The sequence below is a fragment of the Trachinotus anak genome, unplaced genomic scaffold, assembly GCF_046630095.1.
Source record: "Trachinotus anak isolate AG129_WGS33_773 ecotype Australia unplaced genomic scaffold, CSIRO_AGI_Tana_v1 ptg000005l, whole genome shotgun sequence".
Classification (NCBI taxonomy): Eukaryota; Metazoa; Chordata; class Actinopteri; order Carangiformes; family Carangidae; genus Trachinotus; species Trachinotus anak.
In genome coordinates, this window is record NW_027273856.1 from 11,321,673 (window position 1) to 11,393,761 (window position 72,089).

Below are 72,089 nucleotides of genomic sequence, written 5' to 3' on the forward strand. Positions count from 1 at the left end.
GAAGTCAGTGTCTGGTGCAGGTAACTACTATAACCTGCTTCAGTATCCCTCCCTTGGCTCAGGTCGTCAGCTATTGTCCAAACAAAATACATTTCCCATGATGAATTTCACCTTCCTCACACAAATTTCAGTGAATCACAAAGCATTTCATTGGTCACGTCTTAAAAACAACGTAATGATATACTACACATCTCACCCTGCAAGTTTCGTCCAGTCTTAATGGGTTAAAGTGTCTGTTTATTTTGAGGCAGTCGCTTCATCTCCGCTGATGCTGAACTGAAGCTGGTTGGGTGTGAACAGCTGTGACTTGTTCAGGTCACTAATGGAGGAGTCTTGTTGAGCCACAGTCACAGAGTGGCTCTGTGGGTGTCAGAGTCTGTTGGTCTGACCACACCTCTACAACTACTGAGTGGACGTTCATGGTCCCCTCATGATGAACTGTAATAACTCTGTAGTAACGCTCCGACCTTTAACCTGGGACCATCCTCAGGTCAGAATTTAAATTTGACTCATACTTTGATTTATGATGAAACATTTTCCAGACTAATCACTTTCCATCAGCCTCTCGTGGCTCTGAGTCTAGTTTCACTGCTCTAACAGCACCTCTGACAGTAAATGATGAGAAAAACAAGACAAATATTAAAATGCAAACATTTTTATTTATCTGTTTTTAGTTTATGTAAAGGTCAGTGGGAGGAAGCTGGAGCACCCAGAGAAAACCCACGATGCACGAGGAGGAGATGAGATCTCCACACAGACGGAAGGCGGCTGCTCAGTTGACTGAAAACATCAACCTCCCTGCTGTGAGGCCTCCGTTCTGCCCTTTATGAACTCTTCAAGTAGTCTGACCTGTCCTGAGCTGGTCTTCCTTAATGGCCGGTGCAGATTCACCTTCTTCTTCTTCTTTTGTCAACAAGTGAGAATGAACTAAAAAGCTGTTGTGTCTCCGAACTCTTTGTTCCATTTGGTGTACATCTCCAGAGTGGTTGGATGTCAGGGAGTCCTCAAAGTCTTTCTTTGTGGTGTTTCGTATCTCGTTAGCAGCCAGACACCGGACATGTTCAGGTCACAACTCTCTTATGGGCCGAGCGCAGCATCTCTGGCCAACGATGTCAGATCGCTTCCTGAATATCCTTCTGTTGCTTTTGCGAGATCCCACAGGTCTTCGTCGCTCAGAGGATTCCTGGTCTTCTCCAGAAGATGTTTCAGCAGCTTGAACCCAGTCTGCTCATCTGGTAAAGCGTCATAAACCCTCTTTGGGAAGCTCCTCAGTGCTGCTTCATCCAGCTCCTGAGGCCGGTTGGTTGCTCCCATCACCAGCAGCTTGTCGTCTCCTCCTGACTGCACGCCGTCAAAGCCGATCAGGACCTCGGTTTTGACTCTGTGAATGTGGTCTTGTTCTCCCTCCCTCCTTTTAGTCAGCAAGCTGTCCACTTCGTCGATGAAGATGACAGAGGGCTGTAATTCTCTGGCAACTACAAAAAGTGCTTGAATGAGTTTCTCAGACTCTCAAACTGGCAGCGCTGACGTTGAAGAACGTGGCCTTTGACTCGGTGGCGACTCCTTTGGCCAGCAGAGTTTTTCCATTTCCGGGTGGTCCAGATAAAAGCAGACCACGTGCCGGAGCTCTGAGGCCAGGGAAGAGGTCCGGTCTTAAGGCAGGAAGAATGACCGTCTCTTGGAGCGCCTGCATGGTCAGATCCTGTCCCACAATGTCTTCATAGTACACAGACGCTCCGCTGCTGACTGCTCCTGCTGTCGTCTCCACAGTCATGGTCAGTACCCAGTGGCGAAAAAAAAAACAAAGAACAACAAAACGGAACAAAAAACTTCACAAAAATAAATATAAAAGTAATTAAGTCTGGACACTTTACTATTTTATGAAGTTTTTTAAAACTGTATATCACCTTTTTAGAAGGACAAATAAATAAACTTTATTTTAAAACTTGAATGACACTCAAACAACAGACTCAGGTAAAACATGACCTTCTTGATGGAGGTAATAAATTACCTGCATTTTAATAGTGAATAAAATGTTTTTATTTTATTAAACACAAGAGATTTCCCTTTTTCAAACAGGCTGTGTCAGTGATTTCCAATCTTTCCTGACCTTAAAAACACCTGAACTGCTGAAACGTTTCCAGTGAAACAAACAAGCTCTGAAGGAGTAAAACTATTCAGTAATTCTCCAGGAATCTTGTGCAGTCTCAGTATAAAACACTAACACAACTTCTCCAGCATACGAAAAGTTTCTCCTCCTGAGTCTGATGTTGGAAATGAGCCATAAAAGCGCTGCAAAGTTTGGTCACTGCTTTTTATTTTGAAATGTTTGTTCCGGAAGCCGCGTCGGTTTGCACTCTGTCCATCTCTGCCGCTCTGTTCGCTCAGTGACGTCGCTCACCGATAAAAGTCGACCGGACTCACCGCGTCTCCTTCTTCTTCGGCGGAGCTCACGGAGGCATCACGGCATCACGGAACCCCGACTCTCCTCCTCCTCTCCGCAGCCTGACGGGCCGCGACGAGCCGCTGACGGCAAGGACGGGACACGGAGCGGGTACCGCTTCGCCTCAGGATGATGGCTGTATCTCCGGTACCGACCAGCGGACAAGGAGCCCGGTGGAGTGTGTCTCCATCTAATGGACAAAATACATCATTGCATCCACCTGAGGAAAAAACAGCAATCATTCAACCTGCAGTTACAGATCAGTAAAAAGCACTCATTTTAGCCTCAAAACAGCCCATGAAATTGAAATACAGTCAATTTAACCCTAACTCTAGTGTTAGCAGAGGGTAAGGTTTCCTGAAGGCAAGTATTTTAGGTTTTGGTGTTGTATATTGTATGTATTGTATATTGTTGTTTTTATTGTATTATAAAACGTATTCAACGCCCTTTTTAACTCTTTATGTGCCAATTAAATGTTTAATTCTCATTTATTGTGATTTTATTGATCCCAAATTTCATGAATGAAATGTTCATATGCCAATTAATGTGTTTAAAAAAAAATAATTTTGAACCCTTTTCAATACAAATGAATTCCTGTAATGATAGGGGGTGTTGGTAGAAGGTGCACCCTTGGGTGCAGCTGGCTTTTTGTGAATATCTTTTGACAGGAAGGTGGCAGAGCGATGAAACCAAGTCCTACCCCATTCAATTGAGAGGTCAAAGGTCAACTCCAGGTTTATTTGAGCCTTTCTAATACACTCTCCCACAGCTGTTGAAAGGGAACATTTCCCATTACAAGACAGTTGGAATTCACAATAAAAGACTGCACATAAAAGCTGCACATTCATCAAATAAAAGTGGTGTTTTCTGATACTGTAAAACTCAAGAGTAAACTAAGTTGCTAAGCTGCAGTAAAGAAAAGAAAAATACAAATCAGAAAACCTACATCTGCCTGAGAAGTGCTGAACCACAAATGAAAAAAAAAAGACAAATCAGCCTGCAGCTCTCACAGGTAGGGGCACTTTGACATTAATGTATGTCACACATGCTGACTAAATCTGCACTGTGAGCAGAGCAAAGTGCTCTATCAAATATGTCAGTTACAACAAATGAACTGAATGGATGAGTGACCTGTGCCCTTACAGAAATATGTATCTTCCTGCTGAGGAAGCAGGAATCCTGACTCGATTTGTTCATAACTGAATGGAAATTCACCAGCTCAGCCCTGAGTGACCAGCAAAGAACAGAAAAAACAGCTACTGTGCATTCAGATAAGCTCTTGGAACACTGTACATGTGAAAATAGTATATTTATAGTCTGTACTGCTATTTCAGTTATGCTCCCTATGAGAGCTGTAAGTAATATTGCCCCATTATGCTGTGACCTGCCCAGTATGTAAAGTGTAATAAACCCACATATGTAAAGTGACTGCTTTCTTGTATCATTTCCACTAGAAATGGGCAGAGCAAGCGATGTATGAAGGTGTAGTTCAGCATGGATGGAAAACCACTGTTGTTCACTGGCAAAACAACATTCACCTGAGTAAATGGAGGATGTTAAAGATGATAAAGCTCTCATCTCTCTGGTATTGATGAGGTATAAAGAAGCCCATGAGTGATAAACTTGGCCATGCTTCAGGCAATCCCCTACATTCTGGTGTGAAGCCTTTCTGGGAGGTTTTTCCAAAAGAGGAAACCTAAACTGCAAACTGCAAACTGTTCCTAAAAAAAACCCACATTTACTTCTTACACTTGTGAAAAAAGCATCATAACCATATATCCATACTATACATCTGAGATAGAACACAAAATGATGAGTCACTCAATATTTCCCTTTTCAACACAATGGTGTTTGTACATTATAAAAGTGATTTAAATTCAAATATAATTGTTGTTCAAAAAGCAAACCACAAGAACCATCTTCCAAGAAAGTATTTAGAAGATCTTCACCCAAAGTAGGTGGAGGTAGTAGTAGATGCTGTCATTCAGATATTCTATGATAAAAAGCAATTTTTTCACAATTGTTATAAACATACTGTCAAAGGTAGGGCTCCCTGTGTGCATCATTCCCAAGTATCCATGCACAACAGAACAAATGTATGACCATCATACATACCCAGTGAAAGTAAGCCAGACCTCGCCTGGATTTATCTTTTTTTTTTTTTTCCTTGGAAGTCGGGGATCTGCAGGAGACAAGGTGACCTTGCTGGATTGCTTTAAGGTTACACGTCTGTGTGTGTGTGTGTCACAGCCTGGATGGCTTCTTCGGGCAGTAGGGATGGATCACTGAGAATGGACGTTGTTGTGCTCAGCTGGCGAAGGGTACTCAGCACCACTGAAAGACAATAAATCACAATTTAATAATCATGACCTGAGAGTAAAACATATAGAATATTTAAAAACAGGCCCTGAAAGAAAACCAGTTGCAAAAACAACTGCAAACAACTGCAAAATATTATGAATGTATCATTTTCTTGTGTTACAGTCTTTATTGCATGAAACCTGCATTCATTTTTTTGGCCACATGGGGGCAGCGCAACAGGCTGACAACATGCCACTCATCTTGTCACCTAGTAAAGTTGACAAAGTGAATTTGATAGCAAACAGCAGCCTAATTATAAACCCTGTAGAGCAGGATTACTAATGGGCATCATGAGTTGTCTGCAGTCATGTGTCTGGGATTGGGCGGGTACTGTATACTGGGTCTATTTTTTTTGTCTGCCGCAGCTGGAAATGGCCTCAATTAAAAACAGCCAGACTAAAGTAATTATCAAGGTGCTATGTGTAAAAAGCTGCATTTTGTCCAAGTTAATCAAACTGAAAATGTAATACTGGCACATGACTAGTTATACTAGTGAGACTAATGAAACACCAAAACAAAAACAATCTTACTGTCCTTGGACTGAGCACTAAGTTCAGCTAATTCCTGCTGCAAGAAAAGTAAAAATTGAATGGGACCTGCCAGGCTGCTGACATTCAGCCTGATTTTGTTGGACATTAAAATCCTCTTTTAGGAAATGCTGCTGTGAAACACAATTTTATGTTCAATGTTTTGAGGGGCAATGGCAAACTTGTCATTTACCATGATTTTTTCATTACTGTTGCATTAAACACTCCTAGATTTTCAAGGATGTATGAGAACCTCGTGTGTCATGCTGAAGAAGTCTTAAAATTGGTGATGTGGCTACAGGACACTGAGAGATTTGAATCATTAAATTTAAGTGGACAGTACCGCATTATTATAAATGAGACACTGCTAAATTTCCTGTCATGTTATGGTTGCTTGATAACAGAAGGCGGGAAAAAACAAAGATAGTGACAGATAGAAGCAGATAATCAGGCGAAACATAATTACACAAAGTAGTGATCTAACACTATGCAGCTGGAAGGAAGTCCCTCTAGGGTGTGAGTGATCCGCAACTATAAATTATTTTCATTGCAACCACAGAGCAGGTGAACTGATGATGTAGAACACCTTTGTGCGTGTCTGTGCTAGTGAGTGTGTATTTGTGTGGGTGTATGAAGTATAGTCTTTTACTTACTAGGTCTAAGCACTGGAAGGGAACAGTGACGATCAAACCATTGCAATGTGGTCCGACACAGCTCAGCTCTGCTTGTAGTTGACACCATCCCATTGAATGACTCAAAGAGAGGCTTGATACTGATGCTGAACTAGAGTTGATGACGGTCAAGGGTCAGTTATACTACAGAGGGAGTTCTGCCTCACCAAATGTTTGAGCACTGGAATCTAACTTGTACGTCCTCTTGTTTTATCATACCATGCTTCATTTAGTTGAGAACTATGTAACTGATAACACCTTTTCTTGTCAGTTCAAGTATGACTCAGGGTTTTGAGACACTTGGTAATGGAAAAAAATGATAAGTAAAAGCAGTAATCGAAATGCACACTGTGCATCGTCTTGGTATCATGGATTTACTGCACACCTTATACACTGTAGGTCTAAAGACATTGGGAGCTCTGTCAGATATAATTAGTGGCCCTGACAACAAATACATGGTTACTGAATGATTGGTGATTGGTGCTGGATTTGCTTTAGGAGTGGCTCATTGTGTAAACGACGCCCTGCAGAGAGGGAAACAGACACCAGTCACCATATAAATGCTGGGAAATTCTGCCTGAAATGTAGTTTCTCTGCTTTCCTAGACAAGTTGTTATATAACCAACCAAATGCCGCTCCCTTAAAAATACAGTGTGAAAATAGTCACAATTCATTTCTGCTTATTTGTATTTATTATTTAAATCCTCGAGGCGCTGTGGCCACCGAACAAACTTTAAATAAGGCTGTGTAGCCTGACGTGACGGTAGCTTGGCTTTCCTCAAGAGTTACTGGAAGACTTTAAAATGTTTCCATTGAGTGACCTTTCCTATCATTACGTCTACCTTTACAATGCATGGCAGAGCAAATAATCATTCTGATATGTATCAGTCTGATATGAACAGGCTGACTCTCAGACATAAAAGCATTCCACATCAAAACAAAATGCTTACGCCGTACTCTGAGTTACTAATAAGCAGAAAACATCGTAAGAGTTCTTCCATCGAAGGATACAATCCCGAACTTCCAGTCCTGAAGAGTCCGGTTCTTTACATATTCATTGAACTTCTCTTGGATGTGGTTGAAGTGTTGCCGCCTGATGGGCACCCCTGTTGCAGGCAGCTGTTCCTGACACAAGCTGTGATAAAGCAGTGACAGGAGACAGAAAGACTTCAGAGTTTTGCATAACACAGGAGGGGTGAAACATGTATGATGTTTGAACTGAATGGACGTGTTGAGCTCCTCTATCTCCTCTCGTAGTCTTTTAGCCTCATCCTGCAACTGTTGCCTCTCCTGCTGGAGCTTCCCAATGTGCTCCACTGTCTTCTGCACTGTGACTGCATAACTGCTCTAAATGCACAAAGTTAATGAATATGGTAGAAAGTGAGAAAGCAAATTAAATATGTACAACAATATTTGAAGCAAATACTGTGCGCAAGCATTGCAAAGAAATAGTGATGCCCTGAATCTGTTGTTGATGTTTTATGAAGAGTACGTATACTTACATTTGATTGTGACTTTAGAGTGGGAATCAGGTTGCAGAGTCTTTTAAAGCCAGTTTTTATGTTTGATCGTCTCTTTTGCTCAGCAGATATGTGTGTTGTCCTTCAGCTCTGTCACACAACAGCAGTGGAAACATTACACACAGACTTACTGAAAGTGTGTCATATATTACACAGGAAAAGGAAATGCTACTGATGTTATGAAAAGGGTTATACTTGTGTCAGGTCTGTGTTACTCTATTGTTATCATTGGCATTTAAGGCATTCCATCCACATGACACATAAAGGGCCATTTAATTTTCATTGAAAACATCTTTAGGGACAGCCCAAGCCTGTGAAAACTCAAAATGTTATTCAAGTAATAATATGCTCACAATAATGAAGCAATAACACCTGCAAGTAATTTTTTATTAAGAAACATAAACAGACACAACCCTGATTCTGTTCATGCTTTACCAGAGATGTGCTGCTGCTGATGAGTGACTGGGGACTGGGAACTTGATCTAAAACACACGAAGAAAATGAAGTGAGGATGACGGATCTGAAAACATACCCCTCTAATATGAGACGAAGTGATGACCACTCCAGTATTAGGGACTACATCTGCGTTGAGAGCTGTTGGTGTAACCATCACAGCATTGGCGTGACCTGAAAAAGGGGCTGAGGATGAACATTGACAATAAGGCATAACAGTATTAGTTTTGTGTGTATCATAGATGAACATGCAAAAACGATCATTTTTGACAAACAAGTCCCCGCTGCTTGGTTCCTCTGTGGCTTTCCAGTCATGAAGAAAGCAAACTAACTGCTAAGGAGATTATTTTCTCACTTTAGCCAAATACCAATACCATTCAATTTGAAATCACCATCAGTGTTAATAAGCATGACTCAATAAGAAAGGTTTCAGCGCTATCTTGTGGTCATTAAGTTAAAGTGACACAGCTCCACTGCCATATCAGCAATGTGAAAATGCACAATTTCTCCAACTGCAGAATCAGCATCTTGACCTTGAGACCAGACACAACAAACCTGTGAGGTTGAGGTGGGATGGGGGAGGGTGTTTGCAGGAGCAATCCTTTGCACAGGGCAGTTTTTGTTGGCACTGGATGACAGAAAGGGGTGATGCATGGCAAAAGTCTGAGGGTGTTGTACAGGGGTGGCAGGCAATGGAGCCATGGGTTGGAGTTGTGACGGAGGAGGTGGAGGTTGTGTGGACATGGAGCCATACTCTGAGCCATGGCTGAAGGTAGTGGCTGAATCACTGGCTGTGACAGTAGAGGAGGCTGTGTGTATAATCACAGGTGGCGCTACAGTCTCATCCAGTGCAGAGGTGTTGTTCAAGGATGAGGGAACCATAGGTGCTGCTGAGGCCATGTCCTGACCCCAGAGGATCATGGGATAATGTCTGAGAGACTGAGGAAACCACTGCTTGATCACTGGGCCCCACCTGCCCAGGATATAGAGTCATGAAGTTTTGGACATAGGCAGCAGCAGCAGCATCACCACTACCACCATCAATTGTTCGACTGGGTTGACTGACCATGGGAAAGGGGATGAGTGGGGGTCCAGGAGGAGAGATGTGGTTGGTTGTGAGTTGCATGGCAGACATGTACTGTGCCTGCCAAGGGATAACAAAGGAGGAGGGAACAAACACACTTAGTTCTTGTCTTATAGTTCAATATGATGATGCTGATGCTGAAGAGATGCAGTTCAGTGTGAGCTCATATTAGGTGTGAATTTTTCTTTTGTGCTGGTAAAATTATGACAGTAAAAGGGCTCCTGCACTACACAGTCTAAACCCTGCTTCAATGACAATGTCAGAAGTGGATTCATTATAATATTAGTAAATAATTGACTTATCTGGCTGTGTGCAGCTACATTTTCACATCTGCAACCAACTTGCACTAGTTTTCCTAAGGTGACTCTTTAAAGGGAGACGAAGCCAGAGACACTAGACTGTGAGAGAATTGTGGATGGGCAGATGAGAAATTAGTCTTTCAAGTCGTAAGGACATACCTATGTTGTTTTCATGGTGTTTTATGGTGAACAAATCCTGAAGCAATCCTTTTTTAAGTTTCTCCATTGACTTCCAGTGAACTGAAGAAGAGATTTGTTTATAAATCTATATGCTCTATATGCTCTATTCTCTGTAATAAAATCTTATGATCGATGGTGTCAAATGCAGCACTACGATCTAGCAGGACAAGTATAGACACAAATCCCTTGTCTGAGGCTATGAGGAAATCATTGGTAACCTTAATCAGAGCTGTTTCTGTTCCATGATGGACTCTAAAATCCATTCCTGTGCAAATAATCACATAACTGGTTTGCAACGACCTTCTCAAGGTTTTTGGAAATAAAGGGGTGGTTGGATATAGGTCTATAATTGGTTAAAACATCTGGATCAAGAGTAGGCTTTCTAAGTAGAGGTTTAATTACTGCAGCTTTAAAAGCCTGCGGTACATAACCAGTTGATAAAGATAAGTTAATCAGACTTGATATAGAGGTGTTGATTAAAGGAAAAACTTATTTGAACAGCCTTGCTGGAACGTTATAGATGGATCAACAGAGCTGTAGCTGTCTGTCAGCCTGGTTACAGTGCTGAACAGAAACCTGGGATTGTTCTTGTTTTCTTCTATCAATGATGAATAATAGGATGTTCTGGCTTTATGGAGACTTTTTTTATATGCCAATAGGCTCAGAAACTAGTAGGACTGGTTTTTGTGTTTTCCAGTTAGGGTGTGACAGACTAAGAATAAGGCTTTAAAATGAATGATGATTAATCTTAGGCTTAGGATTTATTAATAAATTGGAGTGATAAATGGCTGCCCCCCCCTCCTCCTCGGCCTGTGCTTCGAGGGATATGAACGTTAATATGAGTGGGGAGTGTTGATTCATTCAGACTAACATATTCATCCTGCTGCAGCCAGGTTTCAGTCAGACAAAGCAGATCTATATGATGATCAGTTATCAGATCATTGACTAGTAGAGATTTAGATGAGAGTGATCTGATATTCAATCATCCACATTTAATTTTCCTATTATTTGGTTCAATTACAGCCTCAAGTCTTTTTGAGTATGATGCTACAAGCTTGGCACACCTATTTTTGGGCACTTTCTCCCATTCTTCTTTGCAGAACCTCTCAAGCTCCATCAGGTTGGATGGGGAGCGTCGGTGCACAGCTATTTTCAGATCTCTCCAGAGATGTTCAATCGGGTTCAAGTCTGGGCTCTGGCTGAGCCACTCAAGGACATTCACAGAGTTGTCCCGAAGCCACTCCTTTGCTATCTTAGCTGTTTGCTTAGGGTCGTTGTCCTGTTGGAAGATGAACCTTCGCCCCCGTCCGAGGTCCAGAGCACTCTGGAGCAGGTTATCATCAAGGATGTCTCTGTACATTGCTGCATTCATTTTTCCCTCAACCCTGACTAGTCTCCCAGTTCCTGTTGCTGAAAAACATCTCCACAGCATGATGGTGCCACCACTGCGTTTCACTGTAGGGATGGTATTGGCCAGGTGATGAGCGGTGCCTGTTTCCTTCAGACATGATGCTTGGCATTCAGGCCAAAGAGGTCAATCTTTGTTTCATCAGACCAGATAATTTTGTTTCTCATGGTCTGAGAGTCCTTCAGGCACCTTTTGGCAAACTCCAGGTGGGCTGTCATGTGCCTTTTACTGAGGAGTCGCTTCCGTCTGGCCACTCTACCATACAGGCCTGATTGGTGGAGTGCTGCAGAAATGGTTGTCCTTCTGGAAGGTTCTCCTCTCTCTACAGAGCAACGCCAGAGCACTGTCAGAGTGACCATTGAGTTCTTGGATACCTCCCTGACTAAGGCCCTTCTGCCCCAGTCGCTCAGATTGGCCGGGTGGCCAGCTCTAGGAAGAGTCCAAACTACTTCCATTTACGAATGATGGAGGCCACTGTGCTCATTGGGACCTTCAATGCTGCAGAAATTTTTCTGTACCCTTCCCCAGATCTGTGCCTCGATACAATCCTGTCTCAGAGGTCTACAGACAATTCCTTGGACTTCATGGCTTGCTTTGTGCTCTGACATGCACTGTCAACTATGGGACCTTATATAGACAGGTGTGTGCCTTCCCAAATCATGTCCAATCAACTGAATTTACCACAGGTGGACATTAATCAAGTTGTAGAAACATCTAAAGGACGATCAGTGCAAACAGGATGCACCTGAGCTCAATTTTGAGTGTCATGGCAAAGGCTGTGAATACTTATGTACATGTGATTTTTTTGTTTTTTATTTTTAATACATTTGCAAAAATTTCAAGCAAACTTTTTTCACTTTGTCATTATGGGTTATTGTGTGTAGAATGTTGAGGTAAAAAATGAATTTAATCCATTTTGGAATAAGGCTGTAACATAACGAAATGTGGAAAAAGTGAAGTGCTGTTAATACTTTTTGGATGCACTGTATGTAGCCTACACCATTCTGAGCATTTATACTCGCACACTGCTGTGTCTGTTCTGCTCTGCAGTTATGCCACCAAAATGCTAGTTGGTGGTAGATTTTTAAGAGGGGGTGGGGGGAGGAGAGAGGAGAAAAGAGAGAGAGAAAGACCAGGGACAGCTGTATAGGTAATGGTGTTATCTAATAATAATGACTCTTACTCACCAAATGGTGTCCCTTTTAGCTGAGAGGATTTTGAAGATGGTTCTCCTTTTCTGAAAGACATACCAGGCATTGAGTTACTAGAGTTGATGCTAGTGGATTTCTCTGTCTTATTGCCCAGGAGCTGGGTCAAGGTCCCCTGTAGCCCCTCTACAGTTGCCTCCAATTTCTCCATCCGCATCTTCAAGTCCACGCATCCCTGGCAGCCTTGTCTTCTTTAGGAAAGGGGGCACCTGATGGCCCCGGTTTGACTGCAATGTCATGGTCCTCCACGTCACTATCTAAAACCACAATCTCCACATCTGGTTCTCTGCCAGGCTGGTTGGTGGTACTTCCCTAATAAACAGAAAAGAATTAAAAATGAGTACCTGCACATAATTACAAGAAACAGATGTGGACAAAACAGGGAAAAAAGCAGTACAAATTTTCACTGACCTGGAGATCCAGCATAGATACCATTGGGGGTGAGGGTCTGGTGGCCCGGAGGATAGCCAGTTGCTCAAGACAGGGCCTGCTTTGCTTTAAACATATTGTCCTCCACTTCCTGTGAAGTATTACAATAAAGAAAACTGTTGTTTCGTTGACTTTAGGTAATTTGGGGAGGGAAATGAAAATTCAATTCAATTCAATTTTATTTGTATATAGCGCCAAATCATAATATACATTATCTCAAGGCTCTTTACAGGGTCAGGTCGAGACCTTACTTTGTTATAGAGAAAAACCCAGCAGTTCCCACAAAGAGCAAGCGCTTGGTGACAGGGGGGAGGAAAAACTCCCTTTTAACAGGAAGAAACTTCCAGCCGAACCGGGCTCAGGGTGGGCAGCCGTCTGCCTCAACCGGTTGGGTTTAAGAGGAGAAAGAGGGGGTGGAGGGAGGAGAGAGGAGAAGAGAGAGAGAGAGAGAGAAAGAGACCAGGAACAGATGTATAGGTAATGGTGCCATCAATGATAATGACAGATAACAGTGGTTAATAGTAATGATGAGTAGTGGTGGATCTGGATCCAAGCTGCTCCAGAAACAGAGATACCTGCTAAATGTGGACAGAGAGAGAGACGGAGGAGAAGCACAAACTACGGGAGAGAAAAAAAATACAAATGACAGAAACTTTGAAGACAGAGAGGGACACTCCATTTCTGGTCGTCTTTAAATTTTTACTTACATGTTGGAACAGGCAGTGCATGTCCCTAAGGTGCTTAGACAAGTCTGGACAAGTCAATTTTCCGTTGATCCTGTAAAAACATAAATGGGATTCATGACACATGGAATGGCCCTAAAACTTGCTTTTCTAATCAATTTTTATTTCACATTACACATTAACATACCAATGGCATAGCATCAGGAGGAATTTAAAGTTCAGTATATTTCCCAATGACTTAAAGGCCTTGGCTGGAGATCTATAAAGTCATAGCATTTGAAATCATTACTCACCGTCCACTGGCCCAGCAAAGGAGGAGGGATTTTTCATGTGGGTTTTTAACCTTCTCCACATACTTGAGATGGAGGCTTAAATTTCCCACAAACTTTTCACAAATTCCACATTGTCTGAAATTTGTGGACTTGGGGGGTCTTGCCTCGGGGTGAGCCTGAATAAGGAGAATTGAGGAGAAAAGCCTAAATATATCTGACTGATCTCAATTAATCACATTACATTTAATTGTAATTAACTGTAGTAAACTACTGAAATAAAATAATTAACCTAAGCCGAATGATTCTGATTGTTTTGCATTTTGAATCACCTCTGTATCTTATTTACAATGTCAGATAATGACAATCAAATGTTATATACGGTTTGGTAATTAAATGGTTAATTCCGAAACAAAACGGCATGCGTCGGTCCAAAATCAAAATCTAATTACAAAATCGAACTACAAAACCTCAACCTGAAAAGTAAGTCATACGAAAACATTACTCACCGTTTTGTGTTAATGAAAAAATCTGCCTCATGCGATGTTGCTCTTCAAATGGCAAGTTTTGTCCAAGGTACTAAAAGCACACACGGGGGGCGGGGCTGTTTACATGCTAGATATGTTGTCAGTTAATCACTTTTCAGGTAGGATAGGTGAGTGGAAAATAGATATAATATAATATAATATAATATAATATAATATAATATAATATAATATAATATAATATATATTTACTAATATGTATATTGTTTTTTACTTCCAAATTCAGTAGGCCAGCTTCCAGATTTGGTAGCCCAGCTTCCAAATATGGTAGGCAGGATTTGAAGGGTAACACTGCGAGTTACGTCAGATTTGACCCTAAAGACATGTTAGACAGCCCCAAAATAGTTGAAAATTGTGTTTTCTGTGATGTGTTGTCTTTTTGTGGGGCACCTGCTGTTACTTCCAAATTTGGTCGGCCAGCTTCCAAATTTTGTAGGCATAACCCTCTGGGCTGAATTGGAGGGTGAAAAGTATCATAGAGCAGCAACTGAGACCTCCCCTGAGACAGCACGAGCTGCCGAATGATATACAGTGCATCCAGAAAGTATTCACAGCGCTTCACTTTCTCCACATTTTAATGGATTAAATTCATTTTTACCTCAAAATTCTACACACAATAACCCATAACGACAAAGTGAAAAAACTTTGCTGGAAACTTTTGCAAATTTATTTATTTATCAAAAATAAAAAACAAAAAAAATCACATGTACATAAGTATTCACAGCCTTTGCCATGACACTCAAAATTGAGCTCAGGTGCTTCCTGTTTCCACGGATCGTCCTTCCAACTATCTTTCCCTGACAACAACATGCAGCTGTGCCAGTTCACGAAGTTTGACACACGAACTTCCCCCTAGCCCGGTCTTTTTATTACTGTTACACAAAGGAAGCAAGGAATGTAGGTTGAACTCTTCTTCATTGGCTGTTGCCCGACCGGCCTTCGGTCAGGCGCCTCCTTCGTGGTTATCTGACTCCATTTGACCTCCTTCACTCGTGCCTGGGAACAGCTGATTTTTCTGTGTGTGAAACAGAGAAGAGAAGACAGAGACAGACACAACCCACCCATCTCTTCAGGGCTGTCTCCCCTCTATCAGTTAACCGGGCCCTTGCTTACTTCTATCTTCATCTTCTACCTATGCAGTCTATTCGTGGCTGCTAAAAATGCTAAAAATATTCTTCAGCCTCCGGATTCGCGAGGCCCCAAAAACCTGTTTGCAAGTGCGTTTGGGGGCGCTGCTCGGCTATCTTGAGAGCCAGGAGCACCAAATTCACAGACATACCAAAAAATGAGAATTTGGAAGTGGAATCCTGAATTTGGAAGGAATGTAAATTGCATCTATAAGGGAGGAGGAGCAAGGTACAGAGGTGGCAAGGAGATATATGACTCAGGGGAAGGATCCTAGTCAGACGATACTGCTGTCAAGACACTGGGACTAAAACAGGCTTTTGGAAGCAACACACTGAATTTGGAAGTGGAAACCTGAATTTGGAAGTGTGAATTTGGAAGAAAATTAAATTGCATCTGTAAGGAAGGAGGAGCAAGGTACACAGGTGGGGCGGAGAGATATGACTCAGTGGGAGGAGCCAAGTCAGATGACACCACTCTCATGCCACTGGGATTAAAACAGGCTTTTAGAATTAACATACTGAATTTGGAAGTGGAATCCAGAGCTTGTAAGAGTAGAATGGGGGGCAGAGCCTTCAGCTATCAGGCTCCTCTCCTGTGGAACCAGCTCCCAGTGTGGGTTCGGGAGGCAGACCCCCTCTCTACCTTTAAGATCAGGCTTAAAACTGTCCTGTTTAGTAAAGCTTATAGTTAGGGTTGGCTCGGGTATGTCCTGACTCATCCCTTAGTTATGCTGCTATAGAGCTAGACTGCTGGGGGATTCCCATGATGCACTGGGCTCTCTCTCTCTCTCGATTACTTTATGCCATTAACTTTGTATTTTTTTCTCTCCTGTAGTTTGTGCTTCTCCTCTCTCTCCCTCTCTCCATTAGACGGTAACCCATTCTGCAGGTATTTCAGCCTCTGGAGCAGCAGGATCAAGATCCACCACTACTCATCATTACTATTAACCACTGTTACCTGTCATTATTATTGATAACACCATTACCTACACAGCTGTTCCTGGTCTTTCTCTCTCTCTTTTCTAATCTCTCCTCCCACCCCCCCCCCCTTTTTTTTAGGGGAGTCCTAAACCCAACCGGTCGAGGCCTGAGCCCTGAGCCCGGTTCTGTTGGAGATTTCTTCCTGTTAAAAGGGAGTTTTTCCTCCCCCCTGTCACCAAGCGCTTGCTCTTTGTGGGAACTGTTGGGTTTTTCTCTGTAACAAAGTAAGGTCTTGACCTTACCCTGTAAAGTGCCTTGAGATAATGTATATTACGATTTGGTGCTATACAAATAAAATTGAATTGAATTGAATTGATTACCAGGATTATCTGTTGTATGTGTGATATTGTGCTTGTGTCATCAGTGAACATGTTGGACTGTTAAACAAAGGGACCTCCTGGCTCTGGGTGGAACAGGAACATTTTCAGTTGACCCCGGACAAACCGAGCAGTTTACTGGATGACTGAATATAAATAAAACCTGTTCCCCAGCTGGTGATCTCTGAGAGCTCCCTAACCTCGGGCTTTTTTTCTAGGCATTGTAGAGCGACGGGACTAAGGTCAAAATGTTCCTCTTGGCCTGCTGAACGAGGGAAACACCTCATCTCACTTCATGGAATTTCTTGAAATTGAATTTAAAAATTCCCTGAATGACTTAGAGATCTGAAACCTTCCCCACTGAATTCAGGATTCTTTTCCACATCTCCAGATACCAATTTTATCTTTATTGCACACCTGTTACTAAAGATCCCCATTAGGCATTAGGCAGCCTTTTAAGTCCATCTTGAAGTTGTGTTATAGACAGAAAATTCCCTTTCTTTATTAAGGTTAAGGTTAGGGTAATCATCTGATTTAGGGTTATTATCTTCTTGTTTTATGGTTAAGGTTAGGTTAGGTAAAAAACGCAGCACTCTTAAGAGTGCTACGAGGGGCACGGGCACACGAGGACCCATTAAAATCAATTAAAAATAGGTCTCCCTTAAAAACTTCTTTTTAGGTTTCAGTATTCTCAAATCACTCAGGGGTAGTGGAGGGCAAAGGCCATAGACATTTAAGGTCTTTTACTATGTAATTAAGTTTTATGCCAGGAGCTGGTTTTGAACTCCAGTCTACCATATGCAGGTCCATAGCCTAAGCCACTCCAACACCAAGAAAAAAATAACAATTTGTGAGGGGATCTAGGTTAAAAGTAAATAAATTTTATTTATTTATTTTTAATTAAAGTTTTGGGGGGAAGAGAGAGGTAGTAGGCACTCATTGTAACCATAAGGTTTTATTTAAGTTTTTTGTTCAAACCTGGGTTTGAACGCAGAGTTTTCATGTGAGTTTAAGATTGGGTTAGGGTAATGGGTTAAGGTTAGGGTTAAGAATATGGTTTAGGTTAGATAAATCAATTGCCCCCTAAATATTGGTAATTTTTTTTTTTTTATTCAATTAGTCTATTAATTATATTTCATCCGTCCCTGAATCCAGCGAATGGTCTTGTTTATTCCACTCACTTCAATTGAGTCTATCCAATGAATTCTATAATTTCAATCTTCTATGTCCGTTATTCTACTAATGACTTACTTAAATGAATTTATTTATTCAATTCAATCAATTGAATTTTTAACTAATTTATTCATTTATTTGTCTAATTTATTTATCAATTTTAAAACTAGTCCCTCCACCTTTTTTGATTCATTTATGTGTTTATCTATTTATTTATTTATGTATTTATTTCTATTTATTTCTTTATCCACTTATTTCTTTCCTTATTTATTTATTTAATTAAATCTATCCATTTATTTTGTTAGCTAAAATAATTATCCCTAAATTCTCCTTTTTAATTTTAACCCTTTAGATGAAGTGCGATGATTCAAATCTACTAAGTTATTAATTTATTTATTTATGTATTTCCTTATCTATTTATTTATTTACTTATTTATCTATTTATTTATTGAATTATTGATTTATGTATTTATTTTTCCATTTATCTATTTATTTATTTATGTATTCATTGAATTATTGAATTATTGATTTATTACTCCTCCCGCTCCTGGAGACCTCCACCAGCTAGAAGAGATCAGAGGCCTTATCAATGAGCAGCTCAGCACCAAGGGAGGGTCCATGCTGCTGAACGGGCTGCTGGACTACTTTTTAGAAACAAATTCTGCCCAGGCCATGCATATCCTCTCCTCGGTCAGAGAGCCACACGATAAGCACCTTCTGGACAAGATGAACGAGTGTATGAACCAAGCAAATGGAGCAGAGTGAAAAATGCACTAAGTGTGGATGCCAAAATCCATCTTCCAGAAAGTGTTTAGGAGCATGTTTCAGGCCATTTGGAGTGGACAGGTCTGACAGTGTGTTTCTGTCAGGGTTACTTGCATGTCCTGTTGTCAGAAGTTGCTATAGTCTGCAGATTCTAGCAGGACTTGACAGGGTTAGGGTTAGGGTATAAGGGTGAATAAGGCAAAGGACTCTCACCAGTTTGACTCTCATTAGCATACTAGGCCTGTGATTGGTCAGAAAAGCTGTAGTTTATGTGGAGCAGGGCGGAGGTGAGTTCATAGTGTAGCGTTTGGCGGCGCAATTTGTCATGTGTCCTCTTGTCAGAAATGGCTATAGTCTGCAGAATCTAGCAGGATCTGACAGGCGCGGTCAAGTGACTTTAGATATCGCAGCATCGTTCGGACTTCCTCTGCCACAGGAAATGTTCCTTCAAAATAACACTATGCAAAGCTCCATGATGGTATCCAGCTTGACCGTTCTGTCCTAAGAGGTGAGTGGTCAAGACGAGCCACGGCACGTTTAGTTTGTTTACAAGAGCTAGAAATATTCATGATTTCTTGCTTTCTTTTTTTGCAGTTGCAACTTAAAATAAATATAGAAAACAGAAATCCATCTACCAAAATTACAGTCACAAAAGCAGAATGTGCCCAAGGAATGAGAATTTCATTTGTTGCCAGCAGCATTGCACAGGACATATATCTGTTTCTGTCTGCTCCCCACAAGCACAGCAGCTGCAGGCCAGCGCCACATGCGTGTGTGTGTGTGTGTGTGTGTGTGTGTGTGGGGATGTGATGATTAATGTCAGTAATAACTGAACGAAATATATTTCTCAAAAGTCAAAATGTTTGATGTAAAAAGGACCTGAAATGTCAAGATTATACCTTGCTTTTAAACTGCTAAAACCTAGATGCAATACCCCTTTGTTATTATTATCATTAGTATTGTTATGATGGATCTTTTAAGATGCCATGGATTATTTGCTTGAAGTATGCAATAATGGAACTACAGGACCAGTGGAACAATTTTGGTATTATTTGTTCATTTATCTTTGATATCAAGACAACATACTGTACATCTTTGAAGTCATTGTTTAAGAGTTTAAACACAAGGTTTAGGAAGTGATTTGTGATTTATTGGTCTCAATTTGATAATTGAGTGGAGTGTCCATAGCCCTGACCTGACCTGACTTAGTTGTAAGTTAATAATCCATGACTTTGTCCGGTCTCTGCTGATTTTCTTCCATGCCTCCACATTATTCTTGAGTCTCATTGTAAGTTGTATCACTTCTATGCACTGCATGTGTTTTGAGATCAATCATTGCAGGCTGGGACTCTAGTGCCTGCACTGTTCCTCTGCAGTTGCTGGTGTCCTGGAGGTTGTCCATCATCCTCTTCTAGGACTCCAGTCCATACACTGCTCCTCTGTCCTTCTGGCTGCTGTAGGATATTGTATGGCTTTTTTTTTTTTTCCTCTGGAGCCTGTGTCATTCATCAGGAGAGGAGGTCCTTTCTCAAGGATGATGCCAGCATTCTAGGCTCAGAAGACAATGTTGAAGGGGATCCACAGGATGGAGAGAGGACCTGTTGATCTCCGGTGCACGCTGGAGCAGGCGTCTTATGGAATGTGTGGACTCACGTGGGACGGCCCACAAATTTGGTGCTCAGCAAGACATGTTGCGGTTTGGGTGAGCGAGGTTTCAGGGTGTTTACCTGATGGGAATTACAGACCCAGTCCCCTAGTTTGATGTCAACATTGTTGTTAGGAGGAGACTGGACAGCTTTTACTTGTCTGTGGAATGACTCGAAAGCAGTGGTTAGACCATAGCAAAATGATGTCCTTTGTCTCACAGAATGGAAATCCGTCTGGGTTGTCTAGTTGATAGATCAGTCATGGTTTACAGTACCCTTTGGCTATATCTTGCAGCATATCAGTCTTTCAACACTTATTAACAATCAATAAACCATGAGACACACAGACTAGTCGTGGGTACAGGGATGTGGGAACCACAATGCGGCCGTCATTGTTGCTACATTGTTGCTCCCTTGTTCACAGTAGCAGGCAAAGTCGGTACTGCGACACGTTCCTTGTCTTCATCTGTGACACAGATATGTTGGACATTTTATTAATTCAATGCAAAAATTCATTTAGTGAAAAGGTTTCGGGTTGCGTGTTATTTCTGAACAGGAGCAGGACTTTCTCCCAGTCTCAACTATGTCTGATTCAGTTTTTTTTTCTTCTGTCTGACTTTCGTTCTTGATCAGGGTGAGGTTCAGCGTTTGTATTTTACTCACTATCAACATGTGACTCATGAGTCTCTCAGGTGAGATTAAAATGGTCCTTTACCACAAAAAAAATAATAAGAAGAAATGACTGAAGCCAAGCTGGTGAGTGAAATAAAAAATGTATTATAGAAAATTTAAATTGAAACCTAATCAAAACTTTAAATAAAAAACATGTCTTAAAAAAAAATAATAATAAAATAATATATATATGTATATATATATATCAAATAACAATGAAATTAAACTTAGCAAACTATATACAAAAAACACACAAATATACTATATATTTAAAATAAAAAACAATTCAAGGGTGAGGTGGGTGGGTGGGGGGTGGGGTGTAACACACCAACAGAGCCTGGTATACGCAGTGTAAGAGTTCATCTGATATCTACAGTATAGACTCTGTTCTTTAGTACTTACTTTAAAGTGACTTGAATTCACCACTCTTTCCATCAAGCTGCAGCATGAAGACATCAGGAACTGGACAAAAGTATCTCTTGCTGAAGGAGGGCTAAAGATTGTATGGTCATAACTCTGATGTGGTCTTCAGCAAATATCACCTTCCTCAGGACTCCAGATGCCACCAGGCTTTATATTCCTTTTGTCCTCTCAGTTGACATGTGTGTGCCTACATGAATGTACACTTCACTTTACTTGCATCATAAACTGTATAATCATAAACTATGACAGCATGGAACTGGAGTCTGTTTTTTTTTTTGTAATAATTTCTAAAAATATATATATGTTGGTGCAGTCTCTGCAACTTGCTGCCATAGTAATAATTTGTTTACATGCCATGAGCGGTCTTGTGACAGCAACTAATAGCAACTCTCATTGATGTCTCAAAAAGTAGTGTGATTTTACTAACCTCTAGCTAACATAGAGACTCTTGTTGCAGACTTATTTCACAGCCCCTGTCAGCCCGTCTTCCCCTCTGTTTCCCCCACTGCATCATCTGTCACCCCTCTATCCAGCAGCAGCTCTCAGTCACAGGTAAACACCAACTCATGGCACAGTCCCTAACACACGCTACCATGGTGAGAGTTGCAATGGGTGTCTTATTTTTCCTATATTTGAAATTTAGGGATTTTTTGGTAAAATTATGAGGATTTCTACCACATGTGCTACCATCTTTTTGTCTGAATGTAGTTACAAAAAAAATCTATGTAACATAATAATATTACTAAACTTTACTTTACGTAGCACTTTCATATATGACATGCCGCTCAAAACTTCGTAACATCAAATTTAGGTTCTTGCGAGGATAAAACGCTCCCTCGAGATATGACTAAATATTTTGCTTCTCTTTCATGCTGCCTTCTTGAAGCTCCCTCAGAAGTAATTTATTTAGCCATATTTTGGTGAAAGTATGAAAGTATGTTTCACAGTTTGTGTTGGGCTCATAAATGCAGGTTGGGGTCATAAATGCAGTCCTCTCCTGACTTTCAGGTACAGAAAGATAACAGTAACTGTTCTTCTGAGAGCCATGCGAAAGACGTGTTTTGGCAGCATTTAGGACTGGTTCATGGATAGAGTTATAAACAAATCTATTCTTCAGTTCACTGGAAGCCAATGGAGAAATTTAAAAAAGGATTGCTTCAGGATTTGTTCACCATAAAACACCATGAAAACAACATAGGTATGTCCTTACGACTTGAAAGACTAATTTCTCATCTGCCCATCCACAATTCTCTCACAGTCTAGTGTCTCTGGCTTCGTCTCCCTTTAAAGAGTCACCTTAGGAAAACTAGTGCAAGTTGGTTGCAGATGTGAAAATGTAGCTGCACACAGCCAGATAAGTCAATTATTTACTAATATTATAATGAATCCACTTCTGACATTGTCATTGAAGCAGGGTTTAGACTGTGTAGTGCAGGAGCCCTTTTACTGTCATAATTTTACCAGCACAAAAGAAAAATTCACACCTAATATGAGCTCACACTGAACTGCATCTCTTCAGCATCAGCATCATCATATTGAACTATAAGACAAGAACTAAGTGTGTTTGTTCCCTCCTCCTTTGTTATCCCTTGGCAGGCACAGTACATGTCTGCCATGCAACTCACAACCAACCACATCTCTCCTCCTGGACCCCCACTCATCCCCTTTCCCATGGTCAGTCAACCCAGTCGAACAATTGATGGTGGTAGTGGTGATGCTGCTGCTGCTGCCTATGTCCAAAACTTCATGACTCTATATCCTGGGCAGGTGGGGCCCAGTGATCAAGCAGTGGTTTCCTCAGTCTCTCAGACATTATCCCATGATCCTCTGGGGTCAGGACATGGCCTCAGCAGCACTTATGGTTCCCTCATCCTTGGACAACACCTCTGCACTGGATGAGACTGTAGCGCCACCTGTGATTATACACACAGCCTCCTCTACTGTCACAGCCAGTGATTCAGCCACTACCTTCAGCCATGGCTCAGAGTATGGCTCCATGTCCACACAACCTCCACCTCCTCCGTCACAACTCCAACCCATGGCTCCATTGCCTGCCAGCCCTGTACAACACCCTCAGACTTTTGCCATGCATCACCCCTTTCTGTCATCCAGTGCCAACAAAAACTGCCCTGTGCAAAGGATTGCTCCTGCAAACACCCTCCCCCATCCCACCTCAACCTCACAGGTTTGTTGTGTCTGGTCTCAAGGTCAAGATGCTGATTCTGCAGTTGGAGAAATTGTGCATTTTCACATTGCTGATATGGCAGTGGAGCTGTGTCACTTTAACTTAATGACCACAAGATAGCGCTGAAACCTTTCTTATTGAGTCATGCTTATTAACACTGATGGTGATTTCAAATTGAATGGTATTGGTATTTGGCTAAAGTGAGAAAATAATCTCCTTAGCAAACAAATATAGGGTTACCATCTATGGTCAGTACCCCATCCCCCAGACCATGAGCCCCCCCCCCCATTTTCATAGAACTTTTTATCTTTGTAAAATTCAGTTTCAGGAGATTTAATTGTGCAATTTTTGGCCTAAGTGCAAAAAATAATGTTTGTTTTCTTCATGACTGGAAAGCCACAGAGGAACCAAGCAGCGGGGACTTGTTTGTCAAAAATGATCGTTTTTGCATGTTCATCTATGATACACACAAAACTAATACTGTTATGCCTTATTGTCAATGTTCATCCTCAGCCCCTTTTTCAGGTCACGCCAATGCTGTGATGGTTACACCAACAGCTCTCAACGCAGATGTAGTCCCTAATACTGGAGTGGTCATCACTTCGTCTCATATTAGAGGGGTATGTTTTCAGATCCGTCATCCTCACTTCATTTTCTTCGTGTGTTTTAGATCAAGTTCCCAGTCCCCAGTCACTCATCAGCAGCAGCACATCTCTGGTAAAGCATGAACAGAATCAGGGTTGTGTCTGTTTATGTTTCTTAATAAAAAATTACTTGCAGGTGTTATTGCTTCATTATTGTGAGCATATTATTACTTGAATAACATTTTGAGTTTTCACAGGCTTGGGCTGTCCCTAAAGATGTTTTCAATGAAAATTAAATGGCCCTTTATGTGTCATGTGGATGGAATGCCTTAAATCCCAATGATAACAATAGAGTAACACAGACCTGACACAAGTATAACCCTTTTCATAACACCAGTAGCATTTCCTTTTCCTGTGTAATATATGACACACTTTCAGTAAGTCTGTGTGTAATGTTTCCACTGCTGTTGTGTGACAGAGCTGAAGGACAACACACATATCTGCTGAGCAAAAGAGATGATCAAACATAAAAATTGGCTTTAAAAGACTCTGCAACCCTGATTTGGGATCATTAAAATCACAATAAATGAGAATTAAACATTTAATTGGCACATAAAGAGTTTTAAAAAAAGGCATGGAATACATTTTATAATCCAATAAAAAACAGCAACATACAATACATACGATATACAACATTAAAACCTCAAAACCCAGTATACTTACCATTGACCTCAAGCAAATACTTGCCTTCAGGGAACCTTGCCTTCAGCTAACATTAGAGCTGGGCTTAAATTGACTGTATTTCAATTTCATGGGCTGTTTTGAGGCTAAAATGAGTGCTTTTTACTGATCTGTAACTGCAGGTTGAATGATTGCTGTTTTTTCCCAAGGTGGATGCAATGATTTATTTTGTCCAACAGATGGAGACACGGGGCCACTAATCACAAGAGTTACCATCTCTTCAACTCTGTACAGTAACCATGTCAACACATCAGCCCCACTGAACACATTGCCTTTTCATACAAGCCTACACAACACATGAGTGGCACAGTTACTTGCTGTGTGTTTTGCATGCATTTCTTGCACTTGATGCATGTATATTGTGTTTTTCTATCCATCTTGGGCCAACACGCTCAGCAGCGCTTCTTTTTGTTGCTGCTGGCCACAACCTAGAATAATGAAAAGATGAAAAGATGAGGAATTTTACCAACATATCTCTCTCTCTCTCTCTCTCACAGACAAACACACACACACACAAACACTCACTCACTCTCTGTCTCTTTCTCTCTCACACACACACACACACACACACACACACAAAACAATTAAAAACAAATTTAATAAAAAATGAATCATATCATTTTTCTTTTGATAAAAAATGAAAACGGGTCCCTCACACCACTGAGCCAGGACTCCTTTCAACAGCTGTGGGAGAGTGTATTAGACAGGCTCAAATAAATCTGGAGTTGACCTTTGACCTCTCCAATTGTATGGGGTATTTTATTAGTTCTATTTTTATTTCTTTTAAACCTCACTCTTTCCTCATCTCAAGCAGAAATGGCCTACTCTTAACCTCATTTGATTTGTTTTTTTATGAAATCATGAACATTTCTAGCTCTTGTAAACAAACTAAACGTGCCGTGGCTCGTCTTGACCACTCACCTGTTAGGACAGAACGGTGGAGCTGGGCAAACCATCGTCGAGCTTTGCGTCGTTTTATTTTGAAGGAACACTTCCTGTGGCAGAGGAAGTCCCAACGACGCCGCCATATCTAAAGTCACTTGACCGCGCCTGTCAGATCCTGCTACAATCTGCAGACTATAGCGATTTCTGACAAGAGGACACATGACAAAGCACCGCCGCCAAACGCCACACTACCAACTCATCCCAGTCCACTCAAAGTGGCCTGAAATGTGCTCCCAAAGCCATTCTGCTGACACTTTTTTTTTCTTTGACTTCTTTCATTGAGCATGAAATCCCCCTAAACGATCAACATTTGCATCAGGTGTCGGCAGCAGTCCGCTGGAGGTGCGCCGACCTCCCCAGAAACCAAGTTTCACACCTCCGCCCTGCTCCACAGAAGCTACAGCTGTTCTGACCAATCACAGGCCTAGTATGCTAATGAGAGTCAAACTGCTGAGAGTCCTTTGCCATATTCACCCATATACCTACCTCTGTCTGACCCCAGCCCTAGCCCTAGAGAGCAACGCCCCCCTGTGGCCGTCCCCAGGCGCTGATCTTAACCCTAGCCACTCATATTAGGTCATATTTGTGGTAATTTATTTCTACATTTTTCCCTTGTCCTTCTCTATCTTGAAGAGGTTTTTTTTTCTTTACATAACAAAAAAAAAAAAAACTCATTGGATTGATGTTTTTTTTTTCAGATTTCATGTATTAGAAAATATAGCAGGACACTTCGCTCTCTAAATGCAGGTCTACTTGTGGTTCCCAGAGTTTGTAAGAGCAGAATGGGGGGCAGAGCCTTCAGCTATCAGGCTCCTCTCCTGTGGAACCAGCTCCCAGTGTGGGTTCAGGAGGCAGACCCCCTCTCTGCCTTTAAGACCAGGCTTAAAACTGTCCTTTCTCTTTCTCTCTCTCTCTCTCTCTCTCTCTCTCTCTCTCTCTCGATGACTTCATGCCATTAACTTTGTATTTTTCTTCTCTCCCGTAGTTTGTGCTTCTCCTCTCTCTCCCTCTCTCTGTCCTCATTCTGCAGGTCTCTCTGCCTCGGGAGCAGCAGGATCCAGATCCACCACTACTCATCTTTACTATTAACCACTGTTACCTGTCATTATTATTGATAACACCATGACCTACACAGCTGTTCCTGGTCTTTCTCTCTCTCTCTTTTCTGCTTTCGGCCATTGCAGAATATTCCACTTCTTTGCTTTAAAAAACTCCTGGGTTGCTTTTGCAGTATGTTTTGGATCATTGTCCATCTGTACTGTGAAGTGCCGTCCAATCAACTTTGCTGCATTTGGCTGAATCTGAGTAGAAAGTATATCCCTATACACTTCAGAATTCATCCGGCTGCTTCTGTCTTTTGTCACATCATCAATAAACACAAGTGATCCAGTGCCATTGGAAGCCATGCATGCCCATGCCATCACACTGCCTCCACCATGTTTTACAGAAGATGTGGTGTGCTTTGGATCATGAGCTGTTCCAATTCTTCTCCAGACTTTCTTCTTCCCATCATTCTGGTACAGGTTGATCTTAGTCTCATCTGTCCAAAGAATGCTGTTCCAGAACTGGGCTGGCTTCTTCAGGTGTTTTTTGGCAAAGTCAATTCTGGCCTTTCTATTTTTGAGGCTGATTAATGATTTGCACCTTGTGGTGAATCCTTTGTATTTACTCTCATGAAGTCTTCTCTTTATGGTAGACTCAGATACTGATACACCTACTTCCTGGAGAGTGTTCTTCACTTGAGTGGATGTTGTGAAGGGGTTTTTCTTCACCATGGAAAGGATTCTGTGATCATCCACCACTGTTGCCTTCCATGGACGTCCAGGCCTTTTTGAGTTCCCAAGCTCACCAGTGCACTCTTTTTTTCTCAGAATGTACCAAACTGTTGATTTGGCCACTCATAACATTTCTGCTATCTCTCTGATGGATTTCTTCTTTTTTTTCAGCCTCAGGATGGTCTGCTTGCTCCAATTTGGATGTGAATACTCTCAAATTACAGCTGAGAGTCTGCACTTTAAGCCCATATAGATTATGTAATTGTATCCTGAATATGTTTTCATAAACAGCTAAAATTACAAAACTTGTGTCACTGTCCAAATATTTCTGGGCCTAACTGTATAATGGGTTTTCACGGTCAGTATTTTAGGTTTTGGTGTTGTTATATCGTATGTATTGTATATTGTTGTTTTTATTGTATTATAAAATGTATTCCATGCCCTTTTTAACTCTTTATATGCCAATTAAATATTTAATTCTCATTTATTGTGATTTTAATGTTTTAATTTTTTTTAACCCTTTTCAATACAAATGAATTCCTGTAATGATAGTGGGTGTTAACAGAAGGTGCACCCCTGTTCATGTTCTTTCTTTGTTTTGCCTTAAAGTGCGGTCTCAGTAAAGTTCACCTGCTTTCTTCAATCCTGAAAAATGGCTTCCCAGAAGTAAATTGAGATGCATTTTTATTTCCATTTCTTTCCTCTTTCCTTACACAGCAGCAGCAGCTCCCTTTAACCCAGAAGAACACATGGGAGGACAAATAAATGATTTCTAACAAAAAATACTTACCCAGGAACTGTGGATTAGGACCTCTCTGTTCTGCTGCCCTCTGACTTTTGCATTCTTCGTCGTTTCCAACATGTCTTCCTGATTTACCTTTGCCCGTATTTACTTCTGAACTGGGACCATGGCTTATTTTAATACTGATCCTCACTATGATCAAGAATGAAAGACAGAATTTCAAAGAACAACATAAATCTGTCAATCAAACATCAGCTCACATAGTTGAGACTGGATTTTACTCACTATCAACATGTGTGAACAAACAGGTGACAGACAACAACTGCATCCTCTCTCAGGTGAGATTAAAATGGTCCTTTACCAGAACAAATAATATAATAATAAATGACTGAGACTGAGCTGGTGTTGAATTTTTTTTATTTTATTTAAGAACATTTAATTAAAAAAAAAAACACAAGAATGAATAAATGAATGAATTTGAACAGTTTACAACATAAAATCAGACAAATCTAATAAAACAAAAGGAAAAATACAGGTGTGTGGTCCACTGACCTCAAAAAAAGAACATAATGTGTATAAAAAATGAACAAAATGAAACTTACCACTCTGAACTATATACAAAAAACACACAAACATACTGAGAGGTATGTCCAGACTCAGCAGGGTTGCAGTATTGACCTGAAACACAAAGAAAACAGGGCCTGGGTTAGGGTCAGAGGTCAGATCATGCCTTTAGGAAGACGTTTCACCTCTCATCCAAGAGCTTCATCAGTTCTTTCTTGCACCTGACCAGGCTGGGACTGGTCCAGTTCCTTTCGATTTAAAACTCCTTTGAGATACTATGACCTGGACAAATGAGAATATTCACAGGCTATATTTTGAGTTGTTTTGTTCTGGCATTTTAATCTTTTAAACACCAGAGGTTAACAAGAGCAACATGAAAAATATCTACACTTGCTCCTAGTACCAATAACAAGCACTATAACAGCTTTATACCAGGGTGTGATGTCATAGAAAGGGGCGGGGCGTGTTGTAACTTGTTGATAGTGAGTAAAATGCACCACATGGGCTGAATGGAGGAGGATATTCTCCAAGTCTCGAATATGTGAGCTGATGTTTGATTGACAGATTTATGTTGTTCTTTGAAATTCTGTCTTCCATTCTTGATCATGGTGAGGATCAGTATTAAAATAAGTCATGGCCCCAGTTCAGAAGTAATTCAGATTCTTTCTAAACAGCCAGGATGTATGAAATGAAACAGGACAAATATGGCTTTTTAAATAAAATAAAATATTAATAATTATTTTCCTCCTGTTCCTCCTCTCCATGTAACAAGATGGTGGAGGTGATGGAGGTTGATAAGGAGGTGGAGGTGATAAAGGAGGTGGAGCGGGTCGGGGGACGTCCTCACTGTCCTGTAAAATGGTACAATACAAAGCTGACATGGGAAAACCACAGTGTAGAAACACAGGTTTCACAGAATACAAACAAACTCAGGTGAGACAACACAGATGAGTGAATTAATTTAAGGTGGACTTACAGGTGGTCCCCACTGCCCCCGATCTCATCTCTCATCTGCCTGGGGGGCTGTCATCTGACATTGTGACCTGTCAGTGAGAACAAGAAGTAAAGACAACAGCTGATAAATGGATCAGATGGTTCTTGTCTTTGTTAGAAATCATTTAGTTATCCTTCATGGTGTTCATGGCCAAGCAGAGTTCTCAGTGACAGCTGTAACTTGACCATTACCTAAGTTACACCAGTCACTAAGCGCTTCACTTACTGTCACACCCTGACATGTGCCGCAGCAGCAGCAGCAGCAGCAGCAGCAGCAGCAGCAGCAGCAGCAGCAGCAGCCTTTAACCCAGAAGAAAGTATAATTACAGTCCATGGTTGTCCACTGCTGTGAGACATCATTAGCTGTGAATGAGAAGAAAAAGAGATGTCATCTTATTTAGCTTTTGTTCCGGGTGTTTCCTTTGACTTTGTCTGATTTTGTTACAGATTTTACAGGTTTTGTTAGCTTTGAAGGTTTGTGTTTGTTGGAAAGTACAAAATGTGAGGGTTAATTTGATGTATGATGTCAATAATTCTGATTTTTCCAGCACAATATACGAGACTGTTTTTGATCACTTACAAAAGGTCCCGCTGCAGCACTGACTGCACTTCATTGGGTTTACCAAACACAGTGTGATGTCAGAGAAAGGGGCGGGGCTTGTTGTAACTTGTTGATGGTGAGTGAAATGCAGCACATGGGCTGAATGGAGGAGGATTTTCTCTTTTCTCTGCAAAGCGGCTGCGACGCAAGGCGCGTATGTAACGTGTATTTAATCCAAGATGTTCGAAGCTTTCATTTGATGTTCAGCATTCTTTACTTGAAGCAGGTAAGGAGTAAATAAAACAAGGTAAGTAAACAGTTCTCTGTTCAGTGTTCAGTGTTTTTATTTAGATTTTGTTTTCATTACATTCATAGAAGGTTGGATCTAAGGTTTATTTTGATATTTCACTCAACTAAATCAGACAATGCTGGACTGAAAGAAGTGGCTAAATTTAAAGGCATGATTTGACCTCTGACCCGTCCCTGTTTTCCTTGTGTTTCAGGTCCATACTGGAACCCTGCTGCCTGCCACAACCCTGGCCCTTTTTTCTGTCAGAGCACCAAACAGCCAAAGATGAATTTGTCTGAGCTGAGTCAGAACCTACCTCTTAGTCAGGACTCCCTCACTGGGGACTGTCACCTCCCCCCTACCTCCACCCTTTATTAAATTGTGGTGAGTTTGTGTGTTTTTAAGTTTAATTTCATTCATTTTTGTGTGTGTGTTTACTAGCTAGCACTGGGGCGGTGCTAGCAGTAGCTAACAGTAAAACAATACACAACAATGCAATAAAACTAAAGACAATGCCATTATGGTCTAAAGTAAACATTATTGTGTCTCGGACATAGACTGTAAAAACAGGTCGTATCTACCGTTTTTAATTGCTGGTTTGTGCACTGCCCAGCAGGCATATCAAGTGACGAAAATCAAACACATCTTTAGTATTGCAGGTGCATGCCGGGTCCGGCTAATACGGTAAATGTTGAATTGTCCTGCGTGGATCCTCCAGCGGTGACTTGGGAGTTTATTGAGGAGTGTTTCACCGTCAGTGAGGGTGTGAGTGGACAGTCTCATTCAGCTCTAAATGTTAAACATGTTGAGGAGTGCAGCAGGACAGAGGCTGAGTGGACGCTGACATCAACATGACTCTAACTCTAACCTGGAGCACACTGTGGAGGACTTTGCAGTGCATGAGGCACAAAATGACGTCCAGACAGGTGAGAACAATAAAACTGTTACTCTCCCTCCCGAGGGACGTCAACAATCACTGCGTTGCCTAGCAACATGTTGATTTGCGTGCATGTGCCATAACAAAGTCCTTCTAGGTTTTGCCTTATGTCAGTGGTTATACCAGGAGTGTAAAAATGCTGCCTCTCTTGCTTTCATATGTGTGTTTGCTGATAATTCTATAAGAAATGTAAGGCTGATTAATTTATGTGACTTAATAATATTTGTTGCACACACCATGTTGTCCATAGTTCTTTTTATTTCTTGTCTGTCATTTTTGTTAAACTGTCTGAGCTTTCTCACTTTGATGGTTTATTCTAGTGAGGCTACTCTGAAAAAAAAGGTTGTTTATTTATAAATGATAGTTTATTGTGTGAATGAAGGTTCTGTCTGTAGAAATGCAATTTATTAAATCAGACATTAATTAACCGATCTCTCTCAATTTATCACAGGAATTTGTGACTGCACTGTCTGCCTTCTGACCACAAGAGTGTCCTGCCAAACTTCACCAACTGCACCTGAGTCTGCTCTCAAACCACATTCACCACAGTCACTGCAAGTAAGAGGGGTCATCAGCCTCTATTAGGTTCATGATTTGAATGTTTCTTTGTATTTTATTTTCTGCTTGACCTGTAGGTGGCCAGCCTAAAACGCTGAATGTCTGCTAAATATTTCTCTTGATTTTGTTCGGTGGAGAGATGTGGAGCTGTAAGGAGTGTAGTGTATCTCTGTCTGGTAGATATGAGCTGCTGAAACATTTTAGACTACAGCACCGCCAGAGGCAGCGTTACCCATGCCCACACTCAAACTGTCCGTGTACTTTTAAAACATGGAATGCTTTGCACATGCATTTAAGTAGAATCCACCCTAAACGAAACTCTCAGGAGCTGCTGGAATTGTCAACATTCAGTTGTCATTTGTGCTTTTGTCACAATCTTCCGACAGAGGAGGATTATTTTGTACACATTGGCACTCATCTGAAGAGTAATGAAACTGTGACTTGTATGTTTTGGGGTTGCAGTTTTCAAACAAATATATATGGAACATTTCACTCACACAAGAACAGGAAACACAACCCACACACATTGAAAGATTTCAAGCCAGGTGTCATTACAAGTACTGAAGTTTCACAAGAATCCTCTGATAATCCTGAGGAAGATTCATGTGACCACAATAACTCGGCAGTTGAAGCAGACAGTGCATGTTCAGGTAGTGACGTGGTTGTAACTAAGAACTTGTCCAAAGTAATTGAGCAAAATGTTGCTGCAGCACTGCTCAAGTTAGAGCATTTTGCACACGTGCCAGGCACAAAGATGAACGAGTTCTTAGAAGAACTGCACTACTTGTTAAGTTCAGCAACATTGCCCCTCTCCATGAACATTCTTGAAGGTGTTTTTCAGAAACCTAGTCCCACAACGGATAAGTCTGTGATAACAGAAGTAGCCACAGCTCTCTGTGCATCTAACACTATCTGTAGTGCAACAATGCACTTTTAAGCACAAAATAAAAAAAAGTTTCCATTGTGCTGTCAACAGTTAGGATTGCTTAAAAATGCATGTTCTATCAACCTAGCCAGCAAAAAATGGGCAACTGGACTGTGTTATAAAAGAAGAAACGTTTACTGCCGGAATCACTCATGAACAGCATCCTATATCATGGTAGGGAAAAGCATTCTGGGTAGAAAACCACACAGCATTGTGGGTAATGTAGTATTGAACTTGTATTTTTTTTATTGAATAATCAAATCAAACAGATTACATCCAACTAGGCAACTATCCAGATTCAAACAATATTCAAATGATAACTTTAAAGTGCTTAAACTCGAACAATAAACATTAAGTTGCAAAAGTGTATGTTGAAAACAAATGGCTTTTAATGTTGTGACCTCCTCATCCACTCTGCTGTTTGGTTGAGATAGTGTTTCTGAAAAGTTTTTTGTTGTTTTACATATTCTCTAGTCTGCAGACTGACAGCATTGATGTGAGACGAGAATGCATCCTCAAAGTACATGTGTCTACTTGAACGAAGATCCAGAGAAGCTGGTGAGGGAATACTTGGTATGTTAATTTACCGTATCTACCTACCTATCTTCAATAAGGGGATGATCAAAGTTGGAATAGATGGGGGTTCCTCTTGGTACCAATTGGCTTTAAACTTCAGAAAAGATAAGGCCTTAAAACATTGTGAAATGAACCTTCTTGCCTACTGCATTGCATAAAGACACCAGGTGTGTACACTACAGGCCAAAAGTTTGGAAGCAAGATCAGATTTGTAGAAAAAAAGATCATAGTTTCATTGGTATACTTTGCAACAAAATAAACATGATTATTATATAAAGAGTCACTTATCAGAATACATTTTTACTGTAGGTATTTGGGTTTTTCTTGCTTAGACTTTGCTTTCTTCAAGGTAACCTCCTCTGGCTTTAACAACAGCATGGCACATACGAGGCATTCGTTCCACAAGTTTTTTAAGGTATGTGACAGGAATTGTTTTCCAAGCTTTGTTAAGTTCATCAATGAGAGACTGCTGATTTGTGGGACGCACTTTTCTGACTGATCGATCCAATTTGTCCCACACAAGCTCAATTGGAGAGAGGTCTGGAGACTGAGGGGGCCAAACCATCTTTCGAAGAACACCTTCCTCTTCTTTTTTGTCTAGGTTACCCCGACAGAGCTTGGAATAATGCTTAGGGTCATTATCTTGCTGCAAAACAAACTTTTGCGCACAAGTCTTAGTCCAGGTGGAACTGCATGATACTGGAGGATGGAGTGGTACTGTTCCTTCTTCACGATATCCTTTACCTCAAACAAATCTCCTACTCTATCACCTGCAAAACATCCCCATAGTAGTGTTTTTTTGCCTTCAGACCAGCCTTTCTCAAATGTCTTTTCACATTCATCAGAGATATGGGTTTTGACCTTGTCATGTTGATTTCCTTCCTCATTTGTGGTGCTGTTTTTTGCCGATCTCTCTTACAGGCAATGATATGTTTATCCTCTGCTTTTGTAGTAACCCGCTTTCTTTCAGACCTTTTTCTATCATCATAACTTCCAGTTTCCTTTAGTCTCTTCAGGGTGTAGTGAACTCCTTTGTTGGACACCATTAGGCATTTTGCAGTTTCTCTTTCAGTGTATCCTTCTTTCCCTTAATGTACAAATCTGTACTCTTGTTTCTTTACTCAGCTGTTTCTTTCTAGCCATTTCTGTGGTAGTTTGTCAGAGATATGAACACAGTTGAGATTTATTGGGATTTTTGTATGCAAACCCTCAAAAGCCAAAGAGCTAAAGTGAATAATGCAAACTTTCTTTTCTTTTGTTAACATTTATTCAGTAATGGTCTGGTAACATCAATGTATCCCTAAAGGTAAATTGAGGAAAATGGTGCATATCAATGAAAGCATAGTCTGATCATGCAGTAAATACATCCCAGAATCCAAAGAACTCATACTGATTTTTAAGAAAGGCATTGTGAATAGACACTTGAAATTGCTTCCAAATGTTTGGCCTGTATTGCCCTTGCTTCCAAACTATTGGCCTGTAGTGTACTTACAAAATAATGTCTGCATATGTAACACACCCGGCTGCACTGGGCATGTATACAGATAATAAATTCCTGTAAACCAGGAGAAAATGATGAGGTGAAGACACTGGCTGCCGTTTGCCTGGTCAGTCCTGCTAGAATGGCAAACTTACAGCAGCTACGTTATCCCCCCAGTGCCATTACCATCAGCCCTGTGCTGCTAGGAGTTATACATAGTCAGTACTAAAATGTCACTTATTTTTGCATTGTTATATTCTTTCCTATTAAAACAAAAGCTGTTAGAACTTCATAAACACCGATGGTTCAGGACAGACTCAAGGCTTTACAAATAGTTCAATTTCAGGTATGTTTTTTAACTTTTGTTCTGGTGTGTTTGTCTGATTTTGTAAATGTCACAAACACAAACATTTTCCAGATTTTTCCAGCATGAAATACAAGACTATTTTTGATCACTTGCCCACACAAGGTCCCGCTGCACCACTGACAACACTAGAGGGTTTCTGCTTTCTTGTCATTAATGTCATTTTGAATTTTATTCAACCTAAGTTTTTTCTGTCTGATCTGAGACACTATTATTCCACAGGCTGATGAATAAAACACGTCTGTACATTAAGAAGACATGCTTGCAATTACCAAAAATGCAAAGGTCAAAGGTCAGCAGAAGCTCTGTGATGTTAAAGGGCCACACAGCACCTCCATAAGACCTCCACAGCCACACACATGCTTCTCCTCCCCTGTATTAGAGCTCCAGCACCCAGGCTTATGACTCAGCCACTGGCCCTGTGATTTTAAAGAACTGCAAAGCACCTCCACAGAAGCTCCACAGACACACACATTCTGCATTGTTTTTATATCACCACATGTCTCAACCCCCTCATTTGGAAAGATTTCACCTTAAAATGTATCTCTTTTTTTTTCAACTTACTTTTAGAAGTGAAAGTTTTAATTTGGTGTGTAATGTTTAAACACTGGATCAGGTTTACAACTCCAACATGTTGATAGTGAGTTAAATGCAACATACAGTCAGGTCCATAAATATTGGGACATTGACACAATTCTCATCTTTTTGGCTCTAAACACCACCACAATGGATTTGAAATGAAACGAACAAGATGTACTTTAACTGCAGACTTTCAGCTTTAATTTGAAGATATTTACATCCAAATTAGGTGAACGGTGTAAGAATTACAACAGTTTGTATTTGTGCCTCCCACTTTTTAAGGGACCAAAAGTAATGGGACAATTGGCTGCTCGGCTGTTCCATGGCCAGGTGTGTGTTATTCCCTCATTATCCCATTTACAAGGAGCAGATAAAAGGTCTAGAGTTCATTTCAAGTGTGCTATTTGCATTTGGAATCTGTTGCTGTCAACTCTCAATATGAGATCCAAAGAGCTGTCACTATCAGTGAAGCAAGCCATCATTAGGCTGAAAGATCAAAACAAACCCATCAGAGAGATAGCAAAAACATTAGGTATGGCCAAATCAACAGTTTGGAACATTCTTAAAAAGAAAGAACGCACCGGTGAGCTCAGCAACACCAAAAGACCTGGAAGACCACGGAAAACAACTGTGGTGGATGACCGAAGAATTCTTTCCCTGGTGAAGAAAAACCCCTTCACAACAGTTGGCCAGATCAAAAACACTCTCCAGGAGGTAGGTGTATGTGTGTCAAAGTCAACAATCAAGAGAAGACTTCACCAGAGTGAATACAGAGGGTTCAACCACAAGATGTAAACCACTGGTGAGCCTCAAAAACAGGAAGACCAGATTAGAGTTTGCCAAACAACATCTAAAAAAGTCTTTACAGTTCTGGAACAACATCCTATGGACAGATGAGACAAAGATCAACTTGTACCAGAGTGATGGGAAGAGAAGAGTATGAAGAAGGAAAAGAAACGCTCATGATGCAAAACATACCACCTCATCAGTGAAGCATGGTGGTGGTAGTGTCATGGCGTGGGCATGTGTAGCTGCCAATGGAACTGGTTCCCTTGTATTTATTGATGATGTGACTGCTGACAAAAGCAGCAGGATGAATTCCGAAGTGTTTTGGGCAATATTATCTGCTCATATTCAGCCAATTCAGACATTTTTTTTTCCAAGATGGCGCCGTTCTAAGTTGCAGCTTGTTGCAGCGGCTCCTTTGTTTTTGTTTTTGTACTTTCTTGTACTTTCGTTTTTATTTCCGTCCTGTCCACGGGTACATTTTCTGTCAGTCATTGTCAAATCACTAGAGACAATGACTTTTCTCTTTTTTTAAACTTTTCTGGCCGTCTTTTGGCTACTGTTTGGCTGCTGTTGGCTACTGTTTGGCTGCTGTTTGGCTACTGTTGGCTGCTGTTGGCTGCTGTTTGGCTACTGTTGGCTACTGTTTGGCTACTGTTTGGCTACTGTTGGCTGCTGTTGGCTACTGATGGCTACTGTTTGGCTGCTGTTGGCTGCTGTTGGCTACTGATGGCTACTGTTTGGCTGCTGTTTGGCTGCTGTTGGCTGCTGTTGGCTACTGTTGGCTGCTGTTTGGCTACTGTTGGCTACTGTTGGCTGCTGTTTGGCTACTGTTGGCTACTGTTTGGCTGCTGTTTGGCTACTGTTGGCTACTGTTGGCTACTGTTTGGCTGCTGTTTGGCTGCTGTTGGCTGCTGTTGGCTACTGTTGGCTGCTGTTTGGCTACTGTTGGCTGCTGTTTGGCTGCTGTTGGCATCCATAGCAACGGAGGGTAACAGACGCGACGGTGCCGGCATTGTTTACTCTCGGGCCCAGCTGATCGCGCTGTGCAAACCTGAGCTGCTGCCCGAAGCTAGGCCAGTGATCCCGGAGGAGCTGCGGAGGAGGCGCCGGGGGTGCAGAGCTGGAGCCAAGCTGAGGGCGAAGAAGAGGAGATGTCGCCCAGCTGTACCGGCGATTATCATGGGGAACGTGAGGTTTATCATGGGGAACGTGAGGTCTCTGGGGAATAAGACGGACGAGCTCGCCGCGCTGATTAACACTCAGAGTATTCTGTTGACTGCCCCACCAGAGACAATAAAACTCTGGATCTGCTGTATGCCAACACCAGTGGTGCAGACAACACCACAGCCCTTCATGTGTAAATAGTGTAAATACACTCTCAGCCCTAACAGCCCTTATTGTGCCCTTATTGAAATATTGTACATTCTTTTTTGTTACTTTCTGTATCGTATTGTATATATTGTAAGTTATGCTGCTGCTGCAACGCAACAATTTCCCAGTTTGGGATCATTAAAGTCATTTGATTTGATTGGATTTCACTTGCTGAAGACAAAACTGAAGGGAAAATGCCCCAAGAACAAGCAGGAACTGAAGACAGTTGCAGTAGAGGCCTGGCAGAGCATCACCAGGGATGAAACCCAGCGTCTGGTAATGTCTATGCGTTCCAGACTTCAGGCTGTAATTGACTGCAAAGGATTTGCAACCAAGTATTAAAAAGTGAAAGTTTGATTTATGATTGTTAATTTGTCCCATTACTTTTGGTCCCTTAAAAAGTGGGAGGCACATATAGAAACTGTTGTAATTCTTACACCGTTCACCTGATTTGGATGTAAATACCTTCAAATTAAAGTTGAAAGTCTGCAGTTAAAGCACATCTTGTTCGTTTCATTTCAAATCCATTGTGGTGGTGTTTAGAACCAAAAAGATGATAATTTTGTTGATGTCCCAATATTTATGGACCTGACTGTATGGGGTGAATGGAGGAGGACTTTCTCCCAGTCTCAACTATGACTGATTCAGCTTCTTTTTTCTTCAGTCTGACTTTCGTTCTTGATCAGGGTCAGGATCAGCGTTTGCCACGATAAGTCATAGTCCCAGTTCAGAAGAAAACTGAAGAAGAGTCCTAACACTATTCCTGGCTGAGGGAAACAATTTGTTTCTGTGTAACAACAGGGCTGATCTTTGTACATTTGAAAGACATGTTCGACATTGCCAAGAATACAAAGGTCAGAGGCCAGCAGAAAAGACAGGTCATCAACTGAGTTCCTGTGTCAGCTCTGGTGTGTTTGTTTGATTTTGTAAATGTAACACAAACATTTCAGCTAAGAGCATCGAGGGGGCGCCGAGAGGCAGGGGCTGGGACAGACGGTTTCTGCTTTCTTGTCATTACTGTCATCATGAAGTTTATTCAACCTAAGTTTTTTCTGTCTGGTCTGAGACACTGTGATTCCACAGGCTGATTAATAAAAAAAAGTCTGTACATTAAGATTTGCCAAAAATGCTAAGGTCAAAGGTCAGCAGAAAAGAGAGGCCATAAACCTGAGTTCTTGTGTCAACTACCAGACAAAATACTCCATGTGTTTGTGGTGTAGTATAAACCACAAATGTCAGTGAAGTTCTGAAAGACAGCTGTCTGTAACCAACTGTCACAGCCTGAGGCACACAGAGCATGAGCAGGCAGCCTTTAACCCAAACAAAAGATGTGGCTGCAGCCATATTAGCATGTGTGTGGTGAGAGGTGAGGTTGGAGGGTGAGCAGGTAACATTTGTGGAGGTCAGTGTAGAAAACAGACAGAAGGGGATCTATAAAGAGATGAGATTTTAAATCATGTGAAACAAAGACACAGATCAGTTTTAAACACATCCACTCAAATTGAGATTTTATTTTTGAAAATAAGAGTTTATCATATAAAGTCAGCAAACTATACGCACAGTGTAGACAAGTGTTCATATAACAACCCAAACCCAAGTCTGACACTTTAACATATCCACTTTGTTTTTGAGATTTTAGATTTTAGACAATAAAAGAAGTTCATCAAAGAAGTTCATCAACAATGAACTTCATCATTAAAGCAAGCAAACTATGAACAAATGTCCACCAAATGTATCTTTACATTAATACAAATATAAACAGAGCAACAAATGTCCTCGTAGTCTTGGTCACAGATGAGTTTTGCCTCTTCCTGGATGGTCGGGGTCATGAACCAGCCTCAGCTTGGAGCTCATCACAGGATTGGAGTCCATCATTGAGAGTGGGGGTGAAGATGCAGATCACATGAAAACAGAGGACACATCTTAGTATTAGCCTCAGTCACAAATATTAAACAGAGCAGTGGTGAGTAAACCGTGTGTCACTTATGTTCGCTTATGTTGCCATGGCGCTGCGGATGGCTGCCTCTGTGTTTTGGTGCGCACTCTTTTGCCTTATTTTCTTTGTAAATTCAGTTGTCTGCCTTGGTTTCCGGAGCTCTTTCACCAGAGAAGAGTTCATTAACATAAGAGAAACAACTCCAGTGGATTTTTTTCCCCATCTTTCTCGACTCACCTGTGGAATTGTTGGACATTTTGGTCAAAGGTGCACTGACCGTTGCTCTCGCAGTGAAACGCCAGAGGAGAGAAAAAAGTGCCAGTGCTGTGGTGCGTCTCCACCAGCGCGCACTCTGCACACCGCTCCCAGGTATCTTTCTCTCCAACGTGCGTTCACTGCCCAACAAGCTGGATGAACTTCAGCTACTGTTGCAGAAGAACAGAGACTTTTCTTCATCTTCCGTTCTGTGCTTCACGGAGACGTGGCTGTGTGGATCGATCCGGACTCTGCGCTGGAGCTGGCCGGCTTCCAACTCTTCAGTCCGGCAAAATGAAAGGTGGAGGAATGTGTTTTTATGAAAACAGTGGCTGGTGCAAAGACGTGACAGTGATCCTGCAGCACTGTTCTCCTGACCTGGAAACTTTCACCATAAACTGCAGGCCCTTCTACTCCCCCTGTGAGTTCACTTCATTCATTCTGGTCGGTGTTTACATCCCACCACAGGCCACAGCAGATACTGTGTGTGGAGCGGACCAACCCGGACTCCTTAGTTATTGTCCTTGGTGACTTCAACAAAGGTACAGATAGTTTGTTAATTGCCCGACCAGAGAGGGGAACACTCTGGACCACTGTTACACCACAATCAGTGGTGCTTATCCCGCCGTCCCCCGGGCTGCACTGGGCCACTCTGACCGTGTCATGGGCCACCTGATTCCCACATACAGGCAGAAACTAAAACTGTGTAAACCTGTTGTGAGGACATTGAAGCAGTGGAGCAGTGATGCCATAGAGGATCTGCGGCATGTTTGGACTGCACTGACTGGGAGGTGTTCAGGACTGCTTCCAACAGTCTGGATGAGTTCACAGAGGCTGTGACGTCATACATCAGCTTCTGTGAGGACTGTTGTATCCCATCACGTACAAGGGTGAGTTATAACAATGACAAACCCTGGTTCACAGCTAAGCTCAGTCAGCTCAGGAGGCAAAAGGAGGAAGCTTTCAGGAGTGGGGACAGGGACAGGTTTAAAGAGTCCAAGTACAGGTTTAGCAAGGTGGTGAGAGAAGCTAAACGACTGTACTCTGAGAAACTTCAGCTCCAGTTCTCAGCCAACGACTCTGCTTCTGTCTGGAAAGGGATCAGACAGATCACTAACTACAAACCTAAAACCCCGCCCACTCCGTTAACGACTTCCGTCTGGCCAACGGCTGCCGCTTTGAAAGACAATGGGACAGGCCTGACACCAACCCCCGTGAGTCCAGCCACCACCTCCAGACCACCAGCTTCTCCTCGCCCACTTCAGCAAGGGCCCTGGCACTTCCACAACTAGCCACATCAGAACCGCCCTCCTCCTCCCCTACCAAAGGAATGTCTCTTTCTATCCTGGAGAGAGATGTCAACAGGCTTTTTAAGAAGCAGAACCCCCGCAAAGCAGCCGGTCCTGACTCTGTCTCTCCATCATCCCTGAAGCACTGTGCTGATCAGCTGTCTCCGGTGTTCACGGACATCTTCAACACCTCACTGGAGACCTGCCACATGCCAGCCTGCTTCAAATCCTCCACCATCATCCCTGTACCCAAAAAACCAAGGCCCACGGGACTAAATGACTACAGACCCATTGCCCTGACCTCTGTGGTCATGAAATCATTTGAACGCCTTGGTCAGAAACAACACTTGTGTGATTTTTGTGAAGCTTTTCAGTTTCTGAGGTCTGCAGGCCTGAAACACTAATTTTAAAGCACAGTCAACTGAAAATGACTCAGTGTGAGTGAATACTGGTCGGAATCAATGCTTGTCTGATTTTTGTGAAGCTTTTCAGTTTCTGAGGTTTGCAGGCCTAAAATATTCATTTTCAAAGATAGTCAACTGAAAACCACTCAGTGTGAGTGAATCGTGGTCAGAATCAGCACATGTGTGGTTTTTGTGAAGCTTTACAGTTTGAGCTTTACAGGCCTGAAATATTCATTTTCAAACATAGTCAACTGAAAACCACTCAGTGAGTAAACACTGGTCAGAATCTATGCTTGTGTGATTTTTGTGAAGCTTTTCAGTTTCTGAGGTTTGCAGGCCTGAAATATTCATTTTCAAATATAGTCAACTGAAAACCACTCCGTGTGAGTGAATAGTGGTCATAATCAATGCTTGTGTGATTTTTGTGAAGCTTTTCAGTTTCTGAGGTTTGCAGGCATGAAACACTAATTTTCAAAGATAGTCAACTGAAAACCATTCAGTGTGAGTGAATACTGGTCGGAATCAGCACTTGTGTGATGTTTGTGAAGCTTTTCAGTTTCTGATGTTTGTAGGTATAAAACACTAAAACAGGCCAAAGCAACACTGAGGCAACTGGGAAGTGTCCCGGTGCTCCTCAAGGGCTGCCCACCACAAGCTCCCACAGAGGACTCATGAACGCTCTGGTCCGGACCACGTCTGAGACCGGCAACGCTGAAAAGCGACAAACGTCACAGACGCGTGTCCTCTCTGGGAGTGTGGAATGAGACCTATGGCAGAAATAACACCCATGGTTTCCAGAGCTCTTTCACCAGAGAAGAGCTCATTAACATCATCACTTGTTACTTTGCCCCATTCAGGCCTGGAGTGCATTTGTGTTCTCTGGTTTCTAACATAACAGTGTGTTTTATGTGAAGCTTTTCAGTTTCTGAGGTTTGCAGGCATGAAACAGTCATTTTAAAGCACAGTCAACTGAAAATGACTCAGTGTGAGTGAAAAGTGGTCAGAATCAACACTATTGTGTTTATCGTGAAGCTTTTCAGTTTCTGAGGTTTGCAGGAATGACACACAAATTTTAGAAAAAAGTCAACTGAAAACCACTCAGTGTGAGAGAATACTGGTCAGAATCAGCACTTATGTGTTTTTTGTCACGCTTTTCAGTTTGTGAGGTCTGCAGGAATGAAACAACTGAAAATGACTCAGTGTGACTGAATCGTGGTCAGAATCAACGCTTGTGTGATGTTTGTGAAACTTTTCAGTTTCTGAAGTTTGCAGGAATGAAACAATCAACAATGAGGCAACTGGGAAGTGTCCCAAGCTCCCACAGAGGACTCATGAACGCTCTGGTCCGGACCACGTCTGAGACCGGCAACGCTGAAAAGCGACAAACGTCACAGACGCGTGTCCTCTCTGGGAGTGTGGAATGAGACCTATGGCAGAAACGGCTCCTATTTAAAATCTTCCCAAGGTGAAGTAGTCATATCGAATGTGACGTCACCAAGCCAGGGACGTATCAAAGGAGGATCCCGCTCATTTTGCTTTGAGGTCGAGGCTTTGCTGCTGTGTGCTTTATTCTGTTTCAGGTCCAGTGTTACAGCGATTCCCTTTGCCATGTGTTGAGCCAGCCGTGTGGTGACTGCGCAATAATGAGGCAGGAGAGACATTGACTGCCACTGCTGTTTTGTTTCCTTGTGGTTTATGTAGTTGTTTTTATTTGTGATTGTATTATTAGTCTTTTGGTTTCTCTCGGCTGTGGCAATCATTGTTTTTCCCCAGTCAATTGAACACTATAGATCATTGTAACTGCCTCATGGCAGTAATTGTGGCTTTTACGCACGCTCCTTCCGCCTCTAGAATCATGTCAATACCAAAATGACGCCCAACATAATGATCAAATGATTTTCACTTTTAACTGATTCTTGCTCAAGCATATGTTTCAGCAGCAAAGTGGATCTACGGGACGCTTCGATAAAGCCAATCACAGCAGCTCCTTTCATCAGGAACAGACAGTTTAACGAGCCAACACTTCAGCAGGAAACCTCCCTCCACAGACAAAAGTATACGTTTAAGTATAAGTTGAGCTCCTGAGGTCCTGGCCGTATGATTGACTTGTAAGTGTTTTTCCCCTGTGTTTTTTGTGTAAGAGTGTATGCTCTGTTTTTGCGAGGAGCTTTGCGTTCCGAGGACCCGCAGGCTGTCGCGTGAGTTGGATGGGACACCAACAGGGAGCAGGCCCGTGTCGCGGCGCAGGCCAAGGCAACACTCAACACTGAGGCAACTGGGAAGTGTCCCGGTGCTCCTCAAGGGCTGCCCACCACAAGCTCCCACAGAGGACTCATGAACGCTCTGGTCCAGACCACGTCTGAGACCGGCAACGCTGAAAAGCGACAAACGTCACAGACGCGTGTCCTCTCTGGGAGTGTGGAATGAGACCTATGGCAGAAATAACACCCATGGTTTCCGGAGCTCTTTCACCAGAGAAGAGCTCATTAACATCATCACTTGTTACTTTGCCCCATTCAGGCCTGGAGTGCATTTGTGTTCTCTGGTTTCTAACATAACAGTGTGTTTTATGTGAAGCTTTTCAGTTTCTGAGGTTTGCAGGCATGAAACAGTCATTTTAAAGCACAGTCAACTGAAAATGACTCAGTGTGAGTGAAAAGTGGTCAGAATCAACACTATTGTGTTTATCGTGAAGCTTTTCAGTTTCTGAGGTTTGCAGGAATGACACACAAATTTTAGAAAAAAGTCAACTGAAAACCACTCAGTGTCAGTGAATACTGGTCAGAATCAGCACTTATGTGTTTTTTGTCAAGCTTTTCAGTTTGTGAGGTCTGCAGGCCTGAAACAACTGAAAATGACTCAGTGTGATTGAATCGTGGTCAGAATCAACGCTTGTGTGATGTTTGTGACACTTTTCAGTTTCTGAAGTTTGCAGGAATGAAACAATCAACAATGAGGCAACTGGGAAGTGTCCCGAGCTCCCACAGAGGACTCATGAACGCTCTGGTCCGGACCACGTCTGAGACCGGCAACGCTGAAAAGCGACAAACGTCACAGACGCGTGTCCTCTCTGGGAGTGTGGAATGAGACCTATGGCACAAACGGCTCCTATTTAAAATCTTCCGAGGGTGAAGTAGTCATATCGAATGTGACGTCACCAAGCCAGGGACGTATCAAAGGAGGATCCCGCTCATTTTGCTTTGAAGTCGAGGCTTTGCTGCTGTGTGCTTTATTCTGTTTCAGGTCCAGTGTTACAGCGATTCCCTTTGCCATGTGTTGAGCCAGCCGTGTGGTGACTGCGCAATAATGAGGCAGGAGAGACATTGACTGCCACTGCTGTTTTGTTTCCTTGTGGTTTATGTAGTTGTTTTTATTTGTGATTGTATTATTAGTCTTTTGGTTTCTCTCGGCTGTGGCAATCATTGTTTTTCTCCAGTCAATTGAACACTATAGATCATTGTAACTGCCTCATGGCAGTAATTGTGGCTTTTACGCACGCTCCTTCCGCCTCTAGAATCATGTCAATACCAAAATGACGCCCAACATAATGATCAAATGATTTTCACTTTCACTGATTCTTGCTCAAGCATATGTTTCAGCAGCAAAGTGGATCTACGGGACGCTTCGATAAAGCCAATCACAGCAGCTCCTCTCATCAGGAACAGACAGTTTAACGAGCCAACACTTCAGCAGGAAACCTCCCTCCACAGACAAAAGTATACGTTTAAGTATAAGTTGAGCTCCTGAGGTCCTGGCCGTATGATTGACTTGTAAGTGTTTTTCCCCTGTGTTTTTTGTGTAAGAGTGTATGCTCTGTTTTTGCGAGGAGCTTTGCGTTCCGAGGACCCGCAGGCTGTCGCGTGAGTTGGATGGGACACCAACAGGGAGCAGGCCCGTGTCGCGGCGCAGGCCAAGGCAACACTCAACACTGAGGCAACTGGGAAGTGTCCCGGTGCTCCTCAAGGGCTGCCCACCACAAGCTCCCACAGAGGACTCATGAACGCTCTGGTCCGGACCACGTCTGAGACCGGCAACGCTGAAAAGCGACAAACGTCACAGACGCGTGTCCTCTCTGGGAGTGTGGAATGAGACCTATGGCAGAAATAACACCCATGGTTTCCGGAGCTCTTTCACCAGAGAAGAGCTCATTAACATCATCACTTGTTACTTTGCCCCATTCAGGCCTGGAGTGCATTTGTGTTCTCTGGTTTCTAACATAACAGTGTGTTTTATGTGAAGCTTTTCAGTTTCTGAGGTTTGCAGGCATGAAACAGTCATTTTAAAGCACAGTCAACTGAAAATGACTCAGTGTGAGTGAAAAGTGGTCAGAATCAACACTATTGTGTTTATCGTGAAGCTTTTCAGTTTGTGAGGTTTGCAGGAATGACACACAAATTTTAGAAAAAAGTCAACTGAAAACCACTCAGTGTGAGTGAATACTGGTCAGAATCAGCACTTATGTGTTTTTTGTCAAGCTTTTCAGTTTGTGAGGTCTGCAGGCCTGAAACAACTGAAAATGACTCAGTGTGATTGAATCGTGGTCAGAATCAACGCTTGTGTGATGTTTGTGAAACTTTTCAGTTTCTGAAGTTTGCAGGAATGAAACAAGCAACAATGAGGCAACTGGGAAGTGTCCCAAGCTCCCACAGAGGACTCATGAACGCTCTGGTCCGGACCACGTCTGAGACCGGCAACGCTGAAAAGCGACAAACGTCACAGACGCGTGTCCTCTCTGGGAGTGTGGAATGAGACCTATGGCAGAAACGGCTCCTATTTAAAATCTTCCCAAGGTGAAGTAGTCATATCGAATGTGATGTCACCAAGCCAGGGACGTATCAAAGGAGGATCCCGCTCATTTTGCTTTGAGGTCGAGGCTTTGCTGCTGTGTGCTTTATTCTGTTTCAGGTCCAGTGTTACAGCGATTCCCTTTGCCATGTGTTGAGCCAGCCGTGTGGTGACTGCGCAATAATGAGGCAGGAGAGACATTGACTGCCACTGCTGTTTTGTTTCCTTGTGGTTTATGTAGTTGTTTTTATTTGTGATTGTATTATTAGTCTTTTGGTTTCTCTCGGCTGTGGCAATCATTGTTTTTCCCCAGTCAATTGAACACTATAGATCATTGTAACTGCCTCATGGCAGTAATTGTGGCTTTTACGCACGCTCCTTCCGCCTCTAGAATCATGTCAATACCAAAATGACGCCCAACATAATGATCAAATGATTTTCACTTTTAACTGATTCTTGCTCAAGCATATGTTTCAGCAGCAAAGTGGATCTACGGGACGCTTCGATAAAGCCAATCACAGCAGCTCCTTTCATCAGGAACAGACAGTTTAACGAGCCAACACTTCAGCAGGAAACCTCCCTCCACAGACAAAAGTATACGTTTAAGTATAAGTTGAGCTCCTGAGGTCCTGGCCGTATGATTGACTTGTAAGTGTTTTTCCCCTGTGTTTTTTGTGTAAGAGTGTATGCTCTGTTTTTGCGAGGAGCTTTGCGTTCCGAGGACCCGCAGGCTGTCGCGTGAGTTGGATGAGACACCAACAGGGAGCAGGCCCGTGTCGCGGCGCAGGCCAAGGCAACACTCAACACTGAGGCAACTGGGAAGTGTCCCGGTGCTCCTCAAGGGCTGCCCACCACAAGCTCCCACAGAGGACTCATGAACGCTCTGGTCCGGACCACGTCTGAGACCGGCAACGCTGAAAAGCGACAAACGTCACAGACGCGTGTCCTCTCTGGGAGTGTGGAATGAGACCTATGGCAGAAATAACACCCATGGTTTCCGGAGCTCTTTCACCAGAGAAGAGCTCATTAACATCATCACTTGTTACTTTGCCCCATTCAGGCCTGGAGTGCATTTGTGTTCTCTGGTTTCTAACATAACAGTGTGTTTTATGTGAAGCTTTTCAGTTTCTGAGGTTTGCAGGCATGAAACAGTCATTTTAAAGCACAGTCAACTGAAAATGACTCAGTGTGAGTGAAAAGTGGTCAGAATCAACACTATTGTGTTTATCGTGAAGCTTTTCAGTTTCTGAGGTTTGCAGGAATGACACACAAATTTTAGAAAAAAGTCAACTGAAAACCACTCAGTGTCAGTGAATACTGGTCAGAATCAGCACTTATGTGTTTTTTGTCAAGCTTTTCAGTTTGTGAGGTCTGCAGGCCTGAAACAACTGAAAATGACTCAGTGTGATTGAATCGTGGTCAGAATCAACGCTTGTGTGATGTTTGTGACACTTTTCAGTTTCTGAAGTTTGCAGGAATGAAACAAGCAACAATGAGGCAACTGGGAAGTGTCCCAAGCTCCCACAGAGGACTCATGAACGCTCTGGTCCGGACCACGTCTGAGACCGGCAACGCTGAAAAGCGACAAACGTCACAGACGCGTGTCCTCTCTGGGAGTGTGGAATGAGACCTATGGCAGAAACGGCTCCTATTTAAAATCTTCCGAGGGTGAAGTAGTCATATCGAATGTGACGTCACCAAGCCAGGGACGTATCAAAGGAGGATCCCGCTCATTTTGCTTTGAGGTCGAGGCTTTGCTGCTGTGTGCTTTATTCTGTTTCAGGTCCAGTGTTACAGCGATTCCCTTTGCCATGTGTTGAGCCAGCCGTGTGGTGACTGCGCAATAATGAGGCAGGAGAGACATTGACTGCCACTGCTGTTTTGTTTCCTTGTGGTTTATGTAGTTGTTTTTATTTGTGATTGTATTATTAGTCTTTTGGTTTCTCTCGGCTGTGGCAATCATTGTTTTTCCCCAGTCAATTGAACACTATAGATCATTGTAACTGCCTCATGGCAGTAATTGTGGCTTTTACGCACGCTCCTTCCGCCTCTAGAATCATGTCAATACCAAAATGACGCCCAACATAATGATCAAATGATTTTCACTTTCACTGATTCTTGCTCAAGCATATGTTTCAGCAGCAAAGTGGATCTACGGGACGCTTCGATAAAGCCAATCACAGCAGCTCCTCTCATCAGGAACAGACAGTTTAACGAGCCAACACTTCAGCAGGAAACCTCCCTCCACAGACAAAAGTATACGTTTAAGTATAAGTTGAGCTCCTGAGGTCCTGGCCGTATGATTGACTTGTAAGTGTTTTTCCCCTGTGTTTTTTGTGTAAGAGTGTATGCTCTGTTTTTGCGAGGAGCTTTGCGTTCCGAGGACCCGCAGGCTGTCGCGTGAGTTGGATGGGACACCAACAGGGAGCAGGCCCGTGTCGCGGCGCAGGCCAAGGCAACACTCAACACTGAGGCAACTGGGAAGTGTCCCGGTGCTCCTCAAGGGCTGCCCACCACAAGCTCCCACAGAGGACTCATGAACGCTCTGGTCCGGACCACGTCTGAGACCGGCAACGCTGAAAAGCGACAAACGTCACAGACGCGTGTCCTCTCTGGGAGTGTGGAATGAGACCTATGGCAGAAATAACACCCATGGTTTCCGGAGCTCTTTCACCAGAGAAGAGCTCATTAACATCATCACTTGTTACTTTGCCCCATTCAGGCCTGGAGTGCATTTGTGTTCTCTGGTTTCTAACATAACAGTGTGTTTTATGTGAAGCTTTTCAGTTTCTGAGGTTTGCAGGCATGAAACAGTCATTTTAAAGCACAGTCAACTGAAAATGACTCAGTGTGAGTGAAAAGTGGTCAGAATCAACACTATTGTGTTTATCGTGAAGCTTTTCAGTTTCTGAGGTTTGCAGGAATGACACACAAATTTTAGAAAAAAGTCAACTGAAAACCACTCAGTGTGAGTGAATACTGGTCAGAATCAGCACTTATGTGTTTTTTGTCACGCTTTTCAGTTTGTGAGGTCTGCAGGAATGAAACAACTGAAAATGACTCAGTGTGACTGAATCGTGGTCAGAATCAACGCTTGTGTGATGTTTGTGAAACTTTTCAGTTTCTGAAGTTTGCAGGAATGAAACAAGCAACAATGAGGCAACTGGGAAGTGTCCCAAGCTCCCACAGAGGACTCATGAACGCTCTGGTCCGGACCACGTCTGAGACCGGCAACGCTGAAAAGCGACAAACGTCACAGACGCGTGTCCTCTCTGGGAGTGTGGAATGAGACCTATGGCAGAAACGGCTCCTATTTAAAATCTTCCCAAGGTGAAGTAGTCATATCGAATGTGATGTCACCAAGCCAGGGACGTATCAAAGGAGGATCCCGCTCATTTTGCTTTGAGGTCGAGGCTTTGCTGCTGTGTGCTTTATTCTGTTTCAGGTCCAGTGTTACAGCGATTCCCTTTGCCATGTGTTGAGCCAGCCGTGTGGTGACTGCGCAATAATGAGGCAGGAGAGACATTGACTGCCACTGCTGTTTTGTTTCCTTGTGGTTTATGTAGTTGTTTTTATTTGTGATTGTATTATTAGTCTTTTGGTTTCTCTCGGCTGTGGCAATCATTGTTTTTCCCCAGTCAATTGAACACTATAGATCATTGTAACTGCCTCATGGCAGTAATTGTGGCTTTTACGCACGCTCCTTCCGCCTCTAGAATCATGTCAATACCAAAATGACGCCCAACATAATGATCAAATGATTTTCACTTTCACTGATTCTTGCTCAAGCATATGTTTCAGCAGCAAAGTGGATCTACGGGACGCTTCGATAAAGCCAATCACAGCAGCTCCTCTCATCAGGAACAGACAGTTTAACGAGCCAACACTTCAGCAGGAAACCTCCCTCCACAGACAAAAGTATACGTTTAAGTATAAGTTGAGCTCCTGAGGTCCTGGCCGTATGATTGACTTGTAAGTGTTTTTCCCCTGTGTTTTTTGTGTAAGAGTGTATGCTCTGTTTTTGCGAGGAGCTTTGCGTTCCGAGGACCCGCAGGCTGTCGCGTGAGTTGGATGGGACACCAACAGGGAGCAGGCCCGTGTCGCGGCGCAGGCCAAGGCAACACTCAACACTGAGGCAACTGGGAAGTGTCCCGGTGCTCCTCAAGGGCTGCCCACCACAAGCTCCCACAGAGGACTCATGAACGCTCTGGTCCGGACCACGTCTGAGACCGGCAACGCTGAAAAGCGACAAACGTCACAGACGCGTGTCCTCTCTGGGAGTGTGGAATGAGACCTATGGCAGAAATAACACCCATGGTTTCCGGAGCTCTTTCACCAGAGAAGAGCTCATTAACATCATCACTTGTTACTTTGCCCCATTCAGGCCTGGAGTGCATTTGTGTTCTCTGGTTTCTAACATAACAGTGTGTTTTATGTGAAGCTTTTCAGTTTCTGAGGTTTGCAGGCATGAAACAGTCATTTTAAAGCACAGTCAACTGAAAATGACTCAGTGTGAGTGAAAAGTGGTCAGAATCAACACTATTGTGTTTATCGTGAAGCTTTTCAGTTTCTGAGGTTTGCAGGAATGACACACAAATTTTAGAAAAAAGTCAACTGAAAACCACTCAGTGTGAGTGAATACTGGTCAGAATCAGCACTTATGTGTTTTTTGTCACGCTTTTCAGTTTGTGAGGTCTGCAGGAATGAAACAACTGAAAATGACTCAGTGTGACTGAATCGTGGTCAGAATCAACGCTTGTGTGATGTTTGTGAAACTTTTCAGTTTCTGAAGTTTGCAGGAATGAAACAAGCAACAATGAGGCAACTGGGAAGTGTCCCAAGCTCCCACAGAGGACTCATGAACGCTCTGGTCCGGACCACGTCTGAGACCGGCAACGCTGAAAAGCGACAAACGTCACAGACGCGTGTCCTCTCTGGGAGTGTGGAATGAGACCTATGGCAGAAACGGCTCCTATTTAAAATCTTCCCAAGGTGAAGTAGTCATATCGAATGTGATGTCACCAAGCCAGGGACGTATCAAAGGAGGATCCCGCTCATTTTGCTTTGAGGTCGAGGCTTTGCTGCTGTGTGCTTTATTCTGTTTCAGGTCCAGTGTTACAGCGATTCCCTTTGCCATGTGTTGAGCCAGCCGTGTGGTGACTGCGCAATAATGAGGCAGGAGAGACATTGACTGCCACTGCTGTTTTGTTTCCTTGTGGTTTATGTAGTTGTTTTTATTTGTGATTGTATTATTAGTCTTTTGGTTTCTCTCGGCTGTGGCAATCATTGTTTTTCCCCAGTCAATTGAACACTATAGATCATTGTAACTGCCTCATGGCAGTAATTGTGGCTTTTACGCACGCTCCTTCCGCCTCTAGAATCATGTCAATACCAAAATGACGCCCAACATAATGATCAAATGATTTTCACTTTTAACTGATTCTTGCTCAAGCATATGTTTCAGCAGCAAAGTGGATCTACGGGACGCTTCGATAAAGCCAATCACAGCAGCTCCTCTCATCAGGAACAGACAGTTTAACGAGCCAACACTTCAGCAGGAAACCTCCCTCCACAGACAAAAGTATACGTTTAAGTATAAGTTGAGCTCCTGAGGTCCTGGCCGTATGATTGACTTGTAAGTGTTTTTCCCCTGTGTTTTTTGTGTAAGAGTGTATGCTCTGTTTTTGCGAGGAGCTTTGCGTTCCGAGGACCCGCAGGCTGTCGCGTGAGTTGGATGGGACACCAACAGGGAGCAGGCCCGTGTCGCGGCGCAGGCCAAGGCAACACTCAACACTGAGGCAACTGGGAAGTGTCCCGGTGCTCCTCAAGGGCTGCCCACCACAAGCTCCCACAGAGGACTCATGAACGCTCTGGTCCAGACCACGTCTGAGACCGGCAACGCTGAAAAGCGACAAACGTCACAGACGCGTGTCCTCTCTGGGAGTGTGGAATGAGACCTATGGCAGAAATAACACCCATGGTTTCCGGAGCTCTTTCAGCAGAGAAGAGCTCATTAACATCATCACTTGTTACTTTGCCCCATTCAGGCCTGGAGTGCATTTGTGTTCTCTGGTTTCTAACATAACAGTGTGTTTTATGTGAAGCTTTTCAGTTTCTGAGGTTTGCAGGCATGAAACAGTCATTTTAAAGCACAGTCAACTGAAAATGACTCAGTGTGAGTGAAAAGTGGTCAGAATCAACACTATTGTGTTTATCGTGAAGCTTTTCAGTTTCTGAGGTTTGCAGGAATGACACACAAATTTTAGAAAAAAGTCAACTGAAAACCACTCAGTGTCAGTGAATACTGGTCAGAATCAGCACTTATGTGTTTTTTGTCAAGCTTTTCAGTTTGTGAGGTCTGCAGGCCTGAAACAACTGAAAATGACTCAGTGTGATTGAATCGTGGTCAGAATCAACGCTTGTGTGATGTTTGTGACACTTTTCAGTTTCTGAAGTTTGCAGGAATGAAACAATCAACAATGAGGCAACTGGGAAGTGTCCCGAGCTCCCACAGAGGACTCATGAACGCTCTGGTCCGGACCACGTCTGAGACCGGCAACGCTGAAAAGCGACAAACGTCACAGACGCGTGTCCTCTCTGGGAGTGTGGAATGAGACCTATGGCAGAAACGGCTCCTATTTAAAATCTTCCGAGGGTGAAGTAGTCATATCGAATGTGACGTCACCAAGCCAGGGACGTATCAAAGGAGGATCCCGCTCAATTTGCTTTGAAGTCGAGGCTTTGCTGCTGTGTGCTTTATTCTGTTTCAGGTCCAGTGTTACAGCGATTCCCTTTGCCATGTGTTGAGCCAGCCGTGTGGTGACTGCGCAATAATGAGGCAGGAGAGACATTGACTGCCACTGCTGTTTTGTTTCCTTGTGGTTTATGTAGTTGTTTTTATTTGTGATTGTATTATTAGTCTTTTGGTTTCTCTCGGCTGTGGCAATCATTGTTTTTCCCCAGTCAATTGAACACTATAGATCATTGTAACTGCCTCATGGCAGTAATTGTGGCTTTTACGCACGCTCCTTCCGCCTCTAGAATCATGTCAATACCAAAATGACGCCCAACATAATGATCAAATGATTTTCACTTTTAACTGATTCTTGCTCAAGCATATGTTTCAGCAGCAAAGTGGATCTACGGGACGCTTCGATAAAGCCAATCACAGCAGCTCCTCTCATCAGGAACAGACAGTTTAACGAGCCAACACTTCAGCAGGAAACCTCCCTCCACAGACAAAAGTATACGTTTAAGTATAAGTTGAGCTCCTGAGGTCCTGGCCGTATGATTGACTTGTAAGTGTTTTTCCCCTGTGTTTTTTGTGTAAGAGTGTATGCTCTGTTTTTGCGAGGAGCTTTGCGTTCCGAGGACCCGCAGGCTGTCGCGTGAGTTGGATGGGACACCAACAGGGAGCAGGCCCGTGTCGCGGCGCAGGCCAAGGCAACACTCAACACTGAGGCAACTGGGAAGTGTCCCGGTGCTCCTCAAGGGCTGCCCACCACAAGCTCCCACAGAGGACTCATGAACGCTCTGGTCCGGACCACGTCTGAGACCGGCAACGCTGAAAAGCGACAAACGTCACAGACGCGTGTCCTCTCTGGGAGTGTGGAATGAGACCTATGGCAGAAATAACACCCATGGTTTCCGGAGCTCTTTCAGCAGAGAAGAGCTCATTAACATCATCACTTGTTACTTTGCCCCATTCAGGCCTGGAGTGCATTTGTGTTCTCTGGTTTCTAACATAACAGTGTGTTTTATGTGAAGCTTTTCAGTTTCTGAGGTTTGCAGGCATGAAACAGTCATTTTAAAGCACAGTCAACTGAAAATGACTCAGTGTGAGTGAAAAGTGGTCAGAATCAACACTATTGTGTTTATCGTGAAGCTTTTCAGTTTGTGAGGTTTGCAGGAATGACACACAAATTTTAGAAAAAAGTCAACTGAAAACCACTCAGTGTCAGTGAATACTGGTCAGAATCAGCACTTATGTGTTTTTTGTCAAGCTTTTCAGTTTGTGAGGTCTGCAGGCCTGAAACAACTGAAAATGACTCAGTGTGATTGAATCGTGGTCAGAATCAACGCTTGTGTGATGTTTGTGACACTTTTCAGTTTCTGAAGTTTGCAGGAATGAAACAATCAACAATGAGGCAACTGGGAAGTGTCCCGAGCTCCCACAGAGGACTCATGAACGCTCTGGTCCGGACCACGTCTGAGACCGGCAACGCTGAAAAGCGACAAACGTCACAGACGCGTGTCCTCTCTGGGAGTGTGGAATGAGACCTATGGCACAAACGGCTCCTATTTAAAATCTTCCGAGGGTGAAGTAGTCATATCGAATGTGACGTCACCAAGCCAGGGACGTATCAAAGGAGGATCCCGCTCATTTTGCTTTGAAGTCGAGGCTTTGCTGCTGTGTGCTTTATTCTGTTTCAGGTCCAGTGTTACAGCGATTCCCTTTGCCATGTGTTGAGCCAGCCGTGTGGTGACTGCGCAATAATGAGGCAGGAGAGACATTGACTGCCACTGCTGTTTTGTTTCCTTGTGGTTTATGTAGTTGTTTTTATTTGTGATTGTATTATTAGTCTTTTGGTTTCTCTCGGCTGTGGCAATCATTGTTTTTCCCCAGTCAATTGAACATCATAGATCATTGTAACTGCCTCATGGCAGTAATTGTGGCTTTTACGCACGCTCCTTCCGCCTCTAGAATCATGTCAATACCAAAATGACGCCCAACATAATGATCAAATGATTTTCACTTTTAACTGATTCTTGCTCAAGCATATGTTTCAGCAGCAAAGTGGATCTACGGGACGCTTCGATAAAGCCAATCACAGCAGCTCCTCTCATCAGGAACAGACAGTTTAACGAGCCAACACTTCAGCAGGAAACCTCCCTCCACAGACAAAAGTATACGTTTAAGTATAAGTTGAGCTCCTGAGGTCCTGGCCGTATGATTGACTTGTAAGTGTTTTTCCCCTGTGTTTTTTGTGTAAGAGTGTATGCTCTGTTTTTGCGAGGAGCTTTGCGTTCCGAGGACCCGCAGGCTGTCGCGTGAGTTGGATGGGACACCAACAGGGAGCAGGCCCGTGTCGCGGCGCAGGCCAAGGCAACACTCAACACTGAGGCAACTGGGAAGTGTCCCGGTGCTCCTCAAGGGCTGCCCACCACAAGCTCCCACAGAGGACTCATGAACGCTCTGGTCCAGACCACGTCTGAGACCGGCAACGCTGAAAAGCGACAAACGTCACAGACGCGTGTCCTCTCTGGGAGTGTGGAATGAGACCTATGGCAGAAATAACACCCATGGTTTCCGGAGCTCTTTCACCAGAGAAGAGCTCATTAACATCATCACTTGTTACTTTGCCCCATTCAGGCCTGGAGTGCATTTGTGTTCTCTGGTTTCTAACATAACAGTGTGTTTTATGTGAAGCTTTTCAGTTTCTGAGGTTTGCAGGCATGAAACAGTCATTTTAAAGCACAGTCAACTGAAAATGACTCAGTGTGAGTGAAAAGTGGTCAGAATCAACACTATTGTGTTTATCGTGAAGCTTTTCAGTTTCTGAGGTTTGCAGGAATGACACACAAATTTTAGAAAAAAGTCAACTGAAAACCACTCAGTGTGAGTGAATACTGGTCAGAATCAGCACTTATGTGTTTTTTGTCAAGCTTTTCAGTTTGTGAGGTCTGCAGGAATGAAACAACTGAAAATGACTCAGTGTGACTGAATCGTGGTCAGAATCAACGCTTGTGTGATGTTTGTGAAACTTTTCAGTTTCTGAAGTTTGCAGGAATGAAACAAGCAACAATGAGGCAACTGGGAAGTGTCCCAAGCTCCCACAGAGGACTCATGAACGCTCTGGTCCGGACCACGTCTGAGACCGGCAACGCTGAAAAGCGACAAACGTCACAGACGCGTGTCCTCTCTGGGAGTGTGGAATGAGACCTATGGCAGAAACGGCTCCTATTTAAAATATTCCCAAGGTGAAGTAGTCATATCGAATGTGATGTCACCAAGCCAGGGACGTATCAAAGGAGGATCCCGCTCATTTTGCTTTGAGGTCGAGGCTTTGCTGCTGTGTGCTTTATTCTGTTTCAGGTCCAGTGTTACAGCGATTCCCTTTGCCATGTGTTGAGCCAGCCGTGTGGTGACTGCGCAATAATGAGGCAGGAGAGACATTGACTGCCACTGCTGTTTTGTTTCCTTGTGGTTTATGTAGTTGTTTTTATTTGTGATTGTATTATTAGTCTTTTGGTTTCTCTCGGCTGTGGCAATCATTGTTTTTCCCCAGTCAATTGAACACTATAGATCATTGTAACTGCCTCATGGCAGTAATTGTGGCTTTTACGCACGCTCCTTCCGCCTCTAGAATCATGTCAATACCAAAATGACGCCCAACATAATGATCAAATGATTTTCACTTTTAACTGATTCTTGCTCAAGCATATGTTTCAGCAGCAAAGTGGATCTACGGGACGCTTCGATAAAGCCAATCACAGCAGCTCCTTTCATCAGGAACAGACAGTTTAACGAGCCAACACTTCAGCAGGAAACCTCCCTCCACAGACAAAAGTATACGTTTAAGTATAAGTTGAGCTCCTGAGGTCCTGGCCGTATGATTGACTTGTAAGTGTTTTTCCCCTGTGTTTTTTGTGTAGGAGTGTATGCTCTGTTTTTGCGAGGAGCTTTGCGTTCCGAGGACCCGCAGGCTGTCGCGTGAGTTGGATGGGACACCAACAGGGAGCAGGCCCGTGTCGCGGCGCAGGCCAAGGCAACACTCAACACTGAGGCAACTGGGAAGTGTCCCGGTGCTCCTCAAGGGCTGCCCACCACAAGCTCCCACAGAGGACTCATGAACGCTCTGGTCCGGACCACGTCTGAGACCGGCAACGCTGAAAAGCGACAAACGTCACAGACGCGTGTCCTCTCTGGGAGTGTGGAATGAGACCTATGGCAGAAATAACACCCATGGTTTCCGGAGCTCTTTCAGCAGAGAAGAGCTCATTAACATCATCACTTGTTACTTTGCCCCATTCAGGCCTGGAGTGCATTTGTGTTCTCTGGTTTCTAACATAACAGTGTGTTTTATGTGAAGCTTTTCAGTTTCTGAGGTTTGCAGGCATGAAACAGTCATTTTAAAGCACAGTCAACTGAAAATGACTCAGTGTGAGTGAAAAGTGGTCAGAATCAACACTATTGTGTTTATCGTGAAGCTTTTCAGTTTGTGAGGTTTGCAGGAATGACACACAAATTTTAGAAAAAAGTCAACTGAAAACCACTCAGTGTGAGTGAATACTGGTCAGAATCAGCACTTATGTGTTTTTTGTCACGCTTTTCAGTTTGTGAGGTCTGCAGGCCTGAAACAACTGAAAATGACTCAGTGTGACTGAATCGTGGTCAGAATCAACGCTTGTGTGATGTTTGTGAAACTTTTCAGTTTCTGAAGTTTGCAGGAATGAAACAAGCAACAATGAGGCAACTGGGAAGTGTCCCAAGCTCCCACAGAGGACTCATGAACGCTCTGGTCCGGACCACGTCTGAGACCGGCAACGCTGAAAAGCGACAAACGTCACAGACGCGTGTCCTCTCTGGGAGTGTGGAATGAGACCTATGGCAGAAACGGCTCCTATTTAAAATCTTCCGAGGGTGAAGTAGTCATATCGAATGTGACGTCACCAAGCCAGGGACGTATCAAAGGAGGATCCCGCTCATTTTGCTTTGAAGTCGAGGCTTTGCTGCTGTGTGCTTTATTCTGTTTCAGGTCCAGTGTTACAGCGATTCCCTTTGCCATGTGTTGAGCCAGCCGTGTGGTGACTGCGCAATAATGAGGCAGGAGAGACATTGACTGCCACTGCTGTTTTGTTTCCTTGTGGTTTATGTAGTTGTTTTTATTTGTGATTGTATTATTAGTCTTTTGGTTTCTCTCGGCTGTGGCAATCATTGTTTTTCCCCAGTCAATTGAACACTATAGATCATTGTAACTGCCTCATGGCAGTAATTGTGGCTTTTACGCACGCTCCTTCCGCCTCTAGAATCATGTCAATACCAAAATGACGCCCAACATAATGATCAAATGATTTTCACTTTTAACTGATTCTTGCTCAAGCATATGTTTCAGCAGCAAAGTGGATCTACGGGACGCTTCGATAAAGCCAATCACAGCAGCTCCTCTCATCAGGAACAGACAGTTTAACGAGCCAACACTTCAGCAGGAAACCTCCCTCCACAGACAAAAGTATACGTTTAAGTATAAGTTGAGCTCCTGAGGTCCTGGCCGTATGATTGACTTGTAAGTGTTTTTCCCCTGTGTTTTTTGTGTAAGAGTGTATGCTCTGTTTTTGCGAGGAGCTTTGCGTTCCGAGGACCCGCAGGCTGTCGCGTGAGTTGGATGGGACACCAACAGGGAGCAGGCCCGTGTCGCGGCGCAGGCCAAGGCAACACTCAACACTGAGGCAACTGGGAAGTGTCCCGGTGCTCCTCAAGGGCTGCCCACCACAAGCTCCCACAGAGGACTCATGAACGCTCTGGTCCGGACCACGTCTGAGACCGGCAACGCTGAAAAGCGACAAACGTCACAGACGCGTGTCCTCTCTGGGAGTGTGGAATGAGACCTATGGCAGAAATAACACCCATGGTTTCCGGAGCTCTTTCACCAGAGAAGAGCTCATTAACATCATCACTTGTTACTTTGCCCCATTCAGGCCTGGAGTGCATTTGTGTTCTCTGGTTACTTACATAACAGAGTGTTTTATGTGAAGCTTTTCAGTTTCTGAGGTTTGCAGGCATGAAACAGTCATTTTAAAGCACAGTCAACTGAAAATGACTCAGTGTGAGTGAAAAGTGGTCAGAATCAACACTATTGTGTTTATCGTGAAGCTTTTCAGTTTCTGAGGTTTGCAGGAATGACACACAAATTTTAGAAAAAAGTCAACTGAAAACCACTCAGTGTGAGTGAATACTGGTCAGAATCAGCACTTATGTGTTTTTTGTCAAGCTTTTCAGTTTGTGAGGACTGCAGGCCTGAAACAACTGAAAATGACTCAGTGTGATTGAATCGTGGTCAGAATCAACGCTTGTGTGATGTTTGTGAAACTTTTCAGTTTCTGAAGTTTGCAGGAATGAAACAAGCAACAATGAGGCAACTGGGAAGTGTCCCAAGCTCCCACAGAGGACTCATGAACGCTCTGGTCCGGACCACGTCTGAGACCGGCAACGCTGAAAAGCGACAAACGTCACAGACGCGTGTCCTCTCTGGGAGTGTGGAATGAGACCTATGGCAGAAATAACACCCATGGTTTCCGGAGCTCTTTCACCAGAGAAGAGCTCATTAACATCATCACTTGTTACTTTGCCCCATTCAGGCCTGGAGTGCATTTGTGTTCTCTGGTTTCTAACATAACAGTGTGTTTTATGTGAAGCTTTTCAGTTTCTGAGGTTTGCAGGCATGAAACAGTCATTTTAAAGCACAGTCAACTGAAAATGACTCAGTGTTAGTGAAAAGTGGTCAGAATCAACACTATTGTGTTTATCGTGAAGCTTTTCAGTTTCTGAGGTTTGCAGGAATGACACACAAATTTTAGAAAAAAGTCAACTGAAAACCACTCAGTGTCAGTGAATACTGGTCAGAATCAGCACTTATGTGTTTTTTGTCAAGCTTTTCAGTTTGTGAGGTCTGCAGGCCTGAAACAACTGAAAATGACTCAGTGTGATTGAATCGTGGTCAGAATCAACGCTTGTGTGATGTTTGTGACACTTTTCAGTTTCTGAAGTTTGCAGGAATGAAACAAGCAACAATGAGGCAACTGGGAAGTGTCCCAAGCTCCCACAGAGGACTCATGAACGCTCTGGTCCGGACCACGTCTGAGACCGGCAACGCTGAAAAGCGACAAACGTCACAGACGCGTGTCCTCTCTGGGAGTGTGGAATGAGACCTATGGCAGAAACGGCTCCTATTTAAAATCTTCCGAGGGTGAAGTAGTCATATCGAATGTGACGTCACCAAGCCAGGGACGTATCAAAGGAGGATCCCGCTCATTTTGCTTTGAGGTCGAGGCTTTGCTGCTGTGTGCTTTATTCTGTTTCAGGTCCAGTGTTACAGCGATTCCCTTTGCCATGTGTTGAGCCAGCCGTGTGGTGACTGCGCAATAATGAGGCAGGAGAGACATTGACTGCCACTGCTGTTTTGTTTCCTTGTGGTTTATGTAGTTGTTTTTATTTGTGATTGTATTATTAGTCTTTTGGTTTCTCTCGGCTGTGGCAATCATTGTTTTTCCCCAGTCAATTGAACACTATAGATCATTGTAACTGCCTCATGGCAGTAATTGTGGCTTTTACGCACGCTCCTTCCGCCTCTAGAATCATGTCAATACCAAAATGACGCCCAACATAATGATCAAATGATTTTCACTTTCACTGATTCTTGCTCAAGCATATGTTTCAGCAGCAAAGTGGATCTACGGGACGCTTCGATAAAGCCAATCACAGCAGCTCCTCTCATCAGGAACAGACAGTTTAACGAGCCAACACTTCAGCAGGAAACCTCCCTCCACAGACAAAAGTATACGTTTAAGTATAAGTTGAGCTCCTGAGGTCCTGGCCGTATGATTGACTTGTAAGTGTTTTTCCCCTGTGTTTTTTGTGTAAGAGTGTATGCTCTGTTTTTGCGAGGAGCTTTGCGTTCCGAGGACCCGCAGGCTGTCGCGTGAGTTGGATGGGACACCAACAGGGAGCAGGCCCGTGTCGCGGCGCAGGCCAAGGCAACACTCAACACTGAGGCAACTGGGAAGTGTCCCGGTGCTCCTCAAGGGCTGCCCACCACAAGCTCCCACAGAGGACTCATGAACGCTCTGGTCCGGACCACGTCTGAGACCGGCAACGCTGAAAAGCGACAAACGTCACAGACGCGTGTCCTCTCTGGGAGTGTGGAATGAGACCTATGGCAGAAATAACACCCATGGTTTCCGGAGCTCTTTCACCAGAGAAGAGCTCATTAACATCATCACTTGTTACTTTGCCCCATTCAGGCCTGGAGTGCATTTGTGTTCTCTGGTTTCTAACATAACAGTGTGTTTTATGTGAAGCTTTTCAGTTTCTGAGGTTTGCAGGCATGAAACAGTCATTTTAAAGCACAGTCAACTGAAAATGACTCAGTGTGAGTGAAAAGTGGTCAGAATCAACACTATTGTGTTTATCGTGAAGCTTTTCAGTTTCTGAGGTTTGCAGGAATGACACACAAATTTTAGAAAAAAGTCAACTGAAAACCACTCAGTGTGAGTGAATACTGGTCAGAATCAGCACTTATGTGTTTTTTGTCACGCTTTTCAGTTTGTGAGGTCTGCAGGAATGAAACAACTGAAAATGACTCAGTGTGACTGAATCGTGGTCAGAATCAACGCTTGTGTGATGTTTGTGAAACTTTTCAGTTTCTGAAGTTTGCAGGAATGAAACAAGCAACAATGAGGCAACTGGGAAGTGTCCCAAGCTCCCACAGAGGACTCATGAACGCTCTGGTCCGGACCACGTCTGAGACCGGCAACGCTGAAAAGCGACAAACGTCACAGACGCGTGTCCTCTCTGGGAGTGTGGAATGAGACCTATGGCAGAAACGGCTCCTATTTAAAATCTTCCCAAGGTGAAGTAGTCATATCGAATGTGATGTCACCAAGCCAGGGACGTATCAAAGGAGGATCCCGCTCATTTTGCTTTGAGGTCGAGGCTTTGCTGCTGTGTGCTTTATTCTGTTTCAGGTCCAGTGTTACAGCGATTCCCTTTGCCATGTGTTGAGCCAGCCGTGTGGTGACTGCGCAATAATGAGGCAGGAGAGACATTGACTGCCACTGCTGTTTTGTTTCCTTGTGGTTTATGTAGTTGTTTTTATTTGTGATTGTATTATTAGTCTTTTGGTTTCTCTCGGCTGTGGCAATCATTGTTTTTCCCCAGTCAATTGAACACTATAGATCATTGTAACTGCCTCATGGCAGTAATTGTGGCTTTTACGCACGCTCCTTCCGCCTCTAGAATCATGTCAATACCAAAATGACGCCCAACATAATGATCAAATGATTTTCACTTTTAACTGATTCTTGCTCAAGCATATGTTTCAGCAGCAAAGTGGATCTACGGGACGCTTCGATAAAGCCAATCACAGCAGCTCCTTTCATCAGGAACAGACAGTTTAACGAGCCAACACTTCAGCAGGAAACCTCCCTCCACAGACAAAAGTATACGTTTAAGTATAAGTTGAGCTCCTGAGGTCCTGGCCGTATGATTGACTTGTAAGTGTTTTTCCCCTGTGTTTTTTGTGTAAGAGTGTATGCTCTGTTTTTGCGAGGAGCTTTGCGTTCCGAGGACCCGCAGGCTGTCGCGTGAGTTGGATGGGACACCAACAGGGAGCAGGCCCGTGTCGCGGCGCAGGCCAAGGCAACACTCAACACTGAGGCAACTGGGAAGTGTCCCGGTGCTCCTCAAGGGCTGCCCACCACAAGCTCCCACAGAGGACTCATGAACGCTCTGGTCCAGACCACGTCTGAGACCGGCAACGCTGAAAAGCGACAAACGTCACAGACGCGTGTCCTCTCTGGGAGTGTGGAATGAGACCTATGGCAGAAATAACACCCATGGTTTCCGGAGCTCTTTCACCAGAGAAGAGCTCATTAACATCATCACTTGTTACTTTGCCCCATTCAGGCCTGGAGTGCATTTGTGTTCTCTGGTTTCTAACATAACAGTGTGTTTTATGTGAAGCTTTTCAGTTTCTGAGGTTTGCAGGCATGAAACAGTCATTTTAAAGCACAGTCAACTGAAAATGACTCAGTGTGAGTGAAAAGTGGTCAGAATCAACACTATTGTGTTTATCGTGAAGCTTTTCAGTTTCTGAGGTTTGCAGGAATGACACACAAATTTTAGAAAAAAGTCAACTGAAAACCACTCAGTGTCAGTGAATACTGGTCAGAATCAGCACTTATGTGTTTTTTGTCAAGCTTTTCAGTTTGTGAGGTCTGCAGGCCTGAAACAACTGAAAATGACTCAGTGTGATTGAATCGTGGTCAGAATCAACGCTTGTGTGATGTTTGTGACACTTTTCAGTTTCTGAAGTTTGCAGGAATGAAACAATCAACAATGAGGCAACTGGGAAGTGTCCCGAGCTCCCACAGAGGACTCATGAACGCTCTGGTCCGGACCACGTCTGAGACCGGCAACGCTGAAAAGCGACAAACGTCACAGACGCGTGTCCTCTCTGGGAGTGTGGAATGAGACCTATGGCAGAAATAACACCCATGGTTTCCGGAGCTCTTTCAGCAGAGAAGAGCTCATTAACATCATCACTTGTTACTTTGCCCCATTCAGGCCTGGAGTGCATTTGTGTTCTCTGGTTTCTAACATAACAGTGTGTTTTATGTGAAGCTTTTCAGTTTCTGAGGTTTGCAGGCATGAAACAGTCATTTTAAAGCACAGTCAACTGAAAATGACTCAGTGTGAGTGAAAAGTGGTCAGAATCAACACTATTGTGTTTATCGTGAAGCTTTTCAGTTTGTGAGGTTTGCAGGAATGACACACAAATTTTAGAAAAAAGTCAACTGAAAACCACTCAGTGTGAGTGAATACTGGTCAGAATCAGCACTTATGTGTTTTTTGTCACGCTTTTCAGTTTGTGAGGTCTGCAGGAATGAAACAACTGAAAATGACTCAGTGTGACTGAATCGTGGTCAGAATCAACGCTTGTGTGATGTTTGTGAAACTTTTCAGTTTCTGAAGTTTGCAGGAATGAAACAAGCAACAATGAGGCAACTGGGAAGTGTCCCAAGCTCCCACAGAGGACTCATGAACGCTCTGGTCCGGACCACGTCTGAGACCGGCAACGCTGAAAAGCGACAAACGTCACAGACGCGTGTCCTCTCTGGGAGTGTGGAATGAGACCTATGGCAGAAACGGCTCCTATTTAAAATCTTCCGAGGGTGAAGTAGTCATATCGAATGTGACGTCACCAAGCCAGGGACGTATCAAAGGAGGATCCCGCTCAATTTGCTTTGAAGTCGAGGCTTTGCTGCTGTGTGCTTTATTCTGTTTCAGGTCCAGTGTTACAGCGATTCCCTTTGCCATGTGTTGAGCCAGCCGTGTGGTGACTGCGCAATAATGAGGCAGGAGAGACATTGACTGCCACTGCTGTTTTGTTTCCTTGTGGTTTATGTAGTTGTTTTTATTTGTGATTGTATTATTAGTCTTTTGGTTTCTCTCGGCTGTGGCAATCATTGTTTTTCCCCAGTCAATTGAACACTATAGATCATTGTAACTGCCTCATGGCAGTAATTGTGGCTTTTACGCACGCTCCTTCCGCCTCTAGAATCATGTCAATACCAAAATGACGCCCAACATAATGATCAAATGATTTTCACTTTTAACTGATTCTTGCTCAAGCATATGTTTCAGCAGCAAAGTGGATCTACGGGACGCTTCGATAAAGCCAATCACAGCAGCTCCTCTCATCAGGAACAGACAGTTTAACGAGCCAACACTTCAGCAGGAAACCTCCCTCCACAGACAAAAGTATACGTTTAAGTATAAGTTGAGCTCCTGAGGTCCTGGCCGTATGATTGACTTGTAAGTGTTTTTCCCCTGTGTTTTTTGTGTAAGAGTGTATGCTCTGTTTTTGCGAGGAGCTTTGCGTTCCGAGGACCCGCAGGCTGTCGCGTGAGTTGGATGGGACACCAACAGGGAGCAGGCCCGTGTCGCGGCGCAGGCCAAGGCAACACTCAACACTGAGGCAACTGGGAAGTGTCCCGGTGCTCCTCAAGGGCTGCCCACCACAAGCTCCCACAGAGGACTCATGAACGCTCTGGTCCGGACCACGTCTGAGACCGGCAACGCTGAAAAGCGACAAACGTCACAGACGCGTGTCCTCTCTGGGAGTGTGGAATGAGACCTATGGCAGAAATAACACCCATGGTTTCCGGAGCTCTTTCACCAGAGAAGAGCTCATTAACATCATCACTTGTTACTTTGCCCCATTCAGGCCTGGAGTGCATTTGTGTTCTCTGGTTTCTAACATAACAGTGTGTTTTATGTGAAGCTTTTCAGTTTCTGAGGTTTGCAGGCATGAAACAGTCATTTTAAAGCACAGTCAACTGAAAATGACTCAGTGTGAGTGAAAAGTGGTCAGAATCAACACTATTGTGTTTATCGTGAAGCTTTTCAGTTTCTGAGGTTTGCAGGAATGACACACAAATTTTAGAAAAAAGTCAACTGAAAACCACTCAGTGTGAGTGAATACTGGTCAGAATCAGCACTTATGTGTTTTTTGTCACGCTTTTCAGTTTGTGAGGTCTGCAGGAATGAAACAACTGAAAATGACTCAGTGTGACTGAATCGTGGTCAGAATCAACGCTTGTGTGATGTTTGTGAAACTTTTCAGTTTCTGAAGTTTGCAGGAATGAAACAAGCAACAATGAGGCAACTGGGAAGTGTCCCAAGCTCCCACAGAGGACTCATGAACGCTCTGGTCCGGACCACGTCTGAGACCGGCAACGCTGAAAAGCGACAAACGTCACAGACGCGTGTCCTCTCTGGGAGTGTGGAATGAGACCTATGGCAGAAACGGCTCCTATTTAAAATCTTCCCAAGGTGAAGTAGTCATATCGAATGTGATGTCACCAAGCCAGGGACGTATCAAAGGAGGATCCCGCTCATTTTGCTTTGAGGTCGAGGCTTTGCTGCTGTGTGCTTTATTCTGTTTCAGGTCCAGTGTTACAGCGATTCCCTTTGCCATGTGTTGAGCCAGCCGTGTGGTGACTGCGCAATAATGAGGCAGGAGAGACATTGACTGCCACTGCTGTTTTGTTTCCTTGTGGTTTATGTAGTTGTTTTTATTTGTGATTGTATTATTAGTCTTTTGGTTTCTCTCGGCTGTGGCAATCATTGTTTTTCCCCAGTCAATTGAACACTATAGATCATTGTAACTGCCTCATGGCAGTAATTGTGGCTTTTACGCACGCTCCTTCCGCCTCTAGAATCATGTCAATACCAAAATGACGCCCAACATAATGATCAAATGATTTTCACTTTTAACTGATTCTTGCTCAAGCATATGTTTCAGCAGCAAAGTGGATCTACGGGACGCTTCGATAAAGCCAATCACAGCAGCTCCTTTCATCAGGAACAGACAGTTTAACGAGCCAACACTTCAGCAGGAAACCTCCCTCCACAGACAAAAGTATACGTTTAAGTATAAGTTGAGCTCCTGAGGTCCTGGCCGTATGATTGACTTGTAAGTGTTTTTCCCCTGTGTTTTTTGTGTAAGAGTGTATGCTCTGTTTTTGCGAGGAGCTTTGCGTTCCGAGGACCCGCAGGCTGTCGCGTGAGTTGGATGGGACACCAACAGGGAGCAGGCCCGTGTCGCGGCGCAGGCCAAGGCAACACTCAACACTGAGGCAACTGGGAAGTGTCCCGGTGCTCCTCAAGGGCTGCCCACCACAAGCTCCCACAGAGGACTCATGAACGCTCTGGTCCAGACCACGTCTGAGACCGGCAACGCTGAAAAGCGACAAACGTCACAGACGCGTGTCCTCTCTGGGAGTGTGGAATGAGACCTATGGCAGAAATAACACCCATGGTTTCCGGAGCTCTTTCACCAGAGAAGAGCTCATTAACATCATCACTTGTTACTTTGCCCCATTCAGGCCTGGAGTGCATTTGTGTTCTCTGGTTTCTAACATAACAGTGTGTTTTATGTGAAGCTTTTCAGTTTCTGAGGTTTGCAGGCATGAAACAGTCATTTTAAAGCACAGTCAACTGAAAATGACTCAGTGTGAGTGAAAAGTGGTCAGAATCAACACTATTGTGTTTATCGTGAAGCTTTTCAGTTTCTGAGGTTTGCAGGAATGACACACAAATTTTAGAAAAAAGTCAACTGAAAACCACTCAGTGTCAGTGAATACTGGTCAGAATCAGCACTTATGTGTTTTTTGTCAAGCTTTTCAGTTTGTGAGGTCTGCAGGCCTGAAACAACTGAAAATGACTCAGTGTGATTGAATCGTGGTCAGAATCAACGCTTGTGTGATGTTTGTGACACTTTTCAGTTTCTGAAGTTTGCAGGAATGAAACAATCAACAATGAGGCAACTGGGAAGTGTCCCGAGCTCCCACAGAGGACTCATGAACGCTCTGGTCCGGACCACGTCTGAGACCGGCAACGCTGAAAAGCGACAAACGTCACAGACGCGTGTCCTCTCTGGGAGTGTGGAATGAGACCTATGGCAGAAATAACACCCATGGTTTCCGGAGCTCTTTCAGCAGAGAAGAGCTCATTAACATCATCACTTGTTACTTTGCCCCATTCAGGCCTGGAGTGCATTTGTGTTCTCTGGTTTCTAACATAACAGTGTGTTTTATGTGAAGCTTTTCAGTTTCTGAGGTTTGCAGGCATGAAACAGTCATTTTAAAGCACAGTCAACTGAAAATGACTCAGTGTGAGTGAAAAGTGGTCAGAATCAACACTATTGTGTTTATCGTGAAGCTTTTCAGTTTGTGAGGTTTGCAGGAATGACACACAAATTTTAGAAAAAAGTCAACTGAAAACCACTCAGTGTGAGTGAATACTGGTCAGAATCAGCACTTATGTGTTTTTTGTCACGCTTTTCAGTTTGTGAGGTCTGCAGGAATGAAACAACTGAAAATGACTCAGTGTGACTGAATCGTGGTCAGAATCAACGCTTGTGTGATGTTTGTGAAACTTTTCAGTTTCTGAAGTTTGCAGGAATGAAACAAGCAACAATGAGGCAACTGGGAAGTGTCCCAAGCTCCCACAGAGGACTCATGAACGCTCTGGTCCGGACCACGTCTGAGACCGGCAACGCTGAAAAGCGACAAACGTCACAGACGCGTGTCCTCTCTGGGAGTGTGGAATGAGACCTATGGCAGAAACGGCTCCTATTTAAAATCTTCCGAGGGTGAAGTAGTCATATCGAATGTGACGTCACCAAGCCAGGGACGTATCAAAGGAGGATCCCGCTCAATTTGCTTTGAAGTCGAGGCTTTGCTGCTGTGTGCTTTATTCTGTTTCAGGTCCAGTGTTACAGCGATTCCCTTTGCCATGTGTTGAGCCAGCCGTGTGGTGACTGCGCAATAATGAGGCAGGAGAGACATTGACTGCCACTGCTGTTTTGTTTCCTTGTGGTTTATGTAGTTGTTTTTATTTGTGATTGTATTATTAGTCTTTTGGTTTCTCTCGGCTGTGGCAATCATTGTTTTTCCCCAGTCAATTGAACACTATAGATCATTGTAACTGCCTCATGGCAGTAATTGTGGCTTTTACGCACGCTCCTTCCGCCTCTAGAATCATGTCAATACCAAAATGACGCCCAACATAATGATCAAATGATTTTCACTTTTAACTGATTCTTGCTCAAGCATATGTTTCAGCAGCAAAGTGGATCTACGGGACGCTTCGATAAAGCCAATCACAGCAGCTCCTCTCATCAGGAACAGACAGTTTAACGAGCCAACACTTCAGCAGGAAACCTCCCTCCACAGACAAAAGTATACGTTTAAGTATAAGTTGAGCTCCTGAGGTCCTGGCCGTATGATTGACTTGTAAGTGTTTTTCCCCTGTGTTTTTTGTGTAAGAGTGTATGCTCTGTTTTTGCGAGGAGCTTTGCGTTCCGAGGACCCGCAGGCTGTCGCGTGAGTTGGATGGGACACCAACAGGGAGCAGGCCCGTGTCGCGGCGCAGGCCAAGGCAACACTCAACACTGAGGCAACTGGGAAGTGTCCCGGTGCTCCTCAAGGGCTGCCCACCACAAGCTCCCACAGAGGACTCATGAACGCTCTGGTCCGGACCACGTCTGAGACCGGCAACGCTGAAAAGCGACAAACGTCACAGACGCGTGTCCTCTCTGGGAGTGTGGAATGAGACCTATGGCAGAAATAACACCCATGGTTTCCGGAGCTCTTTCACCAGAGAAGAGCTCATTAACATCATCACTTGTTACTTTGCCCCATTCAGGCCTGGAGTGCATTTGTGTTCTCTGGTTTCTAACATAACAGTGTGTTTTATGTGAAGCTTTTCAGTTTCTGAGGTTTGCAGGCATGAAACAGTCATTTTAAAGCACAGTCAACTGAAAATGACTCAGTGTGAGTGAAAAGTGGTCAGAATCAACACTATTGTGTTTATCGTGAAGCTTTTCAGTTTGTGAGGTTTGCAGGAATGACACACAAATTTTAGAAAAAAGTCAACTGAAAACCACTCAGTGTGAGTGAATACTGGTCAGAATCAGCACTTATGTGTTTTTTGTCAAGCTTTTCAGTTTGTGAGGTCTGCAGGAATGAAACAACTGAAAATGACTCAGTGTGACTGAATCGTGGTCAGAATCAACGCTTGTGTGATGTTTGTGAAACTTTTCAGTTTCTGAAGTTTGCAGGAATGAAACAAGCAACAATGAGGCAACTGGGAAGTGTCCCAAGCTCCCACAGAGGACTCATGAACGCTCTGGTCCGGACCACGTCTGAGACCGGCAACGCTGAAAAGCGACAAACGTCACAGACGCGTGTCCTCTCTGGGAGTGTGGAATGAGACCTATGGCAGAAACGGCTCCTATTTAAAATCTTCCCAAGGTGAAGTAGTCATATCGAATGTGATGTCACCAAGCCAGGGACGTATCAAAGGAGGATCCCGCTCATTTTGCTTTGAGGTCGAGGCTTTGCTGCTGTGTGCTTTATTCTGTTTCAGGTCCAGTGTTACAGCGATTCCCTTTGCCATGTGTTGAGCCAGCCGTGTGGTGACTGCGCAATAATGAGGCAGGAGAGACATTGACTGCCACTGCTGTTTTGTTTCCTTGTGGTTTATGTAGTTGTTTTTATTTGTGATTGTATTATTAGTCTTTTGGTTTCTCTCGGCTGTGGCAATCATTGTTTTTCCCCAGTCAATTGAACACTATAGATCATTGTAACTGCCTCATGGCAGTAATTGTGGCTTTTACGCACGCTCCTTCCGCCTCTAGAATCATGTCAATACCAAAATGACGCCCAACATAATGATCAAATGATTTTCACTTTTAACTGATTCTTGCTCAAGCATATGTTTCAGCAGCAAAGTGGATCTACGGGACGCTTCGATAAAGCCAATCACAGCAGCTCCTTTCATCAGGAACAGACAGTTTAACGAGCCAACACTTCAGCAGGAAACCTCCCTCCACAGACAAAAGTATACGTTTAAGTATAAGTTGAGCTCCTGAGGTCCTGGCCGTATTATTGACTTGTAAGTGTTTTTCCCCTGTGTTTTTTGTGTAAGAGTGTATGCTCTGTTTTTGCGAGGAGCTTTGCGTTCCGAGGACCCGCAGGCTGTCGCGTGAGTTGGATGGGACACCAACAGGGAGCAGGCCCGTGTCGCGGCGCAGGCCAAGGCAACACTCAACACTGAGGCAACTGGGAAGTGTCCCGGTGCTCCTCAAGGGCTGCCCACCACAAGCTCCCACAGAGGACTCATGAACGCTCTGGTCCGGACCACGTCTGAGACCGGCAACGCTGAAAAGCGACAAACGTCACAGACGCGTGTCCTCTCTGGGAGTGTGGAATGAGACCTATGGCAGAAATAACACCCATGGTTTCCGGAGCTCTTTCACCAGAGAAGAGCTCATTAACATCATCACTTGTTACTTTGCCCCATTCAGGCCTGGAGTGCATTTGTGTTCTCTGGTTTCTAACATAACAGTGTGTTTTATGTGAAGCTTTTCAGTTTCTGAGGTTTGCAGGCATGAAACAGTCATTTTAAAGCACAGTCAACTGAAAATGACTCAGTGTGAGTGAAAAGTGGTCAGAATCAACACTATTGTGTTTATCGTGAAGCTTTTCAGTTTCTGAGGTTTGCAGGAATGACACACAAATTTTAGAAAAAAGTCAACTGAAAACCACTCAGTGTGAGTGAATACTGGTCAGAATCAGCACTTATGTGTTTTTTGTCAAGCTTTTCAGTTTGTGAGGTCTGCAGGCCTGAAACAACTGAAAATGACTCAGTGTGATTGAATCGTGGTCAGAATCAACGCTTGTGTGATGTTTGTGACACTTTTCAGTTTCTGAAGTTTGCAGGAATGAAACAATCAACAATGAGGCAACTGGGAAGTGTCCCGAGCTCCCACAGAGGACTCATGAACGCTCTGGTCCGGACCACGTCTGAGACCGGCAACGCTGAAAAGCGACAAACGTCACAGACGCGTGTCCTCTCTGGGAGTGTGGAATGAGACCTATGGCACAAACGGCTCCTATTTAAAATCTTCCGAGGGTGAAGTAGTCATATCGAATGTGACGTCACCAAG

At 43.4% G+C, this 72,089-nt stretch overlaps 2 long non-coding RNA genes and 1 pseudogene across 3 annotated transcripts; 1 reads left to right on the top strand and 2 right to left on the bottom strand.

Annotated features, from left to right (window-relative positions):
- Window positions 1-237: 237 nt before the first annotated feature.
- LOC139621245 (spastin pseudogene) lies at window positions 238-1,873 on the bottom strand (annotated as a pseudogene).
- Window positions 1,874-12,342: 10,469 nt separating this feature from the next.
- On the bottom strand, window positions 12,343-16,032 carry LOC139621247 (uncharacterized). Of its 2 annotated transcripts, XR_011690963.1 has the most exons (5): window positions 14,045-16,032; window positions 13,560-13,714; window positions 13,291-13,360; window positions 12,566-12,674; window positions 12,343-12,466 (listed from the first exon to the last, which is right to left on the bottom strand). It is a non-coding gene; the product is annotated as an uncharacterized lncRNA (long non-coding RNA). The 2 variants fall into 2 exon arrangements; XR_011690962.1 differs by lacking the exon at window positions 14,045-16,032 and having other exon boundaries at window positions 13,560-13,927.
- Window positions 16,033-31,363: 15,331 nt separating this feature from the next.
- On the top strand, window positions 31,364-34,080 carry LOC139621248 (uncharacterized). The gene is made up of 3 exons (XR_011690964.1): window positions 31,364-32,038; window positions 33,445-33,536; window positions 33,889-34,080. It is a non-coding gene; the product is annotated as an uncharacterized lncRNA (long non-coding RNA).
- The last annotated feature ends 38,009 nt before the right edge of the window (window positions 34,081-72,089 follow it).